At 45.2% G+C, this 60,558-nt stretch overlaps 1 protein-coding gene, 1 non-coding gene and 3 pseudogenes across 2 annotated transcripts; 3 read left to right on the top strand and 2 right to left on the bottom strand.

The window, feature by feature from the left end:
* Window positions 1–4,803: 4,803 nt before the first annotated feature.
* On the bottom strand, window positions 4,804–9,386 carry LOC136526861 (ras-related protein RIC2). Its single transcript, XM_066519432.1, has 2 exons — window positions 9,004–9,386; window positions 4,804–5,520 (listed from the first exon to the last, which is right to left on the bottom strand). Exons 1-2 carry the CDS (start codon window positions 9,225–9,227, stop codon window positions 5,091–5,093), a joined length of 654 nt encoding a protein of 217 aa, XP_066375529.1. The 5' UTR covers window positions 9,228–9,386; the 3' UTR covers window positions 4,804–5,090.
* Window positions 9,387–14,931: 5,545 nt separating this feature from the next.
* LOC136529664 (uncharacterized) lies at window positions 14,932–15,926 on the top strand (annotated as a pseudogene).
* A 24,123-nt stretch (window positions 15,927–40,049) lies between these two features.
* TRNAQ-CUG (transfer RNA glutamine (anticodon CUG)) lies at window positions 40,050–40,121 on the bottom strand. The gene has a single exon. It is a non-coding gene; the product is annotated as a tRNA-Gln (tRNA).
* A 7,100-nt stretch (window positions 40,122–47,221) lies between these two features.
* On the top strand, window positions 47,222–53,416 carry LOC136529365 (G-type lectin S-receptor-like serine/threonine-protein kinase SD2-5; annotated as a pseudogene).
* Window positions 47,583–49,472, top strand: LOC136529366 (uncharacterized; annotated as a pseudogene).
* Window positions 53,417–60,558: the final 7,142 nt, after the last annotated feature.

Consider the following 60,558-nt stretch of genomic DNA (forward strand, 5'->3'; position numbering starts at 1 on the left):
AACTGCGGCGGCGTATGATTATAAAGGTCTTAGGGTCGTCGCCTACCCTGGACGAGCCCCCTAATAGGCCCAAACACGATACACGCTCCAACAGACCAAAAGACGGTGTCACAATACCCTCGCAGATTCTGGATGCTGACTTGTTTCGACGATTCCCGTTGATTCTGAAGGGATTTTGATGTGAGACCACTTGGATTAGCTTCCTTATCAAATTAGCTTTCCAACCATATGTGGATCGTCGAAAACGGAGTCCGGATGCATCCTAAGTGACCAGTTTAAGGCAGACTAATCCTAGAGGCCGAGGCAGACTTGAACTTGAGTTGCTTTGGGCCTCCACCTCGGGGACTCGAACCGAATTAGCCTCGGGCCTCCTTCTTGACTTGGACACCCTTGCTAGCCTCCTACTCCTCCATACCATGTGCCAAACATGTTCTATATATATATATATATATATATATATATATATATATATATATATATATATATATATATATATATATATATATATATATATATACTACCCTGTAGCTAGCTACAAAATAACTTATTTTGTAGCCACTTTGAGTTACGATAATTACTATGTTAATTTACGAGATTATAGTAACTCCTTGCTAAATAGTTTACTATAACGTTATGGTAAATATCCCCATGTGTTATAGTAACCAAACTATCGTAAATATGTATTGACATTATCATAAATTAGTATATAAAATTATCGTAAATGAAGGTAACTACAGAATAACTTATTTTGTAGCTACCTACTGAATATACTCTTCATATATATATATATATATATATATATATATATATATATATATATATATATATATATATATATATATATATATATATATATATATATATATATATATATATATATATAAGTGTTACGCGGCCTTTCGACGCCCACAGTAGCTCAAATTGCAAGAGGTGCCTCCTTTCTAGAAAGCTCATCGAATCAAATACCTACTGGATTCTTCAACTTGGGCAGCTTTGAACAGCACAAATGAGAAGATCCATGGGGATGTTCCACGACAAAGCATAGCATCAATGGGCCTTCATGGCATAAAACAAATATAATGCAATCTGATTGTGCTTATTCAATGCATGTATGATGTATAGGTAATTAGGGGAGCAGATGTATGAATTGATTGAAGAAGATGTGGATCAGTGCATATGTTTTCCCATTACAAGCATGCAATTTCTAAGCTTTTTCCAGACACAATGAGGACTAGTTCTTTGGCACAACATAAGTCCTGTTTTTTCAATGGTCTTTGGCACAACATAAGTCCTGTTTTTTCAATGGTCAAAAAGTAGTCATTCTGGTTAGTACCATAGGTAAGCCACTTCTGTTCAAGCTCAAGCAATGTAAATGCTCCATTCGTCCCAAAATAGATGACGCTTTTGACTTTTAGATATCATGTTTGACCATTTGTCTTATTCAGTTTTTTTTGTGCAAATAATAAAATAAATAAGTAATTATTAAAGTATCTCTAATGATAAAATAAGTCATAACAAAAAAAAATATTTATACAAAAAATTTGAATAAGACAAGCAGTCAAACAAGATGCCTAAAAGTCAAAAACATCATGTATTTTAGGACGGAGGGAATATGTATAGTAGTAAATTTGGTATCCAACAGAATTTGTGGAAGATATAGTACAAGGAATTACTTTATAAATTTTTAATTTTAATCCAAATAGATATATGAAGTCAATAGCAATTAGCAATGAATTGTTACGATGAGAACTTTAGGTAACTCCAACCGTAATCCAGTAACCCGATTACAAGAAAGAAATGGCCTAGAAACTAAAATAAGGTAACTTGACCAATCTAATAGAGACGGTAACCAGTTTGTACAAAATAACTAGATAGAGGATTTAGATTCTGGTAGTAATAGTCTAATAGATGATGGTTGGTCTCTAATGCAAAATGTATCATCTGTAGAAGTGGCTTATTTTGGCATCAATGTTCTTTTCAAACAATGTTGACAGGGAATAAAATGGCAAAAGAGCCCTATGCCTTTCAGGTGAGATGGCAAGAGGCCAAGAGAACAAGGGAGAGTAAAATTAAGAAGGTAGGGGGTAGAGGAATACCTCCTGAAAGCATTGTCCTGATTTGGAAGTATATCCAGAAGCATATCCAGATTTTGCTTGCCCGTGTCACCCCTATATATTTGCAATGGCAACATACAGAGCAAGACAAGAAACAGAGTGAGCACAAAAAAAGAATGAGGAGCAAACTAAATCAGAGTGAAAGGACTTTCTGGAAAAACAAAACCAACAGAGATCAATGATGGCTATGGAGTGTTCAGGGTAAGAATCACAGTGCGGTTCTCCTCTGGCATGGAGGCCAACATAGCAGGCATTGGAGAATGCATATGGATTGCCCTGCCATCCCTGCCAAAGGAGAATTGCCCTGCCATTCGGTATAACCCTGCCTCGGTTTAGTTCTCTTGCATCAGAGTGCTATTTGCAAGCCAATGATGGGAATGGCTAATGTACTAAAGGTATTGCATATGGATCCTATTCAAGCACCTTTGCAAAAGACTATTGCAGAGAATGCTTTTGCTCTACAGTGCAAACCTAAAAGCCATAATGGGAGTAGCATTTCTTAATGATGCGTCTTAAAAAGCACATCATGTCAAACAAGTCAAAGATAAAGTGAATGCTCAGAGGTAATTGCTCAAATAGAACAAATAAATGCCTCAGTGGGTAAAGAAGTTTTTTATAGCCTACCTGTTTGTTCATATAGTCATCCATCTTCTAAATAGATGAAGATATAAACTAGTTCTCTTTTGAAGCATAATCCGCTTCCCTTCATTGTAGGGTCAATTATCAAGGTGCAGAAGAGTATTTAGTATAAGCATGTAATTCCATTCAACTAGTGAAATAATTTGGTGACTATCTTTCATTCCTAGTTGGAAATGAGAAATGTTTATAAAGAAACAGTTGCGTAGAGTTGTTTTGGTCCTAGTTAACTCCAGGTGTGCAAGGCCGGCACCCTTAGAACAGTAGCTGACTAAGAAGAGGTGAAGATAAGCAAACACATTCTAGGTATGTACCTATGATGGACAAACATAATCACCAGATATTCTGTCCCCATGTATTTACCTATGGTTAAACCTTATCATATTGGAGAGAATAAGGACCCACAAAATAAAGGGTGACAATACTCTGATTGTTACAGCTATCCAGGTAAGATTTGATGAATAAAATCATGAAATCAGATTGCTATTTTTCCTGATCATTCCCTTGAAAGTTTAACATAATTTGACACATCAAATTCAAGCCGAATAATTTGTAAACAATGAAGATCTAAATATTAAAAAAAGAAACAGCATAGCAATTCAAAGTGCCTTGTATAGCACGATACCTTCAACATTTTGTTAACTGTTCAGACATTGTTCGCTTGATCGTTTCTGTGGCTTATAAGCCGGCTAATGCTGTTTTGTTGTGAGAGAAAAACACTGTATCATGGCTGCATGGCTGATACGATCAAGCGAACATGTATAGCTATGGATTATAGAATGAATAACCACTTTTCACATGGCAATCATACAAACAAAAGTGTAAACACAATCAGGTCTATAATCAAACAACAAACTGCAAACTCTTAAGGGCAACAATATTCATGAATTTTAGTACAACAACCTCCTCTTTGTCTCCTAATAAGTGAGGCAAGGTGGTTGCTCATGTAAGGGGTTTATTCTTCTTTCTCTCGCCACTTCGATTTGGTCATGCTGCTGACACGTTGGAGAATTTGGAATTAGTGGAATGGAACGCATGGGGTCCTTCGGGGAGTTCTGCTTGGGCCGCCCCCAACTAGCGGAGGAGATTAAAGAAGAGGCGAGGAGATTGTTGTTAGTAGGCTTCTCGCTACCCTACCAAACACGTTAGCTTAGCTCTCTGGCTTGATGTTTAGGCATCACTAACTCACAGTTACCCTCCTTGTAACTGTTTGCGCTGGCCTATTTCCTTCTCCTAGACCTCTAGGCTGGTCTTTTGTAATTTGTAGCCTCTAGCTGTTTGTTCTCTTTGTTTTGTCGCACCTTGTAAAGTTTGTCTAACACCTCTTAATGCAACATATGCAATGCACGTTCTTGAAAAAAAAAAGTAATACAAAGATACACAACTCTCTTGGGTGTTCACATTTAAAGTTTTGAGGAAATATCTGCTTGAAATTTTTTTATCACTTCATCAACCATTTTATACTGTATCTGCAATTGCAGCATTAATAATAATTACAAGCAGTACATTATAACCTCATTTGTGCGTATCAAAGGACACTGCCAATGTATTTAGATTATGGAACAAATACTGGGGTCAGAGGCAGGAGTTGGACACCTTAATGACTTTTGTGTAAGCAAAATACAGGCACATGCTTTGGTGATCCCATCACATCCTCCTCAAATCAGCATAACTAACAAGTACCCAGCAGAGTTAGTGTTCATTAATTTCTTATCAAAACCACCTGGTTGCAGCCCAAATATTATAATCCTGCATCTGCGGTCTGCGCACATTACCACCATACAAGGCACAAAGAATACCTGGATAGAGAAGATGTAAAGATCTACAGGTAAAGTAAGATGCACCTGCATACCACCAAATGTTGGTCGAAAATTGGCAGCCAGTACCATTTCCTCCTCAAAACAAACACAAAAGTTCATGAAAACTACTACTAATAGCATATTTGACCAACAGAATGTAACTGTGGCACGGTGTCTGTAAATGCATCTGCTCAACTGCTGAAGACTGAAACACATGAGCATCAGAAGAATTTATCTCCGGTGCACATATAACATTGAAATTGCTCTGCCTGGTATTGCCTGGCATTAAGCACCTTTCTATTTTGAACATTTCATAAGTTTGGACATGGTAGCAGTGGATTCACAGCAAAAACAATACCATGCCCCGGATACACAATACAATAATAGAAAGATCTAAACTGATCTATCCTTCAGTTTTTTCAGTTTGACAATAAACTCTCTAGGTAACATAGAAGCTGCTAATGCCACTACCAATTCTCAGTCGCTGGAAATGCCATAACATAAGCTACATCACAACTCCAAAAAATACAGCAGGGGCAGCTCAGCTAGAGCAGCAGCCACCCTTCTTCACCGCCGAAACATCATCCTTTATGTTGATCTTCTCGCCCTTGCCAGGCCCAGATGCTGCATCTTCGCCTGCTTCAACTGCTCTCTTACTCACAATGCGGTAGATCTGAGTTAAGACCTCTGCAAATGCATTCTCAACGTTGGTGGACTCAAGTGCAGAGGTCTCCATGAAATACAATGATTCTCTCTCTGCGAATGCCTTTCCTTCATCAGTTTGAACTGCTACAAGATGGCGGAGATCAGATTTGTTGGCAACCAGCATAACAACTATATTGGGATCTGTGTGGTCCCTCAACTCCTTCAGCCAACGCTCAACGTTCTCAAAGGTTGAGTGACGAGTGACATCATATACAAGCAACGCCCCAACAGCACCTCGGTAATACGCACTGGTAATAGCACGATATCTGCAGTAACATTGAATCAGAAATGCAGTGAGACAAGTAAACAAAAGGATAGCAGATTCTGAATTGCGAGAAAATTCAGTTCCGTGAACACCAAATAGAATAACATTAATACAACTGAACAAGTCAACAAACAAATATGTGCAATCTGTCAGATTATTCAAAACTTTGCTCATCTGCAACATTCTTGTCTCTCCCACAGTGATGATTCAACTAAACTTTAGTCAGGTTTTGTCTGTTCAGAGAGGGTGTTGGTGTGTTGCTTATCTATAGGTCTGGGCAACAAGATTGCCTTTATTTTGATCGCATGATGGACAGAAAATCCAAGCCCTTTGTGTAGATCATATGCTGACGAATGTAATTGAAAAGAGCTTAGGATAATTGGCAAACGATATATTAAAATAATCAAGCACCAACGAGTAATTAACAGCGACCTAAGGATATCCCGTAGTCAATTTTATACAGAATGAAATGATAACAAAAAAATCGATAAGGGCAACTTTTTTTTCAAACATCAATAGCGATTGATGTAAGACTAAACAAAAATCATTACTAGCTCGGCCAATGTTCAAAAAGGCGCTAGGCGTTTTCTAGGCGTTCTATATCCATTCATATTTACCTCTGAAAGTCTGAAAGAAAAGAAGAAACAGGACACTGGTGGGCCAAGAGTTGTATAGGAAGGCCCATAAAGCAGCCCAAGCCCATATCTGAGCAGCAAGCCTTATCCCTAACCTCACCTCCCACCTTATCCCTTCGTCTTCATCCATTCAGCCGCACGACTGGCCGCGTTGCGCCAGTGCCCGCCTCCATCCCTGCTTCTCCCGCCGTCCGCTCTGCTTGCTGCCCCCGTCCCTGCCTCCTCCGCCCCTGCCCCCTCCTCCTCCGCCCCCGCTCACACCCGCTGCCGCACGTCCCTGCTTCTCCGCCTCCTATGCCATGGCCGCCACTAGCCTCCTCTGCCGCCGCCACGCAACATCCCCGCCTCCTCTGCCACGGCCTGAAGGCCCTGCCTCCCGGCCGCACCGGCCGCTAGCCTCCTCCCAGCCGCGCTCGCCACCTCTGCCGCTCCAGATCTACGGTCAAGCCGCCTATCTTCTGCCTACCCCCTTAGGCGAGGCGGCACCCCTCCGCCTAGCGTGTAAGCGCACCGAGGCGAGTGCCTTGTAGCGCCTTTTTGAACATTGAGCTCGGCAACCATCCACTCAGGTCACCTTATTGTAAAAAAGAATCCATCGCGTCAAATTGCTTGTGTTGTAGTGGGATATCGGTGGTAGGAACGTCGTAAGAGTTAAGAAAGTAGAATATTAGATGCTGGTTATTTCGTTTTATAAGTTCGTCTCATAAACTCACTGATCAGGAAGTACGAACCATTGCTAAATAAGACACAATTGTCGACTCTGACTGGTCATTATTGTTTCAATAGACCCTTCTTTCCGTTGCTACATGCAAAGGTGCAGGTTTTCTGTGTGCACCTGTCAGATCCTGTACCATTTGGCTCAGATTCCAGTGCTTAAATATGAACAAGTCACATGCAGCAGTACACATTGTTAACCAGAGCTACTGACAAACCCATGTCATCCCCACCCATTAACATCCCCCTTATAGTTTCCAACAAAAAATCCTCTTCCTCACAGAAAGAAACAGCACTACACTCCTGTATTATCATAGCTAACTTTCATGCTTATAAGTTCAAACCACTTCGATGTTCTTTGCGTGGATTCCCCATTTGTCCTAATTAGTTTAGTTGTGTTAATAAATGCCACCAAAATTGCTCCACAAAGGTGTCCGGACCGCTTACCAGCAGTGCAGATTGCAAAGAGCACACAACCCATCTGCCCCTTAGAATCCACCACACAGAAAAACGAAGAATTTAGTTCCATGGTGCATAATAAATAGCACAAAAACCTAGAAAGGTGCCCAGACATTACTTTCCGGTCCATTAGTTTAAGCTATTAGATATATCTTTGTTTTGCCTTAATCAATTAAGTGATTCTTCAAAGACTAGGTGTTATTTTGGCAGCCTTTTCAACTAATTCTGTCACTAATAAGCGCTAGTCAAAACAAACTGTGGCAGGCCATTTCCTTAACACTCTTGAAGAAGAAAATTTATCTATAATACAAGTTGCGATACATCTTGAAGCATCAATTTATGTAAACAATTTAGATAATAAAACAGATGACTCAGCATATATACAACAAAGACTCACTGCAAGTATGTAAGCAAATGACAAGAATTCCCAATCACAAGGACTAATTGCAATCATAGAGATGTCCATCTAAATAACTGGCAGAACAAACTAACAAGAAGTCTACAAAATGGTGGAATGAAGAAAAGAAAAGAAAAATGAAGTCAAAATTCTTCACTTTTCCGAAATGCTGTGCAGTATGGAACAAAACGAATAGCCAAACTTTTGGGCTAAGCGTAAGAATGCAAAATATTTTGATGGGCAGTTACAATTTCAGAAAATGGATCGAGTTTTTAAGCTATGGTGTTCCAAAAGTAAGCATCAGTTCTAATTTGAGGTGACCATGTTCAGCAAACCTGTTTATGACATATATAGTGCCAATTGTAACAGGGCCCAAGATGACTAAATTTGTGTGTGTGTGGGGGGGGGGGGGGGGGGGGGGGGGGCAGTGTACAGAATAAACCTATTTATAGCATTGTGTGTGTTTTACTGTTTTGATGATGATGACTAAATTAACTGAATTGGCCAGGCAATAGAAAGGAAAAATGGCCGATCTGTCCACCCAGGTCAAATGACCATCGTGAGCAAAGACAAAGAAACCTGGGCCCTGTTTGGATCCCATGGCAAAACTTTAGCCCTGCACTTTTAGCCCCCTTTTTTTTTTTGCCATGGGGATCCACACAGGGGTCTAAAAGTAAGCAAATGACTAAAAACTGGACTAAAATCTTTCGCTCCAAAGAGGCCCTAAACTGGGCTAAACTCCCTCGGGGCGGGGGGCGGGAGCTGAACGCCCCATACCCCCTTGCCCCTCACAAGCATGGCTGTGTATGGATAATTAAATAAAGGCAAATCAGTCGTTATAGATTAGAGGACTAAAGTTTAGAAGGATCAAACAGCCCGGCAGGACTAAACTTTAGTCCACGCCACCTGCTGCGTACGAGAAATCCAGACTCCAGAGAGTCTCATAAATTCGTTTGGGCCAATAAAAGAATATCCTATCATCCTACAACTCTAGTCTACAATCGGATGCCTGCCTGCTGATTCGCCGCGTGTAATTCCATTCCAGGATCGGATCCAGAAATGGAAAAGCACCAAACCCTACACTACAAATGGTTGTCAACAACAGCACGCGACGCAATTCGGCAGCGAGATCCAAAGCGCAGAGCCCCCACGCTTGAACGGTTGAAACGAGGACGCGCACGCTAGCAGCAGCCGAGCCGAGACTCAGATCAGATCTACCACCAGCTGCCGCATCGGCGGCGGAGGGAGAGGAGCTGGAGCGAGCTGAAACGAAACGTACCGTTCCTGGCCGGCGGTGTCCCAAATCTGGGCCTTGACGACCTTGCCGTCGACCTGGAGGGAGCGGGTGGCGAACTCGACGCCGATGGTGGACTTGGACTCGAGGCTGAACTCGTTGCGCGTGAAGCGGGAGAGCAGGTTGGACTTGCCCACGCCGGAGTCCCCGATCAGGACCACCTTGAAGAGGTAGTCGTAGTCGTCCTCCGCCCGGTAGCCCGCCGCCATTGCTCCGCTCCGCGCCGCGCCGCTCCGGGGCCCTCTCTGCTCTCGTCGTGCCGATCTGGTTTTGGGGCGAGAGAGAGTGGTGGCCAGGCCTGGTGCGGGGCGTGGGGAAAGGAAGAGGAGGAGCGGTGCGGTGCGGTGCGAGCGCGTGGACTGCGGCGGGTGGTTTCCGTTTTCTCACGCCAGTGATAGCCGGTCCATGTTGTCAAGTTTGTCACGGCATTTCTCTAAGGTCGAACTGCATGAATTTTACGCAAATCACATATTCAATAGAATTAGTTTACGTTGAAAAAAACCATAAGCATAGAAGATCACCCCATTCTAATAAAAGAAATTAAAACATGTCGACACAACGGCAACATCTTCACTCCAGCTACAAGCAAGTTTAGAGTTTCGTAACAACGTTGTATATATATGCAATAAAAACAAAGTACTATTATAATAACTTTTTCACTGTACCGCTCAGTAATGTTTCCTCCAGAAGAGCTTTAGCACGTACTCTCTATGTTCCAAACTGGGGGGAAGCTAAGGCTTGGCCACCCTAGGTCGCTGTTCGGGCTCCCTTGCTACTTGCGCTTTAGGCCCAAAGGCTTGGTGCAAAGATACATATATGATAGGGGGAGGCGCGTTGCCATGGCTTCCGCTCTCATGCACGGGAAATCGAGAAGAGACAGAAGGAGAGCGCTCAAGGGGACTGCGGCACGGTGCTAAGAAGGGACGAGAAGACTAACAGGACACCATTACTCCATGACGGGGAGGTTGAAGCGACGCCCTGTGCACCAACCTCAACCCCAATCGCATCCTAGGTCAGCCCTAACTCTACTTCATTATCTCTATCTTGCCTCTTTTTCAATCTCCATTCCAAGCTGATGGATTTGTCCTCCCCTAGCTACCGCTTCTTGTGAGAGCAAGGCTGCAAGCTGTGGCCGGTGGCCGGCGTCCGGCAAGGCAAAGCCGGTGATGGGTAGCACTAACATGAAGTTCCCAAACCCACAAGGCACAAGCGCTGCCCGTTGCCATTGAACATCGCCTACAACTAACATTGCATTGGGTGCTGCTTGTGATAATCTTAGTTTGCAATTTGAGAAAAAAAATTGAAAATGGTAGAGGGGAGAAGGTTGAACCAACCAGAAAGTATTTAACAGAGCTAGTAAACAATCAGAAGAATGGTACCAAACTCATTTAACTTCTACTCTGCATTGTTCAAGATCTCTCTTAAAGTAAGGCTTAGCTTTTCGCGGGCAACGAATGTTCTTCCTCTTTGAACAAAGGCAATCTTCTAGAGTTGATAGATTTTCTAAAAGACAACAATGAAGAAGTCAGGAATTCCTATGATCGGGGAGGCTTAAATTCTAAGATGACTTCCTATGATATCCAAAAGGATCTTGCAAAGGTGCTGTGTAAAAGAATAACTGAAGCAATTATGGAAGAGATCGGTAATAGGCCATTCTCTATTCTCATTGATGAATCACATAACATATATCAGTAAAAGAGCAAATGGCTGTTATTTTAAGGTTAGCAACTAGTATATTGTGTTAGTTCTATCATAGTTGTGTAATTCTATTACAATATTCAGTTTTAATAATGTTTTGTTTAATTGGTGTACTGTTGCTGGTATGTGAATTCTAAAGAGAACGTGGTTGAACGATTTCTTGCTCTTGTACATGTCAAAGACACTACAACCGATAGGCACAAGTTATCAGTTTCTCGGATACCAGGTGTCGGGTATCGATATTAGGGATACCCAAAGCAAGAAAGTTAGCGTCAACGTTGACTTCTCCAGATGGCTCGAGACGTATTAAAAGGTCTCGTCCAACCTCAAGGACGCGGGCTCCGTCTCGCGCGCGACCCCTTGGGTGCGGGCTCCGTCTCGCTCGATACTAAGGACGCGGGCTCCGTCTCTCCCGACCCCTTGGGTGCGGGCTCCATCTTGGCCGACCCTAAGGAAGCGGTTTCTGTCTCGCCCAAAGTTGCGGGCTCCGTCTCGCCCGACCTCGTGGATGCGGGTTCCGTCTCGTCCGACGAGGACCCATACCGTCGTCAACCACTCTAGGTCCAAGCGTATGGCCCTGAGTCAAAACTCTGACGCCAGGGAAAAGGCTGACACGCCTCGATATAACCCGTGGTCATAACGGGCCATACCTGGGGTTCACATCAAGAACAGTGTCAGGCGTGCCGGTGTTGTTCTGCCTAATCCTCGTACAGACGCTGATAGGCGCGTCAGTTCACCACGACGTCTGCTGGGACGGAGTGGAACGCCATGGCCGGCAGATGACGCCTGCGCATGGCGCCAGTGACGAACAGGGCCGCGACATGGAGCCATCCCTGTTGACATCTACAGGATCGGCGGGACCCACATGAAGGAGAAGAAGGATCCTACAACCCTGGAAGCCTTCTTCTCTCTCGTTCTTCTCCTTTTCCTCCTCTGTAACCCGCGCTTTCCCTTCGCCTATAAAAGGGGAAGCAGGGCGCCCCATGAAGGGGGATCGGGACAGTGGGGGGGAGATTGAGACATGAGAGCACGACATGAGCACACGGCTGAGCGGCAAGTAAGCTCTCAGCACCTGTTCACTCCTTCCACCAGAGACTTGGGATCCTCGCCCTCTCTCGCCTGTTTGTAACCCCTACTGCAAATCAAGTGCCGGTAACACGAGCAACAGCGAACTGGACGTAGGGACTTTCCATCCGAGCCACTATAAACCCTTGTGTCATCCGAGGACACCATCTGAGCCAGACGCGCAAATACAAATTTACTCGTCGGTGGTCCGAAAACATCGACACCAGGGCAAGGATATGACGGGGCTTGAATTTAATGGACTGCAAAAAAAAGATTCTAGATGAAAACTCATGTGTTCTATGTTCATTGTTTTGCCATTACAGCTGGTTGCTGTTTCTATTGCAAAGTGTTGCTCTTCTGTCAATGATTCTTTTTGAGTATATATCTTTGATTGTGACCACAAGTACATCTTGCAAGAGAAGGGACAAACTATATAGTTGAAAACCAGCGCCAAATACTCTGTGATGTATTGAAACTGGTGAGGTACCTACAGGAAGAGGCTTGAATCAAGAATTGAAACTGTCCTTGCTAGGCCTAGGGATACTAGATGGGGTTGACATCGACCATGCTCTGCTGCACTACTTCAACAGTACTTTTCAGCGAACGAACAGTGTTTTCCTCCCATTTCAGCATAAGTCAAATTTTAGCGAAACGAACAGGGCCGATCATGTTACATTGGTTTAAGGCTTGAATCAAGAAACTGTCCTTACTAAGCCTTGTCACATGTGTTACTCATTTGATCTAGTACTACTCTATCCATCCCAAGTTATAAGACGTTTTGGCTTCTGTAGGTATGTAGTTTTTGCTATACACTTATATATACACTTATCTAGATACAAAATAAAAATAATGTATCTAAAAAACCAAAATGTCTTATATTTTGAAACAGAAAACACTGACCATCTACCTACCAAAGTTTGGTCCATCTACCTACCAAAGTTTGGTTTATTGTGATGTGGAAGTGTGATTCAAATAGAGTTACGTGCACAGGAGGAAGAGAGAAATGGAAGAAAACGAAATTTAAGGTGAGGGTTTTAGTAATCCCTTGGAGGAGGCAACAATACATTACTACTAATGTTAGGATACTATCTTTTATGCAATTTAAGGAACGAACTATTGACAATCTGTTGGAGAGGCTCTAACCAACCAAGAGTCGGATGCGCATCACGTACGTTCAGGTACGTCAAAGCTTTTTGTCGCTGTTTAAGATCTGGTTGTATCATATATACCGGTGACTACCTACCATGGTGGATTCGTATAAGCTCCCCGTGAAGATTAATTGCAATCACGCTCTGGTTTGCACACTTCAATTTTAAGTAGCTTTACTTGACTACAACAACTTCGGACGACATGTATACTAGTGTAGTAGGAAGGTGGAGCCAAACTAGCTTGGACGTACACAGCTGCGGAACTGAAAAAATTTTAAGGGAGACTAAACAGAAGTGCGACAGCAACATAGTCGTCTTGACTGTTGCTCGATCTTAAATCTCAGTTCCACCTACAAAATAAAATTTTGTCTAAAAATTTAGGGGAACAACAGAGAGGCTCCACTGCTCCGGTATCGGTAGGGGGGCTCGAGGCCCCCCCCCCCCCCCCCCCCCCCCCCCCCCCCCCGACCACCGTTGGATCCGCCGCTGGACGTACAACAAGGCATCCCCCGGCTCCCTTAATTTTGCGAAAAGTGGAATTTAATTTTCTGCATTCATGATTGTTAACTGAAAAAAATTAACGAACCTAACGTGATTTCTCACGAGCCACACCAGCTGTGCCTGTGTTCACAAGCTATCAGCCTAGCTATCACAGTAATTAAGTCAGTAGGTTAGGTTGAACCATAAGAACAGTTGCGATAACATATAAGAACACCGCGCGTACTAACGATTTTTTTTTTGGTAAACCCGGCCTCTTCATCCGATTGAATCTCGGATCTAACGAGTCAGATCACATCAGCCCATGCATTATTCAGTATGTTCGTTTAGCTGTGGCTTATTGTAAACGATCGTAAATTTCTAGCCAAAATCGTATTTTTCTCTCATATAAACCAGATACTTCTTCACGAATCAGTCAACCAAACAGGCTGATTCTCCGTGCATCCCGGGAGCAGAGTGATCGACCCGGAAAAGGACGTGAGATCATCGTTTTTTTGTTTTTGACAACAGACGTGAGATCATCGTTGATTAGCCTGTCCGCTCCAGTGCCAGGTGCGGTGGCTCAGGCTCTCAGGCTCACGATCGTGTCCCTACCGGACGGCCGGCTTGTCGCCCACCACAGGAGGCCGGGCTACACAGCAGTTGGTCGATACCACACCAATGCAAAAAGGTTCGGCTTGACTGTTGCCATACGTCCCGGTGAGGTGAACGCCTAGCTTAAAGTCCGCGGGCCCGCCGGCCTGGATCGAGATCCGCTCTGCTCCGAAAGGCCGCTCATAATTGCCAAGTAAGGAATTTCATTCAGTGCAAGAACATGGCGACGTGTAGGAGTACGTAGCGCGTGTTCTTTTCTACAGTAAACAGGACCCAAAATAGAAACTAAAATGATGTTTTTTTTTTTTGACTAAAATGAACTAAAGGAGAGAAGAGAGACTGCGAGGGAGGAGAGAGAGGAAGGGATATGTGCTGTTTAGTCTGAATTAGTAGCCTCCCAAGATACTGCTACATTTTAGTCTCTAGTCTTTGTTTTAGTCCCTGACGTTTGGTTCAAAGGTACTAAAATTTAGTCCATAGTTCCTTCTTCCACGAAAAAGAACATGCCCGTACTTTGGCCAATGAGATGACAGGACTTGAAACTGCTCATATTGATTATTCGTTGTCACCGATTAACGTGGCTGCCATTAAGCGTGTAGTGCCCATGCTATTAATTAATTGCTATATCCTTGAATCAATGCACTCGATCGATCTCCTGCTAGCTTAGCTAGTACGGAGTAGATGTGAATGTGATGGAGGCTTCATCGTCACCTCCCTACCGCCATCAGCGGCAGTCTTTAGAATTCTCAGATGACGCGGAGGTGGCTGGTTGGTCTGATGGAGTGAGAGAGAGAGAAAGGGATCGGCCGCCGCACGAGGTGAGAGAGAAGAGGACGACACTGGAACGCGAGACAGCAATAAAGAAAGCAAGAGGTGGCCTCGGAGTGGCCCCGCCCCATAGATCAATAGTGCAAGGAGGCAGTAGGCTCTCCCCCACAGCTGCTTCTTCCTTGCAGGCCAGGCCGGAGGGAGAGGGGTCGAATGGAGCCTCAGCCTGCCGGTCCTTTTCCCTTCAACCACCGCGCGATCTGCCGCAAATCCTCCATGCTTTCCCTTCCCCCGCGGAAAACGAGAGATACTAGATATATTACCCTGCTGCTATACCGCAACCGCAACAGCCCACCCGCCGGTGCAAGTTCGTCGTGATTCCATCTCCTTTCTGATCATCAGCGCAATTCATAATGCCGGCGTCGTCGTCGTCGTCGCCCGAGACCGTGAGCTGCGGCTTCGCTCTGGAGGAGGATCCGTGGTCGCCCATGATGATCGGCGGCGACGACTTCTTCCTGGTGCAGCTGGTGCCGAGGGACGTCTCGGACGGGCTCCTCGGCAAGTTCGCCGACACCAGCGCGTTCGACTTCGACTACGACCGCGGCGGGCTCTGGTCGCCGCTCGTGCCGCTGCGGCCCGAGGTCATGCTGCTCGCGCAGTCCCCGGCGGCCGCGGCGACGGCGGTGGCGCCGGAAGCGGAGGAAGGTGCGTGCTGCTCGGCGTGACAAGATGAGGGCAGCGGGGCTTTTGTTCACCATAGCACTCCTGGTCCGGGTCTCTCTGTGCTTGCAGGTGCTCTGCGGCTGCTGGCGATGGTGGTGACGTGACGTGCAATGCTGCCTACGAACTGCAAATGTTCTGCTGCTGCTGCTGAGAATCTTGGATTTCTACATTCCTCTGCAATATACACGCACAGAGTCAATACGAACTGTACTGTGTATATCTGTCTATGAACGATGGGAAGCTGAGGACTGGATGTAACGTGTATATGTATGCATGCAGCGATGCAAGGTCCAAATGCCATGATTGTATAATGTAGTCACAATACATAGTACATTGCTTTTTCATATGCCAATTGGACACGAATCATTGTATCGTCATTTTAGCTTGGAGGCATCTCCAACATGACATGGATGAATCCTGTAATTACGCTTGTTTTTCTAGGAAGTACTTTTTGGTCCACGTGGTATTAACCCTTGTTTTTTTTAGAAAGTACTTTTTGGTCACATAGTATTATTGATTAATGGAAGCGTAGAATATTTCCAAGAGTTTCTTTTAAAAAATGCCAAATCATTAATAATATCAAGTCCACAAAATCAGTAGTAGCAAGCTAAGTTTTTTTATCATTTTTTTAGTAGTTTGCAATTTTTTTTGTTGCTAAAAAAATTAAACAAGATTTCCTCACGTGTCAACCTAAACCGGTCATCAGCCTATGGCCACAACCGGTCCAAAAGAAACAAAGATTTCCTCACACCTTGTCAGTCTCATGCCACAACCCACCCAAAAAGAAATAAAATTAGCCTTGTGTAAGTCCAGGGTGTAAAGTTTTGGAATGTCACATCGGGTGTTATATCGAGATGTTATATGGGTTGTTCGGATACTAATAAAAAAATTACAGAATCCGTCAGTAATCCTCAAGACAAATTTATTAACCCTAAATAATCCGTCATTAGCACATGTGTTACTGTAGCACCACATTGTCAAATCATGGTCTAATTAGGCTTAAAAGATTCGTCTCGCAAATTAGTCGCAAACTATGTAATTAGTTACTTTTTTAGTCTATATTTAATACTCTATTCATGTGTCCGAACATTCGATGGGATATGAAGTAAATTTTAGGAGAACTAAACAAGGCCTTCATCACGCCTTGTCCTAAACATGTCATTAGCCTCGGCCACAACCGCCCAGTGCCTAGCACGGCTACAGTCGATGGGCGGCTAAGGCTGTCTCCAACAGGTGATCCATTACGGAACCCAAACTCAAAATAGGTCTCCAACACAATACATATAGCCTCCAATAGAGTATCTATGTGGAAGACCCATTTTGAATAACAGGAGAGACATAACCCAAATCTGAGTATCCTCTCTCCTGAAGACCCATTTGCAGAAAGAGTTATCTTTTGGGTCTTATTGCTGAATAAGACAAAAAAATAAGTATTGAACTCTTTGTCTGTAGCGCTATCCAAAAGATGAATGAGTCTTATATTTTGAGTCGTGGTTGTTGAAGATAGTCTAAAGTAGACCGACTAGAAATGCAGCGGAAACCAGGCGCTAACTTAAGAGTTCGGGAGTTTGAGGGTACTGGACCTGTTTTGGGTGTTACTTTTGAAAAAAAAGCGATTTGGGGTATATTTATACTTATGGTCATGTTTAATTTTTGTATCCGGATTTTTGTTTGCTCTTTTTTTGTTGTTAAATATGTAATGCTTGTGTAACCTTTCTTTTATTATAAATAGGAATAGCAGAAAGTTAGGTAAGATGCGGGTGGAGTAAATACTCGAAACATTTCTTCTACTAGTATAATGCCCGTGCTAACGCCTCAGCTTTATCTTGAGGATCCACATGAAAACAACCTGAGAAACACTTATGCATAAGAAGGCATAGTAAAGTTATTTATCACGGCGCCCTACGTCCAGTGTGGAGTAGATAGTATGTTGCGCCCTGCGCTATGTTGTCCTCTTGATCCCTATCGAGATCTAGAGGTTTTTGTTGTGGCGTGTTCTTGTGTAGGTCCCGATCTAGGGACCCCTGCCCTCCTTTATATAGTCCAGGAGAGACTGGAGTCCTAGTCGGTTACAAAGTAGAGATCCTAGTAGGATTATGTGTAACTAGTCCTAGTAGGATTACATATAGAGAATCCTATTTGGACTAGGTTTTTTCTCTCTCTTCTCCGTGCGGAACCCTATGGGTCCCGCATCGACACTCACTAACCGGGACAAAGAAAGAGTACTTTGTTGCCAGCATGGACATTTATAGAGCCCTCGTTCATATGGAGAGCCCTGTACAAATAAATTTTGAAAGGCATCTAGAGTAAAAACCAAAATTCACCATTGACATGAAAATTATGCAGTATTGTCGGATGGCAAGATCTGATTTTACCTGTTGTCCATATATGACACCAATATTCACCGAGACCACCAAGCCAACCTTGTCATTGATTAACTGATAACCCAACACATAAATTCAGTCTACAAGAACCTAAAGAACCAGCAAACTAATACATTTCTATGCACCTGGTTAAATTCGCAAATAAAATTGGCTGCAGTCTACATTAACTCATGGAAAATAATTTCCCAAACTCTCAGAAACATTTTATCAAACGCATGGAGTGCGGATTAGAATTGATCCATTTCAAATTATTTTTATGAACTTGTATACACGTGATGGATCATTAACCAATCTAGAAAAACAAGAAGAGGAGGGGAGGGAAAACGTGACCTTGTATATGTTCAGCAGGTGAATTGGTGGTGTGTCCCTCATAGCTTTGATGGATCTTCGGCATATGTGTTCAAACACTCGGTGCCATGCTCGAGTGGATCTTCAGCCACCCGTAGGCAACCATGTAAACATTGTGGCTTAATTTAAACCATTCAATCATCCATATACAAATTGAGGGAAGGATCAATACCTCATGGACACTCATGGCTGAAGGGGAGATGCAGGCAACGGACAAGACGAAACATGCAGGAACCCCTTGTAGTTGCTACTAAAGAATATGATGCTCTTGCCCCATCCAACTTAAACAAAAGCTCACATCATTTCTTGCTAATCTTGGAAGGCATCAAAATATGCTTTCCCAGAACCAACAATTATCTTTGTTCCCGTACAAAATATTAATGGACAACTAGTCACGGAGTTCATACCATAACGTGCATTTGCGTTTCAATCATGTAACATACATGTATGAACCAATGTTCAGTGACATGATGCAGTCAGGCATCCACACGCAGGTGAGCAGCTTCACTGCTGGATTCTCTCTAATGTGGCCAAAGCTCGCTGCAGCCCGGAGGCCACAACGACCCCGATGTGGGAGGGACCCTTATCCAACCCCAAGAGCTTCTTCTCCTTCATAGGATCTGTATCAACTGCAATGAATCATGAATGGGGACGACGCAGGGACAGAGAGATAGGGCTGATGTGAGACAAGGCGCCACGTACCTGGAGGACGAGAACGCCATCGTTGTTCGTGGGCTCAGCGAGGCCGAGGTGCGCCCCCGTGCATGGGGGCTGAGCCAGATCGGCCCTCGCCCTGTGCCTTAGGAAGAGGTGAGCCTCCGCGAGCATCCAGGGAGAGGGGAATCCATCGCAGTGGCTCTTCATCACCGGGCGGGAGGAGGATGACCAGGAGCTCAATGACACATGCAACACTAAGCACTACGACATCCTCCAGGTCTCCCGCGTCCTCCTCGTCCTCCCAGACAACGCGCTGCCCTCGTCCTCTCCCTCCCCTGCCAGATCGGTCCGTACAGCATCGGGCTCAACGACATCTCTGCCTCCGACACCGTGGCCCGCCACAAGGAGCTCCTCCAGGAGCGCACCGACAGCGCGCAGCTCCCCATGAGAATGGCCCTCTTCTTCAGCAAGGTGGAGATGGTGGACGGCAAGACGCTGGCGGACTACGACCCCCGACCGACGGCATGGACGCGAGCGCCGTCATGCGCTGCAGGTTCCCGCGCCGTCGGGTCTCGCCTGCCTGCCTGCCGCCACTGCCGCCTTCCCGTGCGGGACCAGCGTGTGCTTTGCTTGGTCTGGCGGATCTGGGAGGAGGCACGGCCGGGCGGCGGGATGGTCTGGCGGATCTAGGAGGAGGCGGCAGAGCGGTTGGTTCAAAGCCGGAGAAGAGAGATCCATGGCGTCCTCGACGCGTCCATTGGCAGCGGCGGCGTTTTGAACGTGTTTTTTTATTCAGAGATGATTGGCTTCGCTCGTTAAATCGCAGTTGCGACGGGTGGCGTGCGACGAGGGCGCGGGGGTGAGAAGCCTGGCATCCACATATAACCGTGGTCATCGGATTTGGTTTAGGTATTTTATTAGCCCTTGATTTTAATGTAGATAAATTACTGTGTGCATTTTTCTAGGTGCATAATGGTTGGAGGCTTTCAGCGGGAGACTTTTTTTCTGGAGGGACCTAGTACAATTTTGATTGATCTATTATAGTAGATATTATAAATAGGAATCACAACAAGCCACGTAAGATAAGGGTGGAGTAAGTACTCACCAATGACGAAATACCCGATGGGTAAAGTTTAGTGCCCATATCTGCAAGATAGATTATCAGTAAATTAGATAGAATCCTTTGGGTTTGATTGGTTGCATGTACACCTCTTATCATAGGTCATTTTTGAACAATTTGCTCCTATTTGGTTACTAGAGGTACACCTCTTATCTAGGTCATTTTTGAGCAATTTGCTCCTATTTGGTTACTAGAGGTACCACGCGCGGGAACTCTAACCTATCACTTTCGAAATAGCTTATGAAAAACATACATTCCAAGAGTACGTATGGTTGAATATATTAATAACTCAAAACAATTGATGAAATTCATCGTGTAATATCATGTTAAAATGGTAGTGTTATTATTGCAGGATTTAAATAGTAAATAAAGTAGAACCAATATTGTGCATACATGCAGAGTGAACTGTGAAGTTACCATGCATTTGTATGGGAGACTAAGGCCCCGTTTGGCTGGGCTCCGGCTCCCGCCTGTCGGCTGCTGGGCGGTCGACATCGGGTTACTGTTCACCGAAGCCGTTTTTCTCTCTCATCTTTTCCTCTCTCACTAACACAACCGGAGCCAGAGAAGCTTATTTTTCTGGCTCCGCGGCTCTGGCTCCTGTAGACATCTGTTGGCCGCTGGGCGGCCGACACCCTGCTACAGTGCAGGAGCTGGAGCCTGCGAGAGCCTGGCCAAACGGGGCCTAACATAACAATAGATTAAGCATAGGAAGTGGTGCGTACGGCAAGATAATAAATAACAAAAGCACCAGCGGCCGACACCCTGCTACAGTGCAGGAGCTGGAGCCCGCGAGAGCCTGGCCAAACGGGGCCTAACATAACAATAGATTAAGCATAGGAAGTGATGCGTACGGCAAGATAATAAATAACAAAAGCCTGACCATGATTCAATTGAATAGTGCATCCTGATTGAATGAATATCGCTTCGACATAATCTCTCCAAAAAAAAAAGCCACGTGACAAGCTTGGGGAGCAACTCTCAAAAAAAAAATCTCTCCAAAGACAAATCTCTCCGCGCTGTCATCCATCTAACCATCTGCTCCTCGCTTCCCGCTCCATGCTCCTCGACTGGCGAGATAGAGAGATCCTTGGGTGTCGCTCCCGTTAATAATCCATAAGACTAATTTTTTAAGATTAATTAATTTGTTATTAGCATATATTTACTGTAGCACCACGTTGTCAGATCATGAATTAATTAACTTTAATAAATTCGTCTCGTAAATTAATCTCAATCTATATATTTAGTTTTGTAATTAATCTATATTTAATATTTCATATATGTGTTGGAGAGTGAACAAACAACCCCGTGCTTGAGCTGAGAGATCCTTAGGTGTCGCTCCCATCTCACAACGCCTTGTGCTTTTAGCCTAAGCACGGGGTTGTTTGTTCACTCTTTAATAGGACGTTTGATACGTACATAAAATATTAAATATAGATTAATTACGAAACTAAATATATAGATTGAGTTTAATTTACAAGACAAATTTATTAAAATTAATTAATTCATGATTTGACAACATAGTGCTATAGCAAATATATGCTAATAATAAATTAATTGGGTTTAATAAATTGGTCCTAACGAATTCTATAATTTATTTTTTATTAATATCAAAATACCCATTCGACGTCTCACGTGACTTCATGAGGCGACAGCTCCTAGACTTTAGCCTCTACATGGAGACACCTGGTTCCCCTGGAGCCACGCTCGGGGACATGGCGCCGATGCTACTCGTGGTGGCAGCACAGCCTTCCACAGCAGTCGCGCTGGGGGCCACGACGATGGTGCTGCCTTCCCTTACAGCCCCGTTGGGGGCCACGGCACCCACGTTGTTTATCAGGTATCGATATTTGGGATACCCAAAACAAACAAGTTAGCGTCTATATTGATTTCCCTGAATGGGACAAGATGAATTAAAAAGTCTCGTTCGACCCCAAGGCCGCGGGCTCCGCCTCGTCCGACCTCGAGGCTGCGGGCTCCGCCTCGCCCGACCTCGAGGCTGCGGGCTTCGTCTCGCCTGACCTCTTGGGTGCGAGCTCCGTCTCGCCCGACGGAGACCCATATCGCCGTCAACCACTCCAGGTCCACGCGTATGGGCTTGGGTCAAAACCCTGACACCAGGGAAGAGACTGGCACGCCTCGATGTAACCCGCGGCCATGACGGGCCATACCCGAGGATTCACATCAAGAATAGCGTCGGACGTGTCAGTGTTGTTCTACCTAACTCTCATACGAACGCTGACAGGCACGTCAATTCACCACGACGTCCGCTGGGATAGAATGGAACGCCATGACCGGCGGATGACGCATGCGTATGGCGCTAGTTACGAACAGGGTCGCGACGTGGAGCCGTCCCTGTCGACGTCTACAGGATCAGCGGGACCCGCATGAAGGAGTAGAAGGACCTGGCGATCCTGAAAGCTTTCTGCTCCCTCTCGTTCTTTTTCTTTTCCTCCGCTGTAACTCGCACTTTTCCTTTGCCTATCAAAGGAGAAGTAGGGCGCCCCATGAAAAAAATCCAGATCTGCACGAGACCGAACTACAAGATAAAAACACAAGAGCACGACACGAACACAAGTCTGAGGGGTGATCGAGCTCTCAGCACCCGTTCACTCTTTCTATCAGAGACTTAGGAATTTGTAACCCCTACTGCAAATCAAGTGCCGGTAACACGAGCAACAGCAAACTAGACGTAGGGACGTTCTGCCCGAACCAGTATAAACACTTGTGTCCTCCGAGCAGACCATCCAAACCAGACGTATAAATACAAATTTACTTGTCGGCGGTCTGAAAACGCGGCGGCGGCGCTGCCTTCCCCTGCAGCCGTGCTCGGGGCGACGAGACCGGTGCTCCTCGTGGCGGCGGCGCTGCCTTCCCCTGTAGCCGTGCTCGGGGCGACGAGACCGTTCACTCTTTCTATCAGAGACTTAGGAATTTGTAACCTATACTGCAAATCAAGTGCCGGTAACACGAGCAACAGCAAACTAGACGTAGGGACGTTCTGCCCGAACCAGTATAAACACTTGTGTCCTCCGAGCAGACCATCCAAACCAGACGTATAAATACAAATTTACTTGTCGGTGGTCTGAAAACGCGGCGGCGGCGCTGCCTTCCCCTGCAGCCGTGCTCGGGGCGACGAGACCGGTGCTCCTCGTGGCGGCGGCGCTGCCTTCCCCCTGCAGCCGAACTCAGGACCGCGGCGCTGGTGCTCTTGGCGTTCCCCAACTTCAGGGCGACGACACCGGTGCTGCTCGTGGCGGCGGCGCTGCTGCCTTCCCTGCAGCCGAACTTGGGACTGTGACGCAGGTGCTCTTAGCGTCCCACAACTTCATGGACTTCGCGTAGCTCTAGGCATCCAACCTCGTCGCTGGTTCTTATAAATTAGCTGACAATTAATGGATGGTGATTTAGTGCATGCAGGTGGGAAGAAGAAACGGGAAGCCTGCGCATGCGGGGGAGGAGAAACTGCAAAACCACAAAAGAGATTGCATACGATTCTTCCTATGAGGGCGTCCCCAACAACCTGAGTAAATCGCCGGCTCCTGTGTTAGCAAGAAACAAAAAAAAAAGGATGCAAGCTCCCTCTATCTAAAAAAACATGCAGCGTGCCAGATAAAGTGTTCATGTTTAACCAAATTTTTAGTGAATAATATTTATATTTATAACTCAAAATTAATTTATTATGAAAATATATTTCATAATTAATCTAATAATATTTATTTGATATTATAAACGTTTATAGTTTTTTTATCTATAATTAATTAAACATGATATAATAAAATATGGTACTGTACTAGAATGGCATGTTTTCTTGTACGGAGGAAGTATACAGGGAACGCAGGTCACTGACTCAGGAAATGTTGAAAGACGTGCGAGCTAGGCGCTTCTTCCGTCGCTAGCGCTGTAAATTTTCTCGTCCTCTCTCTTTTGGATTGGGTAAGCCGGTCCTCCTAGCCAGCAGGTTGTCAGCCGTTGGGGACGCCTTTATTGATGATGACGTGGATGCTGGAGAAGGTAGGAAAAAACTGTAGTGAGGTTCTCCTGTTTAAATATAGAAGATATGTACAAACCCATATGCAGGCTAGTACTCTGCCCAAAGCAGTCCAAGGTTGCACCCCACAAATCGAACGATTTGGCCGTCTCCAGCTATGCAGACATCGCTCCGCAACCATTCTGCGACCCATCAGTAAGCTATTGCACCTACTTTGCATCTTCCATTTGGATGGGTCCCTGAAGGAGAAGGGGTGCACCTAACGGAAGAGGAGAGGAAGCGCAGCGGTGGTAGGAAGGGAGGTGTGGCCATCACAGCTAGAAGAAGCATTGCACCCTTGCCGCTGCTGAACGCATCTAGGCCTCAATTTACTGATTTTAGGGTTTTGGTGATTGATGAACACAAGTTGTTGTGAATAGCGTGTGTTTTATAGCGCTAATCACATTTGGATTAGTCACAAGTTGGCTGGCCACGAGTGTCTTAGGCCCCAAAGATACGGTTTGAGGCTTTACCGTATGGCAAGTGAAGCCAGAAAAAAATTTAGGAGGGGCTGAACAAAAGAATAGAGGTTTTTTTTATCTTCTCTTAACCTTAGCCCCTCATACCTAATACATGTATGCATAAAATTTTAAGGGAGGACTTAGGAAAACTCCACGTGCTCAGGATAGGTAGGGGGGCTGAAGCCCCCCTAGCCCCACCGCTGGCTACGTCCCTGCGTATGGCCCCATTCACTTCGCTGAAAAACAAGCAAAAACATTGTTCCGGTTGATTTGTTGTGAGAGAAAAATACTATTTCGACTGAAAAAAGAAGCTGAAAAGTACGAATTATAAGAGAAGTGAACAGGGTCATAGGACATTCGTAAAGACTAAGAAGACTATAGGGCGAATGTAGGCTTGATGCTTAAAGACACTCACTATAGTGTGTATTAGGGCTTTTGTTTTTTGTTTGGTCATACTACTAAGGGGAAGTCCAAGGCATTCATCTGAGGGAGTCTAAGCGAGAGCATTTGGATGCGCAAGAGGCTAAGGCCTTGTTCGTTTTGGTGAAAAGCTATGGCTGAAAGTACTGTTCGTTGATTTATTATGAGAGAAAAATACTATTCGTTCGCTGAAATAATACGGCTCATAAGACAAGCCAATATGGCCTAACTCTTAGTCAAGATCATGATGGTACGTTCGATGATACTGTGCCCCATGTAGAAGTGACTTTCCTGAATGTGACAACGTGGCTACTGTATGATTCATTGTGCTTGTGTGGCACTCGACGAATCATTTTGTGAGGCCGAACTTGACTTAGTGACAAGTTGGACATCTCATTGACAGATGTGTGTCCTATGATTAGGTGTGCTTATAGCACTCGACAGATAGTTCAGTGAAGCCAAACTTGACTTAGTGACAAGTTGGCAAGGTTACTGGAGTGCGTCGTACGATTGAGTGTTAGCCGGTGATGTCAATATGTGTCAATTTGTTTTCAATAGCTAACAGTCTCTTCACCCTTTTATATAGGTGCTACACATGGGTCATTTGGAGTTGATTTTCCACCCCATTGTTACTATCACCTATAGATAGGATAGCGAATAGGGGTGAAAGTGGTATGGATAATCATCCACTCTGATCTGCTCCGAATCCAAATTCTAAGGATATGGAAAGTGTTTTTAATAACCATGCGGATGCGGATAATCCGAATCCGATTATATGCGGATGCAGTGTAGGATATAGGATTGACGAAATCCGACAGATATGGATTATCCGATAATTAAACATGGATTATCCGACGCTTATAATAGGATAATCCGAATATTTTAAGAAGCCCAAGCAGCAAGAATACAAGTTAGCCTAGCCCATGACACAAGTATCATTATATTGTAGCCCATAAACAAAGCTCGTCAACTATATATACTAATTTAAGTATGTTTGCAGACGACATGGAATGGTAGTTCTAGTGATTGCCTATTTGTCGTTTTATGACTTTGGTTAATGAATTATTTCTCATCATAAAAAAACATGTAAGCATATATTATCCCACTTCAAAAAGTCCACTTCCGCTCCGACACCGGTCCGAATCCGTACCATTTCCGACATCTAAAAAAATTTGTATCCATGTCCAAATCCGTATAATATCCGATCCACTCCAAATCCGATCAAAAAAATGGATTAGGATATGAGAAAGCCATTATCCGCTCTGTTCCGATCCATTTTCATCCCTAATAGCGAAGCACTTATATAGCCACCCAAGCCAAGAAGTGAGAATTGAGTGTTAGCCTTGAGTGCTACCAGTGTCGTGCTTGGAGTTTCCTTGAAATAGAACCTTGAAAGCATCTAGGCCTCTAGTTGGGTTTTGGTGATTAATGATAATACGTGATTACTATAACTAACGTGTGTTTTGCGGAGGCAATTAAGTTAGGTCATAGTAATGGCAATTGATTGGGCAATTATTGTTGTCATGCCCCTACGATGGAAATCATTTCGGTTTTCAAAGGATGGACGACAATGTTAAGGATAGACTAGTTCTAAGTGTCGTTTGGTGTTGAAGAGACACTTAGAGTAGTTTAGGACTTTGTTTTTCCTTTGGCCGTACTATTAAGGGGGTATAGACGGGTAGCTTGACCTAGGTGAGTCTAGTGGGTTAGGTGTGGTGCACACATGTCAAATCTAGCACTAGGTAGCTCCTAAATAGCCCTAAGATCAATTAGAGCAAACTTCATTCACATATGATTGCGAGTTTAAAGTGAATGGAGGGTCAAATGTTGATCGGACGCTAGTTCCGGTGTGACCGGACGCTGGTGCAAAGTCCGGTCAGTTCATTTGATCAAGGTGAAGTCGTCTGGATGCGACCGACGCTGAGCAGCAAAGTGACCGGACGCTGTATGCCAGAGTCCGATCAACATCAGTAAGGTTCCAGAGAGCAGTTTTCGTGACTGGACGCTGGTCTGTGTCTGGTCACAACTTAACTGCTCGGTGGCGGGGAGAACTAACCGGAGCGTCCGGTCACCCCGCAGTGGCACATAACGGTTCGTTTTGGATGAGGGGTTATAAATACTTCCTCTATTCACTCAAGGGATTACTTTTGCTCATTTCAACAGCTGAGAAACACCATTGAGAGTGTCAAGGAGAGCAAGGTCCTAGTGAGGTGATTGAGATTAGAGAATCCAAGAGAGAGGCCTCATTAGTGAAAGCAAGAGTAGCAAAGTATACATTCACTCTCCTCATTAGGCTTGTCGTGGTCAAGTGAGAGTTTCTGCTTGTTACTCTTGGTGATCGCCATCACCTAGATGGTTTGGTGGTGATTGGGAGCTTGGTGATCATCCGACGGGGCTTGTGGATGACCCAACTCAAATTGTGAGCAGTTGTGAGTGATTCACCGCGATGGAGTGTCGAAGAATCAACCCATAGAGAGCACTTGATCCTTGCACGGATCAAGGGGGAGCTACACCCTTGCGCGGGTGCTCCAACAAGGACTAGTGGAGAGTGGCGACTCTCCGATACCTCTGTAAAACATCACCGCGTTCCTCCTTCTCTCTTTACTTTAAGCATTTACTTTAAGCAATTCAATTTTTGTCTTTACAATCATAGAATTGCTATGCTAGAGTAGGATTGGAACTTAGGTTGTAAAACTTTTGTGCGGTAGAACACTAGAAACACATTCTAGGCACAAGGGATGAAGTGGGCTAAGTGTAGGGTTAATTATTACAAAGATTTTTAGAATTAGTCCAATTCACCTCCCCTCTTAGGTATCTTGATCCTTTCAATTGGTATCGGAGCCTCATGCTCACGTATTTAGGCTTAACTGCCTAGAGAAAGATGTCTCATGGGGATAGACCTCATCCTATCTTTGAGGGAGATGATTTTCCTTATTGGAAAATCTGCATAGAGGCGTATTTAGAAGCTCTAGATGTTGGAATACTTAGAGCCGCCTCACAAGGATTCTCAAAACCTCGAGATCCCACACACCTTCAAGGCGATGAAGTGAACTATGAAAAATGAAATATAAAGGCTAGAAATACCATCTTTAAAGGCCTTTGCAAAGATGTGTTTAACAGGGTGAGGAACCATAAGGACGCCCATGTACTATGGTCGGACACTTGTGCGCTCCATGAGGGAACTAAGAGCGAGCGTGAGGAACGCTATCATTTTGTAATGAAAAAGCTTAATTCTTTTGAGATGCTTCCTAAAGAGAGTGCTAATGAAATGTACTCACGCTTGAATGTTCTTATAGAGGAAGTCAATGGGCTTGGACTCACTCAAATGCAACCATCCGATGTTGTAAGAAAAATCTTGAGTGTCCTCCCCATTGATAAATATAGGCATATTGTGACCGTGCTTCATCAAGGTGATCTTTCCACCGCTACACCAAATCAAATCTTGGGAAAGATCAATGCTGATGAGATGTACATGCACATTACACCACAAGATGACTCATCCTCTACCAAGAATAAAGACAAAGACTTAGCATTCAAGGTTAGCCAAGAGAAGGGCAAAGCAAGAATTGAGTATGAGAGCTCAAGTGATGATGAAGTTGATGATGCAAGTCTTGCTCTCATGGTGAGAAAACCCGCCAAGATGCTAAAGAAGCTCAACAAGACTGGCGTCAAGTTTGATGGTAAGAAAAAGAAGTTCTTCACTAGCACATGAAGGAAGCCAATCTCTAAGATGGTAATGAAAAGCTCAAGAAAGATCTTGAAGAGCTCAAAACCACCAACACTATAGTGTTAGAAACTCTTGATCATGATGGTGGTTTGATTCTTGAGAATGAGAAGCTCAAAGAAGAGAACAAGAGACTCAAGGAAGAGAAAAATAATGATGCACTCAAAGAAAAGAACAAGAAGCTCAAGTTGGAAAAAGAACATCTCAAGATTGGATTGAGCAAGTTCACAAGAGGCAAACATCTTCAAAGTGAGTTACTAATGAATACCGTCATAAAGATGGATAGAAGTGGCATTGAGTACTTGGCAAACCAAGAGAAGAAGGCTCAAGCTCAACAACAACAACACAAGTCAAAGCCAAAGCCAAAGAGGTGTTTTGAGTGTAGACAAGAAGGTCACTTTGTCCATGAGTGTCAAACTCCACCACCACAACCCTTGCCTAAGCATGCTAGACCATTTGCTTTCAATGCTCACTACATGCTTAGAAAGGACTCTAGTGGAAAGATGAAAGTTATGTTCTTAGGACCTCCCACCAAGAATATGCCTAAGAAAATTTGGGTAGCAAAGTCACTTGTTGAGAAAGTCAATGGCCCTCAACAAGTTTGGGTTCCTAAAGCTTGATCTCTTGTGTGTAGGTGAACTATAAGACCGGTGGAAGTCATTGGATAATTGATAGTGGTTGCACACAAGATATGACTGATGATCCTTGTATGTTCATCTCACTAGATGAAAAAGTAGATGGACAAGAAAGAATCACATTTGAATACAATTCAAAGGGCAAAGTTAAAGGATTGGGTAAAGTGGCAATATCAAATGATCATTCAATCTCAAATGTGCTATATGTTGCTTCATTGAGTTTCAACTTGCTATCCGTTGGTCAATTTATGTGATCTTGGCTTTCAATGCCTATTTACCGAGAAGGGAGTGGTTGTATCCAAGAAAGATGATGATCAAGTGATATTCAAGGGATTTAGATACAACAACCTATATCTAGTGGAGTTCACCTCTGAAGATGCTAACTTAAAGACATGCCTATTCATCAAAACATCACTTGGGTGGCTATAGCATAGAAGACTTGCTCATATTGGGATGAGCTCACTCAAGAAGCTTATGAAGAATGAATTGGTGAGAGGGTTGAAGGATGTGAAATTTGAGAAGGACAAGCTTTGTAGTGCATGTCAAGCTAGCAAGCAAGTTATAAACACTCATCCTACAAAAGCTTTCATGTCAACCACAAGAGTGATAGAGCTCCTTCACATGGACTTATTTAGACCAACAACATACAAGAGTTTGGAAAAAAATCTTTATTGTCTTGTGATTGTTGATGACTACTCAAGATATACATGGGTGTTCTTCCTTCATGATAAATTTGAAGTTGCATCATGCTTCAAGAAGTTTGCCAAGAGAGCACAAAATGAGTTTGAATTGAAGCTCAAGAAGATTAGAAGTGACAATGAAAAGGAATTTAATAACACAAACATTGAGCTTATTGTGATGAAGTTGGGATCAAGCAAGAGGTCTCCAAAACATATACTCCTCAACAAAATGGTGTAGTTGAGAGAAAGAACCGAACATTAATCACACTAGCAAGAACAATGCTTGATGAGTACAACACACCCAAAGCTCTATGGGCAGAAGCTATCAACACCACATGTTATGCATTCAATCGCCTATTCCTTCAAAAGTTTCTTGGCAAGACACCTTATGAGTTGCTCAACGGGAAGAAGCCAGACGTCTCCTTTAGGGTGTTTGGTTGCAAATGCTATATCTACAAGAAGCGGCAACACCTAGGGAAGTTTCAAAGACGTTGTGATATTGGTTTTCTTGTTGGTTACTCATCAAAGTCTAAAGCATATAGAGTATTTAATCATGCCACCGGCTTGGTTAAAGAAACATATGATGTGGAATTTAATGAATCTAACGGCTTCTAAGGAGCACATGAGAATCTTGATGATATAGGTGATGAACCATTGAGGGAGGCCATGAAGAATATTCCGGTTAGAGACATTAAGCCTAATAATAATGAAGATGATGTACAAGTGATTGATCCACCTTCTTCATCAAATGTGCCATAAGATGGTGATAAAGATGGGAGAGTAGAAAATAAAGATACTCATGTCTCCTATGAGCAAATAGTGACACAAGCACAAGATGTTGATGATCCACAACCTTCCCCTCAAGTGGTTGATAGAAGAAACTTACCTCTACTACAAGCTCATCCATAAAATCTCATCATAGGGAGTCCATCAAAGGGTGTAGTGACTCGATCTCAAAAACTTGCTTCATTTATTGAACTTCACTCTTTTGTCTCTTGCTTTGAGCCTACCAAGGTAGAAGAAGCTCTTCAAGATCTAGATTGGATAAATGCCATGCATGAAGAGTTGAACAACTTCGCCCGTAATGAAGTTTGGACTCTTGAAGAGCGACCACAAGGTGGAAGAGTCATTGGAACAAAGTGGGTGTTCCACAACAAGCAAGATGATCAAGGCATTGTAGTGAGGAACAAGGCAAGACTAGTTACAAAGGAGTTCTCTTAAGTTGAAGGGTTGGATTTTGGAGAGACTTTTGCACCGGTTGCAAGACTAGAAGCCATTCGTATTATCCTTGCATATGCATCACATCATGAAGTGAAACTATATCAAATGGATGTGAAAAGTGTATTTTTAAGTGGCTTTATAAATGAACTAGTCTATGTTGATCAACCTCCTAAGTTTGAAGACCCTAGATATCCTAATCATGTTTATAGGTTGTCCAAGGTGCTATATGGGCGTAAGCAAGCCCCAAGAGCTTGGTATGAGTGTCTTTGGGATTTCCTCATTGAGAAAGGCTTCACCATTGGGAAGGTTGACACCATATTATTCATCAAGAAGCTTGATGGATATATCTTCATTTGTCAAGTATATGTTGATAATATCATCTTTGGATCATCAAATGAAGATTTTTGCAAAATATTTGGTGAATTAATGTCGAAGGAGTTCTAGATGTCAATGATTGGAGAGCTTACATTTTTTCTTGGTTTTCAAGTCAAGCAAATGAGAGAAGGGATTTTCATCTCTCAAGAAAAGTATATCAAGGATCTTCTCAAGAGGTTCAATATGGATGAATGTAAGCCAATCAAGACACTAATGCCATCTAATGGACATCTCGACCTAGATGAGGGAGGTAAAATGGTTGATCAAACTCTCTACCACTCTATAATTGGTAGCTTGTTATATTTAACCGCATCTAGGCCCAACATCATGTTTAGTGTGTGTATGTGTACTAGATTTCAAGATAATCCTAAGGAAGCTCATTGGATTGCCGTTAAAAGAATTCTTAGGTATCTTAAGCACATACCAAGTATTGGGCTTTGGTATCCCAAAGAAACTAGATTTGAATTAGTTGGCTATTTCGATTTGGATTATGCCAGTTATAAAGTTGATAGAAAAAGCACATCTAGAGGTTGCCATTTACTTGGTAGATCACTTGTGTCTTGGTCCTCTAAGAAACAAAATAGTGTGGCATTGTCCACCATCGAAGCAAAATATATTATCGCGGGTGCTTGTTGTGCACAAATACTTTATATGAAGCAAACTTTGCTAGACTATGGTGTAGTTCTAGAAAATATACCTCTTTTGTGTGACAATGAGAGTGCGGTAAAACTTGCTAATAATCCGGTTTAACACTGTCGCACCAAGCACAAAGATATCTACCATCACTTGCTTAGAGATCATGTTGCAAAGAATGATATATCATTAGAAGGTGTAAGGATCAAGGATCAATTAGCGGATATCTTAACTAAACCGCTAGATGAGGCTACATTTTGTCGGTTGAGGAATGAGCTCAATGTGCTTAATTTTAGCAACTTCACTAGAAAATGAACTTGTGTTGTCCCTTGCATTGCATTATAATATACAACATGTTTAACTTTTGGTAATGCATTTAGGGCTTGTCTAACATGGTTAAGATACCCACCGAAAAGCGTGTGAAGAAGCTTAACCTTGGATCAAACTTGACATACAACTAGAATTAATTTCAAGTATTACATTGCATATGCCTATTTTCTTAAAAAGAATTATATCCTAAGGCAAAATACTTTGAAAAATTGGAGGGTTTGAGAGAGGTCACTCATATCAGTCCCAATTGGTGTTTATTTGGATCTTATTGAAGTTGAGACTTGATTGAGAATAGGCAGCACAAAGGAACACTGAAGATCTGCTAAAAAAGAGTGACCGGACGCTGCATCGGACTCTGAAGTCCAGCGTCTGGTCAGTTCACAGGAGGTGAGCCATTGCTGCGAAGGAGTGACCAGACATTGAAACAGTAAACATCCTGTGTATAGTCAGATGACGTCCCTACGTCCGGTCAAGCAAAGAAGAAGATCTAAGGATCGACCGGACTCTGGCTGCGTCTGGTCAGTTGGGATCGGACATGTCTGGTCACGACTCGAGGGGATTTGAACCTCTCTAGAGTCGATCGAACTCTAGGTGGCAGCGTTTGGTCATTGCCACCAGAGCGTCCGGTCAGTAGAAATCGTGCGGGGTTCCAAACTCTATGTTCTGTTTCCTTTTCTATTCTGTTGGGGGCCACCATATAACCGTAGTGCCGCATCGTGCCTTGACCTATTCCGCCAGCGCCGACATCGCTGCCACGCCTCCACCGCTCGTCCGCGCCGCGCTCCTATGCCCTAGCCGCGCTGCCGCACCATCTTCTCTAGCGCCACCTCCCGTGCCGCTGTGCTGCACCGCCACGCCCGTGCTGTCCGTGCCCGTGCCATAGTTCCACCCATGCCCATGCCGCACTATGCCACCATGTTTGTGCCACCCATAGCACACCCGCACCGCCGCCTGCGCCTCCCCTACAGCAACAGCGCTGCCGCGCTCTTGCCCTAGCTTGTGCCTATGTCGCATTGCACTACCCTGCGAGCCCTAACTGCCATCCATCGCATCTCCTTGGCTATCGCTGCATATTGCCAACCCTAACCCTAGACGTCAAGTTGCCGACCCGGTGGTTCCCTGTTTTGTTCCTCTGCTCTTCGGTTCGCCGGTTCATCAGGTAGCAAGCTCTCATTTCCAATTTCGTATTTATTGCTTGCTTCTTAGGGTTTCATATCTCTAGATATATATTGAAATTATTCATATATCTGATCTATTTTAACATGCAACGAGTCGGCGTTGTTGAGGTCACTTTGGTAGTTGTCAGTTAACTCGGGGCCAAGCTCGCGAGTATAGATTGAGGCCAAGCCTCAGAAGTGACAGTTGGCAGTTGTTTCTTGTCAGTGGCAGCCGCCGTAGACCGTGCAGAGAGAGGAGGTGCTAGGAGTGGAGTCTAGATTGTAGATCAGCTTTCACCAGCATAGAGGGCAGCTATTGAGCAGGTTGAGCGTTGTCATGGTAGTCCAGCTGGGACTGTCATGCTTGAGGGACGTCGTGTTGCTTTGGAGGAGACTCAGCCTCAGGGGGAGTCACAACAGTAGACACAGCCACCAGTGCAGTTAGAGGGTGCTAAGCAGACTTGGGAGGGAGAGCAGATAGAGGAAACAGAGCAGACATCTCAGCCACAGCTTCATCGCTCTAGTCATACCCGTACCTAGGTGACACCAAGGCTAGAGACATAGAGGAGGGGTTCTCATCCGCCTACTAGACCATAGGGTCCGCCTCTAGTAACTCATCTAGATTTAAGGGCCACTATGGCCAAGCAGGTGCAGCAGCTCAGGTTCATGCCGTTTGAGGACTGGTTCCCACCGAGGAGGGATGAGCGTGCTTCAAAGGGGTTCTATAGACCACTATAGGAGGATTTCGATAATGCATATCTTAATAGTGGGGTTGCATTCAGGTCTCAGAGGGTTTGCTCCATTGAGTCCATTGTGGTAGCAGCAGGAGAGCAGATTCACCCTTACTTATCTTATCTACTAGGGTTGACAGATTTATTTGGATGGACAGGCAAATATGTCCCATCATGGGTGTGTGAGTTCTACGCTTCACTCTATATTGACCTAGGCCACAGATTTATTCACTTTGCATTCAGAGGCCGCGATTATAGGCTAATGAGCCTCAGGGTCCGAGAGATCCTCAGGTTATAGGATTCACCCATCCGCATCCACGAGGTTTGCTATGGACATACAGAGCCTCCTAGATGCCCTCATGGTAGTCTTGTGCCTCCCACGGATCTCATCCGACCTTGCTTCACAGAGCCATTCGACGAGGGGTCGAGTAGGACACCTAGAGACCTCACTCCTATAGCTAGACTGCTTGATTCTATCATAAGGAGGACCCTGCTTCCAAGGATGGGATATCACGAGGGCTTGACTCGCATTCAATTATGGCTACTGAACACTCTGATGTAGTAGACTGTGTTTGACATTTGGGATCTCATACTATCAGAGATAGAGGATACTCTTGTAGAGGGGTTCAGGGGTCATCGTCAGCTGCCTTATGCTTACTGGATTACATTTCTGATTCACAGGGTAGTTACAGTGAGGCCTCCTGAGATGTTGGTAGAGTATTCTGGTGCTACTATCGAGTTCCCTACATATAACATGACCCGGATGCTCCATCATAGCAGGCCAAGTAAACCTAGCCAGCTGTGCCATCGCCTAGAGGTGTCTGAGACTGTAGCCTAGTAGGATGAGACTATCAGGGGCATTGCAACTATAGAGGAGGAGCAGTTAAATGCTCAGTAGGAGGGTATGGTCGAGAGCGACCCCAGTGATAGTTTAGATGATGACTACCAGGATATCCCTCAGATGCCTCCTTGACGACATGACCATGAGGCCAGTAGCTCTAGTTCAGCTCCACCTGCACCACAGACAGACCTCGCTCTACTTGCTATCCTTGAGCGGATGAGGCAAGATCAAGCTCGCCAGGCCTAGGAGACCGCAACTATGTTTGCACAGTTTTAGGTCAAACAGGATGAGTTCCAGCAACAGCAGCAGGCCATCCAGCAGTAGCAGCAGGCCATGCAGCAGCAGTTTCTAATGCAACAACAGTTACTTGGATTTATGTAGCATGTAGTTACTCCTATTAGGGCTCCACCGCCATAGCCTTCATCCCAGATCGGCCAGCCTGCCACCACTTCTATGACTCTAGCTTTATAGCCTAGTGGGCTTTAGAGTCAGGGATAGCCAGCGACATAGTTTCCTTCACCTATAGAGCAGGTGTCCTAGTGGTTTGCCTCGCCAGTGCCAGCCCCATAGTTCACACCTCTACAGACGGGCTTCACTCCACCTCAGAGTTCCTTAGTGCTCATCCTAGTTTCCAAGAGCCTTGGTGCGACATTCAGTGAGTTGATAGGGCAGCTTACACCACTAGAGCTACATGTCCCTAGTCTTTCCATAGTTGCTCCTATTATTGGGACTACAGAGATGCTCCCATCATCAGTTACATCATCAGAGCCACCTGCTACACTCATACCTATAGAGTCATAGATTGCACCAGTTCCAGAGCAGACCCAGACCGCTTCAGCATCACTTTCAGCGACAGAGGGTTAGACAGCTCAAAGCTCAGGATCAGATAATGATGGCACATAGTTCTAGATCACTCACCGCACCTCAGCGCCTGACTCGTTCGTTGCAGCCCCGCCGACCGACCCTTAGGTTTTGGTGCTTGACGCCAAAAGGGGAGAGGGATCGAGTATGATAGACTTAGGGGGAGCGATACATTTAGGGGAGCTTAATAATATTTGGCTTTTTATGTGTGATACACTATTATGCATTCATGTTTACTTTCATGCATCGAACTATATTTATATGATAGTGATATCTACATTATGTGATATTTATGTGATATGTGACATATGTGCTCTCTACTTGAATTATTTATATGTCATGTCACTTGGTTATGCTCATTTGTTTTGCTTCCACGTTTTACTCTGATGCAAATGAGCTCTATTACTTGTACCCATGCTTATTTCATATCTATTGAGTATATCATGTTGGCTTAGGTCATATAAGCTTGCCTATCTCTTTTGTTCTTATTGTCAAAAGCTTATATGAACCAAGCATATTAAAAACCTCATCTCTTTTACATACTCGAGGTTGTATTGTCATCAGTCACCAAAAATGGGAGATTGAAAGCATCTAGGCCCCTAGTTGGGGTTCCGTGATTAATGATAATACGTGATTACTATAACTAACGTGTGTTTTGTAGATACAATTAAGTTAGGTCATGGTAATCGCAATTGATTGGGCAATCATGGTTGTCATGCCCTTACGATGGAAATCGTTTTGGTTTTCAAAGGATGGACGATAAGGTTAAGGATGGACTAGTTTTAAGTGTTGTTTGGTGTTGAAGAGACACTTAGAGCAGTTTAGGATTTTGTTTTTCCTTTGGCCATACTATTAAGGGGGATATGGATGGGTAGCTTGACCTAGGTGAGTCTAGTGGGTTAGGTGTGGTGTACACTTGTCAAATCTAGCACTAGGTAGCTCCTAAATAGCCCTAAGATCAATTGGAGCAAACTTCATTCACATATGATTGCGAGTTTGAAGTGAATGGAGGGTCAAATATTGATCGAACGCTGGTTCCGGTGTGACCGGACGCTGGCGCAGAGTCCGGTCAGTTCATTTGATCAAGGTGAAGTCATCTGGATGCGACTGTACGCTGAGCAGCAAAGTGACCGGGTGCTGGGTGTCAGAGTTCGGTCAACATCAGTAAGGTTCCAGAGGGCAGTTTTCATGACCGGACGCTGGTCTGTGTCCGGTCACAACTTAACTGCTCGGTGGCGGGGAGAACTGACCGTAGCGTCCGGTCATCTTGACCGGAGCGTCTGGTCACCCCACAGTGGCACATAACGGTTCGTTTTGAATGAGGGGTTATAAATACTTCCTCTTTTCACTCAAGGGATTACTTTTGCTCATTTCAACAGCTGAGAAACACCCTTAAGAGTGCTAAAGAGAGCAATGTCCTAATGAGGTGATTGAGATTTGAGAATCCAAGAGAGAGGCCATATTAGCGAAAGCAAGAGTAGCAAAGTGTGCATCCACCCTTCTCATTAGGCTTGTCATGGTCAAGTGAGAGTTCGTGCTTGTTACTCTTGGTGATCGCCATCACCTAGATGGCTTGGTGGTGATTGGGAGCTTGGTGATCATCTGACGGAGCTTGTGGATGACCCAACTCAAGTTGTGAGCGGTTATGGGTGATTCACCGCGACGAAGTGTCGAAGAATCAACCCGTAGAGAGCACTTGATCCTTGCGCGGATCAAGGGAGAGCTACACCCTTGCGCGGGTGCTCCAACGAGGACTAGCGGGGAGTGGCGACTCTCCGATACCTCGGTAAAATATCGCCACGTTCCTTCTTCTCTATTTACTTTAAGCATTTACTTTAAGCAATTTAATTCTTGTATTTACATTCATAGAATTGCCATGCTAGAGTAGGATTGAAACTTAGGTTGTAAAACTTTTGTGCGGTAGAACACTAGAAACACATTCTAGGCACAAGGTGTGAAGTTGGCTAAGTGTAGGGTTTAATTATTGCAAAGATGTTTAGAATTAGCCCAATTCACCCTCCCTTCTTGGACATCTTGATCCTTTCAGAACTAAAGAATAGTTACTTTTGGTGATTGACATTACTTAGTCGCCCTGGTGGAGGACTTGGTAATAAATATATAATAAAGGTCAAACAAATAATAAAAAGGTAACACCATGTGCCTTTGAGCTATTGAACTCTTCTCTGGTAAACAAATATTTTCACCACTAATTTGTTAATGTGGTTCCAATTTGATTAGAAACAAAATTTGTCTTATAAGAACTTGGTTTATCCAATAGTTCAACTAATCAAATTGTGAACTGAGATCTTGAGCAGTCTGTGGTCCAATCTAGTCTAAATAAATGTGTCCACGTGTTATATGTATGCACGAGAGCAACCCTCAACCAGCATACAACATGGAAAATCGAGAAAAAATCTCATGTCATACACTAGAGGATAGATTAGTCCTTGACATGTAGGCAATTACCACCTTGCCAACTTGAATCAAATATTAGAATTATATATTTTAAAGGTCTTCAAAGGAATTTGTGAAACTTGATATTTATGAGCAAATGTCATGCTAGTTCTCCATTTTTAAGGCACTCAAATATAAGAATTCCTTAAACTTTACCGTTAGACTCAACTTCATTTTAGAACTATCAAAATTATTAGAATTAGAACTTCAACTTCAACTTCAAAGGAATTTGCAATACTTGATATTAGAAATTATTAGAATTATAGATTTTTAAGGCCCTCAAATATTAGAATTATATAAAAATTAAAGTTATGGTATATTTATGAGAAAATATTTATGTGCTTTGCATCGAGAAAAAAATCTATCAATATTACATTTTAATTTTGATACATATTTAATAGGACATTGTCATATTATTGCTAAGGCAGAATAATCCTTTTAGGCCCTCAAATATTGCTGAAACTCTGTTTTATCCCTAAACTTTTAAATTGGCCATTTCAGTACTCAAACTTTACTCTTAGACTCCCGTTCATTTTAGAACTATCAAAATGGCCATTATAGTCCTTTAACTTTATATTTTGGATTATTTGATTATTAATATTTGAGGATATTCAGATCTATACTTATAACGATAACCGTCCATCTTTTTCATGGGTGGTCCTAGAGTTGATCAGGTACGACATCACAACGTACCACGTCAACGTGGGACAAGAGGCGAAGTTGAACTGGAAAAGTTTAAGGACTAAAATGTGTTTTTAGTAAATTCATGGATGAAATCAAGCCCAAGATGCATTAGCCCAATTGGAAAAAATTGAGAACAGAAATGGTCATTTTGAAAATTTAAGGGTGAAACGAAGCCTCGGGAATAGTTGAGGGACCAAATGACTATATCACCTATTGACTATTGTTAATATTAACTTATATTATGGATGTCATAGTCGACACATAAAATAAATTATAGCCCTTAAATTTTTAAAAAAGGGAGAAACATAAATAAATATTTAGCATTTTCTCTTCTAATTTCTATTAGTGTTTGATAGTTTTTCTCCTATTATTACAATGCAAGAACATGTATGCTAATAAATTCTAAACATAAGTTTTCTAGGAGGGAAAGAACTTTACAAAATCTCCTAGATTCGGTGATTCCAACTACCCGAGAAATCTACTATAAGTTGTGCAAAAGAAAATATGAAACTAGTAAATTCTAATCGATGATTCCTCCACCTATCTAGAAATCGACGGAGAGAGACCTTTACAAAATCTAGGTTCGATGATTCCAAGCTACCCCCGAAATCTACTACAAGTAGTGTAAAAAATTCGGTAATACCAGTTACTACTCCTACAAGTTATGCGAAAGAAAAAAGAAGATGGAAATTATATATAAATCTACTACTCCTACAAGTTATGCAAAAGAAAAAAAAATGGAACTCCTACAAGTTATGCAAAAGAAAAAAAAGAAATATGTATAATAAAAAAGGTCCCACCGAGATTTGAACTCGGGTTACTGGATTCAGAGTCCAATGTCCTAACCGCTAGACCATGGGACCGTTGATGTCTACCCGTTTCTATGTATTTATTTATGTACAAGGTCGTCATGGCATTTAGCATCCAGTGAAATCACTGAAAAGGAACGTGGAACGGAGGGCCGTCTACTCGTCGAAAGACCACGACGCAGCAGTGGCTACTCTGGAGTTGCGACCTGACGTGCGGACTGCGGAGAGCGGAAGGTCGGGGCCCTCCCCGGATGTGAATGCCTGGGGCGCGTACGTAGCTGTACATCGGCAAAGGCACAGGCTTCAGAGTTGCCTTCTTCCAGCCGGGGCCTAGAATCCAAATCCACGGCTGCCATGGCAGCTCGCCACCTGTTCGACGAAATGTGCCAGTGATGATGCTGGCCTCATTGTTAGGCCTAATGACGGTATGCTTTGCCGGCCCCCACCCCTCTTCCTATCCCCTTCCCCTATTGGTAATGTTACAGATCAATAATCTGATATCCTGATCAATAATCTGATATCCTGGTGGCATCACTGCGCTGCCACGGTTCACCCATTCATCTTGCCATGCCATTGTGCTGATTAACGAGCACCATGGGTGATGGGCTGGTCGTGTGGTGCTTGGTGATCATATGAATGTTCTATACGCTGATTTGATAGCAATCCGGATTCGTAGAATCTGACTAGGGGCTGCCGTCTTGCTGATATATTGATTATAGGAGCATAGTGATGAGATAACCACTAGCCCTGTTTGTACACTTAATTGATTGCAAGTACAACATTGAAAAGGCCAGCCCATTGAAAAGGATATCAGAATGAGGTTTTTTCTGAGGGTTGAGCTGTACAATACAACAGGATGTGGTTGCGAGCATTGAGCTGTACCATAGAAAAATCCAAGGGATAGGAAAGGAGTAGTCACCACTTTTGAACAAGCCAGACCTAGATTTCTCTCTCCGTGTTCCATTTTTCCAAATAATATAATGCATAACAGCTGTTCCATGGCATGCCATAGTTGCAAATGGCATCTGCTTGGAGCAGTCAAGCGGTAGGTGTGGTCTGTGGTCCGTGCTGAACTGTGGAATGGGTATGCACCCTAGCCAAGAACATCATATGTTCTTAATAAAACAAAGCCTCCATTGCGTTACTATACACTGGTGCAGTAGCAATTTTGTCTTGATTAAAGCTGAGACCTATAAAAGGTACAAGGGAAGGAGTTCTGTATTAATCACTGTTCCCTTCATTCCTTGCCGTTTGGTTGAATTAGTCAACTGTGTAAGTTATGTTGTCGCTATGAATTTGCTTGGTGCCACCACTCACATGGTATTATCTTCAATGCAACACAGCTATCAGTTTTTACATCAGTCAACAGCTTGTGGTCAGACGAGTTGTTAGAACGAGGTTTAGAGGGTTAATGGGCTGGCCACATGAGCCTAGGCGCCCAGGGGGGTTAATGGTAGATGATTGAGTATTAGACAAGGATCTCCTTTGATTGGGTATTTGATTCTATAAACCCTAGGATATCCTTGCCTACATATTGTACACCATGTACCTCTCATTAATCAATCCATTCTATTCCTGAGCATATCTTCCTTCATGGTATCACGAGTCCGGGTCTCCGCCCCGATTCCTTTTCTGCTGCCCTAGCGCGCCTCCGGGGTCGCGCCCTCCTTCCTGCGCGCCGCTCTCTGGCCGCGCCTTTCTCCCTTGCCCTCGCGCCGGCCTCCTCGCAACGCTGCAATGCCGGGGACTCCTCCGCTCACCCCGCGCGCGGCCGCTGCCACGGCCTCTGCTTCCGCGGCAGTTGAGCACCCCGTCGATCCTAACGCCCAAGCCAAGGCCGCTGCCTAGGCCAAGGCCGACGCCGAAGCTGCTGTGCTCTAGCGCGCGGCCACCCGGAAGGCTGCGCGCGATGCTGCCCTAGCACGCGCCGCCGCCGCCGAGCAGGAAGCCAAGGCCGCCGATACCGAGCGCGACGCCGCCGTTGCACGCGCTCGCGACGCCATGGCTCGCGCTGAGCAGGAGCACGCCAACGTCGAGGCGCCCTCCGACGACGAATCCCCATCAGATGGTGAGGATGATCGCGCCTCCACCACACCGACCTTCATCAAGCCCTGCTTCTCCAAGAGGTTGCTACCATCGCCAGCCTCTATACCCAAGCAGTGTCAGTCCAGAACATCCGAAATCTCATCACCGTCGTCCTCGACCTCAACTCCGGCAACTACAATCGGTGGCGCGATCAATTCCTTCTCGCTATTGGGAAGTACTCCCTTCAGCATCACGTCCTCGAGGATGCTCCGGCACCTGGCTACCCCGACTGGGCACGCATGGACTGCGTTGTCAAGTCGTGGATCCAAGTGACCATCACCGACGACCTGGCTGAGACGATCTCGGGCCAGAACTCCACTGCTCGCGCCGCCTGGCGTGCTATTGAGTCACAGTTCTTCAGCAACCGCGAGACGCGCGCCCTCTACCTCGACGCCAAGTTCCGGAACTTCGTCCAAGGTGATTTGTCCATCACGGATTACTGCAGGGAGCTCAAGCGCATGGCGGACATGCTTGGCAACTTGGGTGAGGTCGTCACTGATCGCACCCTTGTGCTCAACCTCATCCGGGGTCTGAACGAGAAGTTCAAGACGATTGGCATGCACCTCCGGCCCGGCCGCCCCTTCCCCTCGTTCCTCGATGCCAAGGCTGACCTACTGCTGGAGGAACTCACCATGGAGAACCAGGCGCCCTCCCAGCAAACCGCCCTGGTCGCCTCCTCCGCCGGCTCGTTGACCACCGCCCCGCGCCCTCCTGCTGTCCAGCAGCCCAGCACGAGCGACTCGGGCTCCGGGGGCGCGTCTGCTCCCTCCATTAGCCGCCGCAGCAAATGCGGTGGCAAGCACAACGGCTCTGGACAGCAGCCCTGCAGCCATCGGCGGCTGCCAGCTCTTCGACCGGCGGGCAATCCAAGCACACCGGCAGCGCACCGTGGCCTTCTTTCCACAATCCGTGGGCTGGGGCCATCCAGATGTGGCCTGGCCCCTCGGCCTCCGCTGGCCCCTCTTCCGCCGCGCCCGCCTCAGCAGCAGGCGCTGCTGGCGCAGCAGCAGCAGCTTCTCCAGCCAGCTGCAGCTGGCCCTGCAGTGGACACGGCCGGCCAGTGGACTGCTCCGGCCGGTTAGTGGACTCTTCCTGGGTTCTACAACCCCATGGCTGGCCTTCCCTCCTGGGACCAGCCCTCCCTTGCGTCGACTTTCAGTACCATGACCTGAATCAGCCCCAGAATAATGAATGGTACTTCGACTCAGGTGCTTCCTCTCACATGACCTCACATTCCGGTACTCTTTCACACATTGTTCCTTCGTGGTATCCTACTCTTCATCTATTGTTGTCGGTAACGGTTCCTTACTTCCCGTTACAGCCACTAGCACTATAGTTATTCCTCCTTTACGTCTTAATAATGTTTTGGTCTCACCAGAACTTATTAAGAATCTTATTTCTGTTCGCCAGTTTACTATTGACAACAATTGCTCTGTTGAGTTTGACCTGACTGGTTGTTCTGTGAAGGATCTATAGTCTCGGAACGTGATCGTCAGGTGCAATAGCTCCGGGTCGTTGTACCCTCTTCATCTGCCAGCTGCACACTCCCTGGTCGCTGCCTCTGGGTCTGCACTCTGGCATCGCCGTCTCGGTCATCCTGGACACGAGGCGCTCTCCAAGCTAGCGTCATCTGGTCTTCCTGCCTGTCGTCATGATACTAGTTCCTCGCTTTGTCATGCATGTCAGTTAGGCCACCATGTGCGTCTTCCATTTCATGTGTCAGCATCTCGAGCGTCCAATAATTTTGATCTTTACATTGTGATCTATGGACTTCACCAGTTCTTAGTGTTTCGGGCAATAAATATTATTTGGTTATCCTCGATGATTGCTCTCATTATTTATGGACGTTCCCTTTAAAACACAAATCTGACGTTTTCTCCACGCTTGCTAATTTCATTGCCTATGTGTCCACCCAATTCGGCACCACCCTCAAGGTAGTCCAGTGCGACAAAGGATGGGAGTTTGACAACTCGAGTTCCCGCACGTTCTTCCTCTCCCATGGTGTTCATCTTCGCATGTCATGCCCCTACACCTCGCCCCAAAACGGTAAGGCTGAGCGCATCATCCGTTCCATCAACAATGTTGTTCACTGCCTTCTGTTTTAGGCACCCCTTCCACCCTCCTTCTGGGTCGAAGCCCTGCAGACAGCCACCTACCTCATCAACATTCTGCCCACCAAGACGCTTAGATCCTCCACCCCGCACCATGCCCTTCTTGGGACTGTGCCCTCCTATGATCATCTTCGCGTCTTCGGTTGCAAATGTTACCCCAACCTGTCTGCTACAGTCAGCCACAAACTTTCTCCCCGGTCCACCATGTGTGTTTTTTTGGGATACTCCGCTCATCATAAAGGATACCGCTACCTTGACCTCTCTTCCAACAGATTGATCATCTCTCGTCATGTTGTCTTCGACGAGTCGGTTTTCCCTATGCTGAGCGCGGCTCTTTCTCTTCACCGGCTGACTTTGATTTTTTGGATGTGACTGACTATGTGCCGGCTCACATTGGGTCCGCACAAAGCTTCCTCCCTGCTGGTTCTGGTGCTCCTCCCGCACAGCCATGTGCGGCACCTGGTTCGGCTAGTCCAGCAACGCGCTTGCCGATCCGAATTGGCGCGCTGCTATGGACGAGGAACATGCTGCTTTGCTGCAGAATCACACATGGGATCTGGTGCCGCGGTCCCCTCGGGCCAATGTGGTCACAGCCAAGTGGATCTTCAAGCACAAGTTTCATGTTGATGGCTCTCTCGAGCGATACAAGGCACGCTGGGTTCTTCGTGGATTCACCCAGCGGCCTGGAGTGGACTTCGATGAGACCTTCAGTCCCGTGGTGAAGCCGGCTACCGTTCGCACAGTGCTTTCTCTGGCCCTCTCGCGTCGATGGCCTGTCCACCAGCTAGATGTGAAGAATGCCTTCCTGCACGGCACCTTGATCGAGACAATTTATTGCGTGCAACCGTCTGGTTTTGAAGACCCTGCTCATCCTGACTTTGTCTGTCGTCTCAACAAGTCTCTCTATGGATTGAAGCAGGCTCCTCGTGCTTGGTACAGTCGGTTTGCTACATATTTGGTCTCCCTTGGATTTGTTGAAGCTAAGTCAGACACCTCGCTTTTTGTCTATCAGCACGGATCTGATACTACATATCTCCTGGTCTATGTGGATGACATCATCCTCACCGCTTCCTCGCCCGATCTTCTTCGGCGGATTATCTTAGCTCTCCAGCAGGAATTCTCCATGAAAGACCTCGGTGAACTGCATCACTTCCTTGGTATGCATGTTCAGCGTTGTGGTGATGGTCTTCTCCTTTCTCAGAGGCAATACATGATGGATATCCTCGCTCGTGTTGGGATGGCAGAATGCAAGCCGTGCTCTACTCCAGTCGACACCAATCCCAAGGTCTCCGCTGCTCAAGGCGCGCCAGTGGTAGATGCCTCTGATTTTCGCAGTCTCGCTGGTGCCTTACAGTACTTGACGTTCACTCGGCCAGATATTGCATATGCTGTTCAGCAGATTTGCCTTCACATGCACGATCCTCGTGAGCCCCATCTCGCGGCGCTCAAACGGATTCTTCGCTATGTTCGAGGCACTCTTCACTTGGGGCTCCTGCTGCGACCATCTTCGTCGCCTGATCTTGTTGTCTACACTGATGTTGATTGGGCTGGTTGTCCAGATACGCGCAAGTCCACCTCGGGCTATGCTGTGTATCGCACAGTGGTTAATGGTGTAGTCGAGGCTGCCTGGCTACGTCAGCTCCTTCAGGAACTCCATACCCCTCTTCGCTGCGCCACGCTGGTCTATTGTGACAACATCAGCGCGGTCTACATGTCCTCCAACCCAATTCAGCATCAGCGCACCAAGCACGTTGAGATCGACCTCCACTTCGTTCGGGAATGGGTTGCCGTTGGTGATGTGCGTGTCCTTCATGTACCGACATCGTCGCAGTATGCGGATATCTTCACCAAAGGTCTTCCTTCTTCCGTCTTCACGGAGTTCAGGTCCAGTCTGAACGTGCGCAGTGGCTGATGATCAGACTGCGGGGGCATGTTAGAATGAGGTTTAGAGGGTTAATGGGCTGGCCACATGGGCCTAGGCGCCCAGGGGGTTTATTGGTAGATGATTGAGTATTAGGCAAGGATCTCCGTTGATTGGGTATTTGATTCTATAAACCCTAGGATATCCTTGCCTACATATTGTACACCCTGTACCTCCCATTAATCAATCCATTCTATTCCCGAGCATATCTTCCTTCACGAGTACAGTAGTGTGATATATGCTTCTAAGGATGATATCGGTGCCTGATTATGAGTGGACAAACCTAGCAGTAGTGTATAATCATTCTGAAAATCTGCAGTGCCATACTTCAAACCTGACAACTTAATAGTGACATATACCTAAACAACCCTTAGAAAACAGAGTCGGCCCTTGATCTTAGCCATCCTATGCCCCTGCATGCTCATACATAGTTTGCCAAAATGAAGGATTGATGCTACAGTGAGGCCAATATTAGGAGGACAGCTCCAAACTTCCTAAGCACATTTTAAAATGTTATTGTAAAATGCAAAACTTCACTAACCATTTCAGCATATTTTAATCATTTTATTTCTCAATAACTCTCTACACCGGTTTGTTGATGATAACAAATGTCTGTTCAGTTAAATGTGCTTTAACAGCAACACGAGAGAGAAAATGTTGAGAATTAGAAAAATTAACTAAATATGGCTAGCCAATGAAGAATAATGGCTGATTCCCGGTTGGCCCTTTGACTAAACAACGAACTGTAGTTTGATGGACAGTTGGGTGGAAACGAAGAAGAATCCAGAGCGCTTGGCATCCTCCTTTCATCTGCTGTGCTATTAAAATGGCACCAAGTGCCTTAGGGTTTAGGCCTCATGCCCTCAATCCAATTCCCAATCACTAAGAGACTAGCACAGCTGAAATAACATGCAGGATCATCCTACCATACGAAATACAAAGGTGGATTACCGTGTCTTCTGATCATTCCACCTTTATTCCAATCCATACGTACAAACTTTCTGAAACTACAATCCTTTTAGCTGTTCTTCCTAGATACCAAAAAAAAAAAAAAACAGCTGAGGTCTGTAGCCATGTATCATTCAAAGCTCTTATTGCTCCTCTTTTCCTTCTTTATTACTATCTACTCCAAACTCGCTAACCCTGCCATGACCAAATCCTTTCTACCTAATGCTGAGCTCGGCATCATATGGAAAAACAACCCATCTATTCTCCACAGTGGGTTTCTAGATGATAATTTTTCTGTGCGTCTCATCTTATCTCGTCCTTATGGCACCGCCAGGATTAGTGTCGGGTCATCTGTGGACATTGTTCCTTTATTTGCCTGCGGCTTCTTTTGTGCAGGACTTACAACCACTTGCGATGCCTACTGTTAAATGTATGAAGGCTCTTATATTATAGGCCTATATGGCCCGGCCCATGAGGCTCTCTAGCCCTCTAGATATACCCATCTCCACTTCTAGAGTGGTTATGCTCTCAGATTCCCAAGGTTCGTAACATGGTATCAAAGCCATGGATTAAGGTTAGGATTAGCCTGATCTAATTCACCCACGATCCAATTTTCCCCCCTTGGGAACCTTCCTCTGTTTCGCGCAATCTGTCATCATGCGTTTCTCTGCTCCGCGTGGCCCGTCGTCACGTCGTTTTTTCATCTTCGTGCGGCCCGTCGTCGCGCCGTTCCTTCCTCTTCGTGCGGCCCGTCGCTGTGCGCTGGTGTCTCCCGTCGCCCACTCGTCTGACGTCTTCATCCCCGCGCGAGCTCTTCCATCGCCCACAATCTTCGTCTCGCGGGCGGTAGCGGACTCGTGTGGAGCGGACTTCACGCGTGGACCGGCCTGACTCGACTTCACGCGCGGACGCGCGGACTTCTTCGCGGACGCGATCCGACTCCAGCGGAGACGCGGTCTTCACGCGCGGACACGCAGACGCGATCCGACTCCAGGTGCACGGTCTTCACGCGCGGACGACTCCAGGCATGCGGTCTCCGACTCCACGAGCGGTCCTCACGTGCGCCGCATTCCAGCGGCGGTGGCTGCGGACTTCTTCACGCGCGGTGCTACGCGTGGAACTCCCGCTGCCTGTCTTCACGCCCGCTGCCTGTCTTCGGAGCGACCGCTCAGTTGTGGTGATATCCCTGCCACTTCTTTGCCTTTTACTGCTATTGTCCAGAGTCCTTCATGTCTCAGTCTCAGGTTTCTGCTATTGTCATCAACATCACACTGGATGGCTAGAACTATTTAGAGTGGGCTTTTACTGTTGAAACTGCATTGAGGGGTCATGGTCTTTATTTTCATTTGACTGATGATCCACCAACTCTTAAGTCTGATAATAGTAATGCCGCTGCTGTCAAAACCTGGGAAATCAATGATGGAAAAATCATGGCTGCTATGGTTAACAGTGTTAAACAAACCATGATTATGAGTCTGCGCAAGTTTAAGCAAGCCAAACCTATGTGGTCTTATTTGAAGGACCGCTATGTTCAGGAAAGTGGTGCCCTTCAACATACTCTCATGCAACAGCTTCATGTTATTGAACAGAGAAACATGTCCATTGATGAGTACTATTCTGCTTTTGATGGTTTAATGGGTTCTTTGGTATCCATGGTACCCCAGTGTACAACAGGTCAGAATTGTACAACACTTTCATTTATTGAGCAGTTTCTTACTTACAGATTTGTCATGGGAGTTAGGGCAGAGTTTGATTCTATTGGTACAAGGTTGCTTCATACTTCCTCTACCCTGACCATGGCAAAGGCATTGTCTGACTTACTTGCTGAAGAGACACGTCTTTAGGCCTTGTCTTCTTCTGTGCCTCACCCTCACAGTGTGTTGGCAGCTTCTCAGAGGACCGGTACATTCAAAGAACCCTATAAGCATTGTGGCAGGACTAATCATAGTTCAGATACCTGTTTTGCTAAGCATCCAGAGAAGTTGGCTGAATTTCGTGCTCGTCGTGCTGCTCGTGGTCGTGGTACTTCTTCCACTCCTCGAGGTTCAGGTTCTATTGGAACTGTTTCTGTTGTTGCTTCCTTGACTGTCAGTGCTCCTTCGTCTTGGGTGCTTGATTCTAGAGCCTCCTTTTATGTGATATCCGATCAGTCCTAGCTGGTTGCCTGCAAGCCGGTCACTGATGGCGCTTCTATTCTGACGGCTGATGGTACTTCTTGTCATATCACTCATTAGGGTTCACTTTGCAATAATTATTTTTCTGTACCCAATGTTTCTTTTGTACCTCAGTTGTCTATGAATCTTCTGTCGGTTGGTCAAGTTACCGACCAAAATTGTTTTGTTGGTTTTGATGACTCATCTTGTTTTATTCAGGACCGTTTGCAGTGGGAAAGTGATTGGGACTGGCCATCGCCGTAAAGGTGCTTCCAGCTTCTATGTTCTAGACACCCTACGTCTTCCTTCGTCTTTTGCATCTACAGCTCATGCCTCATTCGCTGCATCGTCTTCAGCCTCCTTCTCCAAGTGGCATCATTGTCTTGTTCATCTTTGTGGGTCTCGTTTGTCCTCCATGATAAATAAAGGTTGTTTAGGTCATGCATCTATTGAGTCTAGCTTTCATTGTAAGGGTTGTAAACTTGGCAAACAAATACAACTTCCTTATTTTTCTAGTGTTTCTCAGTCTGCTAGACCATTTGATCTTATTCATTCAGATGTGTGGGGTCCTGCACCTTTTGCTACAAAGCGTGGTCGTACTTTGCTTCTTCTATATGTTGATGATATACTGATTACGGGTGATAATGAGGATCACATTTCTTATGTGAAGCAACAGCTTAGTGCTGAATTCTAGATGTCTGATTTGGGTCCTCTCAGTTATTTCTTAGGCATTAAGGTCAAGCAATCCACCAAGGGATATCATCTTTCTTAGTCTAAGTACATACATGATCTTATTGCTCGTTCAAGCATCACTGATAACCGAATTGCTGCTACACCTATGGATCTTTACTTGCAGCTTCGTCTCACTGATGGGGTACCTCTTGAGGATCCCTCTCGATATCGACATATTGTGGGCAGCCTTGTTTATCTCACCGTCACCAGGCCTGATATTGCTCATGCCGTCCATATTTTGAGTCAGTTTGTTTGTGCCCCAACTTCTGTTCATTTTTGACATTTACTTCGTGTGCTGCGATACTTACGGGGGACATCATCTCAGAGTTTATTCTATGCACATGACAGTCCGCTTCAGCTTCATGCTTACTCGGACTTCACTTGGGCGAGTGACCCAATAGATCGACATTCCATCACGGGATACTGCATTCTTCTTCGCTCTTCTCCTATTGCATGGAAGTCCAAGAAACAAGCAGCTGTATCTCACTCTAGTACGGAGGCCGAACTTCGAGCCCTTGCTACTACTACTGTAGATATTGTATGGCTTCGATGGTTGTTGGCTGATTTTGGTGTTTCTTGTGATGCTGCCACACCTCTTCTCTGTGATAATATAGGGGCCATATAAATTGCCAATTATCCTGTGAAGCATGAACTTACAAAGCATATTGGTGTAGATGCCTTCTTTACTCGGTCTCATTGTAACAAAAAAACTATTTCTCTCCAATGTGCCTTCAGAGTTGCAATTCACTGACTTTCTCACTAAAGCACAAACTCGAGAGCAGCATCGGCTTCACTTGATCAAACTCAATGCTTCCAATCCTTCGCTTCCACCTTGAGTTTGAAGGGGTTGTTAAATATATGAAGGCTCTTATATTATAGGCCTATTTGACCCGGCCCATGAGGCTCTCTAGCCCTCTATATATACCCATCTCCACTTCTGGAGTGGTTATGCTCTCAGATCCCCAAGGTTCGTAACACCTACATCTTTTCCATATTCATTGTCAATGCCTTCAGTATAGGTGCTGTTTTGTACTTGACATCACCCCATGTAGTCTGGTCTGCCAACCACGACCGGCCAGTCAAAGAGAATGCAACTGTTCAACTTACTGAACTTGGTGACTTGGTGCTGTATGATGCAGGTGGCACACTGGTTTGGTCCACCAATACCACTGGCAAGTCAGTGGTTGGCATGAATCTCACTGGGTCAGGCAATCTGGTGCTCTTAGATCATAGAAATATGGAAGTATGGAGGTCCTTCGATCACCCAACTGACACCCTTGTCACTGGCAGGTGCTACATTTGGGGCAGAAACTCATAGCAAGTACCTCAGCTACAAATTGGGCCAAAGGAAAGTTCTATCTCACAGTACTTTCCAACGGCATGTACGCACTTGCAGGAGTTGACACTCCTCTTGCATACTATCAAAGTCCCACCGGTGGAAATGTCATAGCAAACACTTCAGCATACATAGCACTCAAGAATGGAAGCCTGGAGGTTTTCACTTCATTCAGAGGAACAGAAGGATCAGATTATTCCATTCAATTTCCCATGAATGCCTATGGACTGGAGTTTGTGAGGCTAGATTGGGATGGGCACTTAAGGCTATACCAGGGGGGAAATGGCAATTGGGTGAACTCAGATCTTCTTCATATAGCTGATCCTTTTTCTTACCCTCTAGCTTGTGGGGAATATGGTGTCTGTTCAGATGGACAGTGCAGCTGTCCAGATGAAGCCCTCAGGCAGTCCGGATTGTTCAAACTGATTTATCCCAGGGAGCGTAATCGTGGCTGCTCCTTGACAGATTCACTATTCTGTGGGTCAGCCCAGAAGACAAGGTTTCTTTCCCTTCCCAACACCACTCACTTCAATAATATCTACAATTGGACAACAAACGAAGAGCACTGTAAAGTATCGTGCTTGAATGATTGTTCTTGCAAGGTTGCATTTTTCCTTCACAGGAACAGTTCTTCTGGTTTCTGTTTTCTTGCATCTGACATCTTCTCAATGATAAGCATCAACGCACAGTTACTCTAGGAATTTTAGTTCTTATGCATTTGTTAAAGTTCAAGAGCACAAACCCATGCTATCTAAAGAAAAAATTGTCATTGTCGTGGTTGTTGGTTCTTCAACTTTTGTTGCCTCAGTTATTGTCTCTGTGCTCATTGTCGTAAGGAGTGCAAAACTATTACAAGACACAGACATTATTGATCAGTTGCCAGGGCTGCCCAAAAGATTTTGTTTTGGGAGTTTGAAATCAGCAACTGGAGATTTCTCAAGGAAAATTGGGGTTAGAGGATCTGGTTCTGTTTTTGAGGGACATATTGGTGATATGCAGGTTGCTGTGAAGAGATTGGATGACATAAATCAGGGGGAAATGGAATTCTTAATGGAGGTTCAGACCGTTGGAAGCATCAACCACATACATCTGGTGAGTCTAATTGGATTTTGTGCTGAGAATCACATAGGCTTCTTGTCTATGAGTACATGCCTAATGGATCTTTGGATAAGTGGATTTTCACAAAGCACCAAGTGGGCCCACTTGATTGGAAGACCAGATTGAAGATCATCACTGGTGTAGCAAGAGGAATAGCTGATCTTCACAGTGATTGTCGACAAACAATAGCTCATCTGGACATCAAGCCACAAAACATCCTATTGGATGAGATGTTTGCTGCTAAGGTATCTGACTTTTGGCTTGCCAAGCTAATTGATCGTGAGCAGAGCACTGTAATGACTAGACTGAGAGGTACACCGGGTTATTTAGCCCCTGACTGGCTAACATCTGTCATCACCGAAAAAGTTGACGTCTATAGCTTTGTCGTTGTCATCATGGAAATCTTGTGTGGAAGAAGAAATCTGGACTACTCACAGCCTGAAGGAAGCCAGCATCTCATCAGCATGCTGCAAGAGAAAGCCAAAGGCAACCAGCTGATGAATCTCATTGATCCACGCTCCACTGATATGGAATTCCATATAGATGAAGTGCTCCGGGACCATGAACCTAGCTATGTGGTGCTTGCAAGTTGACAGCTATAGAAGTCCTCCCATGTCCATGGTGGTCAAGATCCTTGAAGGTACAATGAGCGTCGAAACCGAGCTTGATTTGGACCTTGTAAATATAGACCTAATGGTGGCGAATAGAACAGCACGTTGGGATGATGTAACTATGCAGACTGAATCCATTCTTTCAGGGCCTAGATGAGGTTGCATTATCCTATACAACAGCAGTTGCATGCAAGCCAGTCTGTTATGTCCCCCCTCCCTTCTTTTTTGGATTATTTGCTATTATGCAGTAATATCAGGAGTTTCTGTTGTCCAGCCAATCAACCTTTAGGTGATTATTACTCGTGGTGCCAAAGATTGTAGATCCAGATTGCTCCGTCTTTTATTGAACAAACATGGAAGCACCTGAACTCTGAAACTTGTTATGTACTTACACAGAACATCCAATGATGTAAATCAGCATGAGATTGAATTTTTTTTGTTTGTGATTATACCTTTTGTTTGTTGAAGCACCAAAGCGCGTTTATTCGCATGTTAACCAACTTGATTTGGTGAAAAGATGCTACGTACCCCAAAAAAAGGAAAAAATTCTGCTTTCGTGGTGAGGCAACTAATAAGTAGTCAAAACCACAGGACTGAAGTGGCTTGAGATGATGCCAGCATCCTGAAAAGCAGTAAATTTGCTCCAGGTTAGTAACACATTAACCAAAGAAACAATTGTATGTCCAGTTCGATTCTTATCAGGTCGTAGGATACTAGGATTGCAGGCTGTTTAGACGCGCTACAGTTTGTGCCATTTGGGTCAGTGAACTCTGAGAATTTCCACAGTTTATTTCCATATAAACTTGTGCAAGTCTAATGCAGTTATATACTGATACAAAAAAAAAAAAAAAATCTGCTCCCCCATCAAGCAAACTTCATTCTATCTGGTATGAGCTCTTCATTTTTCGCTCCGTGGTTGCGAAATGCGAACTGAATCAAAAGGCGAGTTCCTGATCTGTACTTCTGTCTGTTCTTCTTTCTACCGCACTCACAAAAGGGAAACGATGGCCATGCTAGTCAGTTGCCCATACAACCATGCTTGTCACGGTGGTTTACAAAGTACTCCCCGTCGTACGAACGTTGAAAAAGTTACCGCTGCAGCACAAGTTTACCGTTCCGGCTGCTTTGGTAGCTAGCCATAGGCCATACAGGAAGAGCAAAGCACCGTGAAGTGGTGGTTCCCAAGGCGAAGCAGGCAACAACAGTGAACAGTCACAGGAGTCGCGCTGCCCCTGCCCGGTCCGGCCGGTCGTCCAGAAACCAAAAACGACGTTTCAGACGACCCAATGGTGGCGCCGGCGTGAAAAGACGTTCACCCAACATGCGGCGAGGCGGCAGTCACAAGGCGAATAAGACAGGCAGTAAACGCAGAGCCTCCCCGAGACAGATCCTTCCCCACCACAAATCCCGAGGCCACCAACATGCCTTGCCTGCGGGCTGCGGAGTGCGGACCGCGGACACGCGTGGCTACTGGCTGCTAGCCTGTACGCAGCCGGTAGCCGCTACGCTAGCTGTGGCACAGCGACGGTACATGGCCGCGCGCGCTGGCTGGAGCCTGCCCTGGTGGAAGGTCAGGGACAGGGGTCAGTCACGCAACGAAATGCATGCAGCCTCACGCGATCGCGCTTTTCCGCCCCCGGCCTACTGTATGGGCTTGGGAATCGAAGTGGGTCTGATGGATCCAAGATGCCCGCGCGCGGCCGGCGGCGGGGGCGGTGGTGCGACCGAATCCGAGGACGGACGGGCGGACACGGACGGGTGCTCAGGACGGAGCTCTGCTCGGCATGGGGAAAAAGGCCCGGCTGCTGGTGGAGCTGGCCGGCCGCCGGGTGAGCAAAAGCGCAAAGGCAGGGCCCCCCCGTGGTCGGCGTGGCCAGGGGATGAGGGGACGGACGCGCGCAGCGCGCTCACCTCCCCCTCCTCCCCCTGTGCGCGGCGCCGCGGCCGCATGCATGCATGTGAGCCCTGCCCTGCGCTGCCTGCACAGCGTGTGCCCAGTGCGCCTGCTGCCCTGCGTACGGGAACGTACCCTTATGCTTGCTGCTGTGAATATTCCATGTCCTCTCGCTTTTGTTTTTTTGTGTGTGCTGTGTCTCCAATATTTACTTGTTGGATTACTGTGCAGGCATATAATATCACAACCCTGCCCAGGCATATAATATCATTCTTAAAGAGGAAAGAGGGAAAGCAACTGTCACCAGCTCCAACGGAACATATATTGCGTCGCCACGAACACCCACATGGGCTTGCCACTTTTTTCATGGTCTCACTCATCATCTCATGGAGCATCTCTAGCTACAACAGTCCCTGGCCGTATGTATGCTGCAGCGCATGCAGTCGGATGTGAGGGAACAATTGCTCTTCAGGAAAACTGTTTCTGTTTGTCCAATGGCTTAAACTAGCGACCATCGACCGACCTTCCGGGTAACCACGAACAACGCTAGATTAATAAGCTGCTGGTCTCTCCAAACAAGTAGAGACAGGCCGCGGTGTGATGGACGATCCATCGACCAAGACGCGTGCCAGCCACGAAGTCTCCTTCAATGCCTGGCTCATCACAGACGGTGCGGCAGCCGGCACCCGGCAGGGGGGGTAATAATCCGGCGAGTTGGTGGCTGCCCGCCCGGACCAGCTAGCAATGCACACCGTACCTACTTGCAGTGCAGGCCATATGCACTGTCATGTCGACGCACCATGCAGCTAGCCCCGAGCTGAGTAGTATATGGGTCTTGCAGCTTTATTATTTTTGTATACGCATATTGGCCGCCATATGCATCTTGGGTTTCAGTTCCTGGCCCGTATGTGTTTGACCGGCATCATATCTGCTGTGGCTGTCGCCCTGCATGTGCGCTCTAGCCGCATGTTCGGTTGGCTGGTTCGTATCGTTGCTGGTTCGTGAAGAAGTATTGCTGGTTGATTTGTGTGAGAGAAAAATACTGTTCCGGCTGAAAATTTACGATCGTTTACGACAAGCCACAGCCAAACGAACAGGCTAGGTCGCCAAACATGTGGAGGCAAATGATGATGATGCGCTGCTGGTTCATCTCCATGCCTTGCGCTGCGATAGCCACCACTATGTTAGTAGGTTATGATTGGGATCTCCATAAAATCCATTGATGGTGCGTGGTATTGGTGATCGATGCCATTGATCCATCCGTATCATGGTGCCGCCCGCCCGGAACAGCTGAACAAACCGAGCGTACGTTTCGTCTTTGCGCATAGCACTTTCCGAACAATTTGATCCCATGCGCCGCAGTTAATCCGTGCCGAGACGAGCTCGCCGATCATCGCGATCGACCCGGTGCCATGAACATGCTACGGCAATTTATAGCTCACCAAATCCCGATCGATCCATGCATGGCAACAAGTTGTCCCACAGAAGAGATCAGCTAATAAACTCCACGTACTAGGATTGTCGTGTTTTACTTGTTTGTCCCTGCAGACAAGTGACAGTTGTGCGTTGAGACTATATAGGCGCGGCGGCTAGCATCTACAGTGCGACAGACTATGCATCAAGTGTGGTGGCTTCTTTTCGTCATTACTGAGATGATAATAGCAGCATGCTTCTAGCATTCTACAGCAGCTTTCCAAACGAGGGTGGGAGGGCGTTGGAAATTCACAATCACAACCCTGCTGTCCAAGTCCAAGTCCAAGTCCGAGCCATTGATCGAGCCGTGAGAGTGAACTGTGTGTCCCCACTCCACATGCAGTGTCTGATCTTCGAATAAACTTGGTTTGTCCGTGTGGGGCCCACCATAATATCCGTATACATGGTTGGTCAACATCACCTACATCTGCCATTAATAAAACACAGGTAATCTACGAGCCAAACGCAACATCTCAGGCCGGATTAGTGTGTCTCCGGATTGCTAGTACTTCCTGTCCCGGATCCAAAAAAATTACCCGGCGGGCTTCAGCATGGGTTATATAACCTTTTAAGGCATACGTAGTAAGTATTACTCTATCCATTTCAAAATGTAAGCCGTTTCAGTGTCATCCTTAAGTCAAACTTGTTAAACTTTGACTAATTTTACAGAAAATATATTAATATCCATAATGTTGTAGACGTTGTGCATTTTTTTTTATAAATAAACTTGGTTAAATTTAGAGAAGTTTGACTTGGGACAAAATCTAAATGACTTGCAGTTTGAAACAGAGGAAGTAAAGTTTGTGAATGAATATAATACCTTCAACAATCAAAATCGCTTAGGCCCCGTTCGGTTCCCGGAGATTGACCGCCAGGAAACATTCCTGGTCGGATTTATTACTAAAGTTTATATAAGCATTGCACAGCCGGAATGCTTCCAGGACCGGATTTGCTCTAAACGAACGGAGCCTTAGGCTTTTGCTCTTCCTTAATTTCTATGTCATTTATAACACAATACTCATACTTTGCAATTTCTTTCTAGTAGCTATGATAAATTTATGAATTATGATCCACAAGTGTTTCCGTCCATGTTCATGGTTTCCCCCCTTTTTGTGTGCTTTGTTGTGTGCTTAGTGGCAGCGTCATCTTAAACTATGTTAGCTCTCGTCGTCCTAGACAATATGTCCTAACGTCATCATCAAGATTTGTACTTTCAATTTTGATCTTACTTGCTCCAAATTTTAAATTAAAACTCTTTGTACTCATTATAGCTAAGAGTGCAATTTAAGACCTACAACGGCATAAGCAGAAGTTGCCAAAGTTGCCGAATTTTTTATTTTTTAGCCTTTTTTTTTAATTTTTTTTTCACATATATGCCCATGGAGGTATGCTTTCAAAATCTGGACCCTTAGCTCGGCGCCATCGTTGGTGAGGCCGAGCTTACATGTCTCGGCGCCATAGATTTTGGCGCCTAGGTCTTGGGCTCGGCGCAGACGTGGCGGTGACTTGGCAAGCACCTTGACGCCGTAGATCTTGGCGCCGAGCTTGGCGCTGTGGTTATTGGCGTCGAGAACGACGCCAAGATCTATAGCGCCAAGGTGGTGTTTTAACCCGACGTCTAACCTTTCTGTCCGAGCCTTCCTCTCTTTCTCCTCCCTCTCGGGTTTTTTCTCTCCCCACTTCGCCCTACCTCACGAATCGGCATATTGGACCTTAAAAACTTTGATTTGATCCGTATATCTTTGAGAGCAAGCTATCCTCGCTCCCTCCTAGTTTTTTTTTCAAATCAATTCGGTATATATTAGTCGGATTTTTTAACTTAAGAATCGTCATTACTTAGGGTTTTATGCAATTTTAATATTTATATTATACAACCATAGGATGCCAAGGCATGGAAAAGCTACCAAACCAAGGTAACCTCAGCGCACGTTGTTATAATATGGGTTTATTGTTGTGGATCAAATAGGAAACCCTAGGAGTAGGGTTTAATGTTAATTACTTTTGGTTCTTAGAACGAAAATGGCTAAATTGTAGTTATGGCCGGATGGCCGAAAATGCCCTCGACCCATTGCCTCTGCCTAGTGGTGTTCCAGTGTCCATGTGCTTTTGCGGCGATCCTTGTAAGGTAGCCAAGTCCGATGAAGAGGACATGTATAGGTAGAGGTATTGGATGTGTTCTAATTTTGCGTTTTAGCCTACACTTTGTCAGGACCGCATTAACAAGATGGTGATGAATTGATGTTTGTGTCATATGACATCTTGCATGATTTTTTTTGTTATGTAACAATTACATTTTTTGTAGACCCCTCCACCGCTCTATGATTTTGAGTAGTAGATCGACACTAAGATCAAGCCTGAAGACAAAAAATGGATGCAGAACTATTGCGGTGGGAGGCAGAGGACAAGGAGATGATGGAGAAGAGACACGGAAAGGAGGCTGCAAAAAAGGAGTATAAGGAAGAGGAGGAAAGGAGGCGTGTTGCTACGTACAAGGAGGAGAGGGAGAAGCCGAGCGAAAGCAGCGATGGAGGAGAATCCCGATGCCCTAAGGAAGGAAAAGTGGCCTCGTTGCACTCAGTAGTCTCCGTTACTTGCTAATTCTATGGTTTATTCATGAACAATGTTGTCTAATGTTGGACTTTTCATTGTGTTGTCATGTAATGCACTTTAAGTATGGGCATGCTTAGGTCATGTACTGCGTTATTTGGTTTGTCGGTACATACTTCTAGTATTATTGTGATGTTTAATGTGTCATAGTATTGGATTTTTCATTATGTAGTTGTTTTCATTATTTGTGGTCATAATATTCAGTTTAATATTACGGACATAGTGAAATATGATCACATGTTGTAAACAAAACCTAACGAAGTAGGGCATTATATAATTCAACACACAAAACACATGAAATGACATGTGAGAATATGTACCGAACTAGGGTACAGAGGTCCTGAACTAAACCTAACATGCCTTAGGTAATTAAAACGAACAACAAGCACAAGAAATGACATGTGAGAACATGTACCAAACAAGGGTACATAGTTCCTTCGACTAAACCTAACATGCCTTAGGTAATTAAACTAAATAACAAACACATGGATGTGCCATGTGAATAAGATATGGTCGTCCTAGTAGTGTGGCCACATAGCAAATTGTGTTGCACCTTCTCCATAGTAGCCTCCCATTATTGGTGGTGGTGGTGGCAGGGGTGACGGCGGAGGCCCCTTGTTCTTATGATTAGGGTAGGTGTAATATGGATCATTATAGAGTGCCTCGTATGAACTTGCACCATTGTTGTTGTCGTCGTCTCCGTCTACCTTGTACCCGCTGCTAACTTTCCTTTGTAGATCGAAGATTTGATCCTGCAGATAGTAGATGTACTGCTGATGCGGATAAATTGATCGAGGATCGACCCACCTAGTGAATCCATAGTTTTCTTCAGACTCAGAAGACTACAATAAGTATGTCCTGTGAGTTGTAAGGGTAATCGAGAAACATATTTAACAAACGAAATGCAATAGCAATTATCCATGCTCGCGGGCATTTAAAGAAGCGACGACCTCCGTCGATTCACTCGGTGAACATCTGCACTAAGTAGTCCTCACCATGCATGTATTTTGGCCAATCTTCCTTCCTATTATTGTATCCTCTGAGAGGGCACTCTTTAGTGAAATCACTCTTGCTCTCGGGGGAAAACTGATACACTGGTTCCTCAAAGAAATCAGGCCCAAGGGACCCCTCCCACATAATGAGAGTTCCCTTTGTCCCCACCTTTTCTCTCCCACTCCCAAAACCCTTTCCTCTAGATGACCCTCCAGACATTCATGTGCGGCTATACTCACGGTTCGTGTGCGGTTCGTTGTTCTCGTCCATGTTGTCGTGCAACAGCTCCCATTGTTCAATGTAGTACTGGTGGTGCTTCTCCCAATCAAAGATCTTCCTATTCTTATGACGATCCAACCTACACATCACGTAAGATGTTAGTTTCTGGCAGGTATGAAATTGATGCTGTAAAACGATGGCACCTAAGCTATATGACATGACTATTTGATGTAAGCTTCTCAAGAAAGGTACAGAGTGACTGAAGAAATCATACGTAACAGTAGGTGCAGATTGAGGGTAGATTAACACG

This window comes from Miscanthus floridulus, chromosome 19, assembly GCF_019320115.1.
Source record: "Miscanthus floridulus cultivar M001 chromosome 19, ASM1932011v1, whole genome shotgun sequence".
Taxonomy (NCBI): Eukaryota; Viridiplantae; Streptophyta; class Magnoliopsida; order Poales; family Poaceae; genus Miscanthus; species Miscanthus floridulus.

Excerpts from the sequence above, each read along its gene's own strand:
- LOC136526861 (XM_066519432.1), bottom strand. The coding sequence starts at position 9,227 with ATGGCGGCGGGCTACCGGGCGGAGGACGACTACGACTACCTCTTCAAG. Across the intron at positions 5,521-9,003 it reads GACACCGCCGGCCAGGAACG|ATATCGTGCTATTACCAGTG; the intron begins GTACGTTTCGTT and ends ATGTTACTGCAG.